General features: G+C 39.6%; 2 protein-coding genes across 4 annotated transcripts; both read right to left on the minus strand.

Moving 5' to 3' along the window:
- Positions 1-17,839: 17,839 nt before the first annotated feature.
- Positions 17,840-37,031, minus strand: LOC134527733 (uncharacterized). Of its 3 annotated transcripts, none has more exons than XM_063360654.1 (4): positions 35,201-37,031; positions 27,970-32,124; positions 26,518-27,864; positions 17,840-25,984 (listed from the first exon to the last, which is right to left on the minus strand). In XM_063360654.1, exon 1 carries the CDS (start codon positions 36,662-36,664, stop codon positions 35,582-35,584), a length of 1,083 nt encoding a protein of 360 aa, XP_063216724.1. In that variant the 5' UTR covers positions 36,665-37,031; the 3' UTR covers positions 17,840-25,984; positions 26,518-27,864; positions 27,970-32,124; positions 35,201-35,581. The 3 variants fall into 3 exon arrangements, with proteins under 3 accessions (XP_063216724.1, XP_063216723.1, XP_063216722.1); XM_063360653.1 differs by having other exon boundaries at positions 26,518-26,799; positions 27,109-32,124; XM_063360652.1 differs by having other exon boundaries at positions 26,518-32,124.
- Positions 37,032-52,673: 15,642 nt separating this feature from the next.
- Positions 52,674-54,469, minus strand: LOC134527652 (uncharacterized). The gene is made up of 3 exons (XM_063360520.1): positions 54,331-54,469; positions 53,113-54,277; positions 52,674-53,013 (listed from the first exon to the last, which is right to left on the minus strand). Exons 1-3 carry the CDS (start codon positions 54,467-54,469, stop codon positions 52,674-52,676), a joined length of 1,644 nt encoding a protein of 547 aa, XP_063216590.1.
- Between the last annotated feature and the right edge of the window lie 17,620 nt (positions 54,470-72,089).

A 72,089-nucleotide genomic window follows, 5' to 3' on the forward strand; every position in this document is an offset into this window, starting at 1 on the left:
CCGGAGTCAAGGCCATCTCAGGCTTGACAGCCGCAGTTACGATTCTGGACTTTAGCGACACCTAGCGACGGCTGTGGTAACAAACGCCACTCGTGGGCGTCGGCGGGCGCCGACACTACCGCGCTCGCGCGGAGGTAACGACAACCTTTCCCCTCCTTATGTCTCAGGCCGCTAGGTGGCACCACTGGTTACTCCATTACCCCCTAGCTTGACACTCTCGTCGGTCACAAGTCGATTTATTAGTACTTCCTCTCGCCACCAAAAGATAGCGCCTCAGTCGCGCAGTCACTCCAGTAAGATCTAATTTTTTTTATGCCGGACACCTTCGGGTGGACTCGGTCATTTTCGGCTCAGAGCCTACCCCCCTTCCCATTCTCTAGAGACCCCGCGCTTATGATATCCTGGTGATATCCCGCTCTGATCTTACTTCGGTGCGCGCCTCCTGACTGACTGGTACCGTTTGTAATTGCGATCTACGGCGAATCATCGACATCGCACCGTATATTATGTAGTCTGCTCAGACTAGAGGGATGGAGTCCCTATCTAAAATTATTATTAACCAGTCAGTAGTTTAGTTGAAAGTACCTAGAGAAATTTAGTATTTTTTTTATATTTTTTTTTAAATTAATCATGATGACTTCCGTGGCTACCGCGAATCGTGGTTCGAGTTTTCGGAGACGAGACGCCCTCTCCTGAGCGCCAGGACTAACACCCTGTTTTGGTAAGTCTTGACGTCATCCCCCCTTTTATTTTCCTTCTATTGGCCTTTTGCGCCATTTAAGCATACTGTCTGGAAACAGGTCTAATTCTTTGGAATTTGGACTTTTGTTTCAGACAGGGTTCCAAGTTTGGGGCAGCCAAAATCCTCTGCCAGAACCTCTGGAGTCGGTTCTTGAGCAGACCCCACCAACTTTAGGCCAACTACCTCGCTCACCGTCTACCTACAGCCCCAGGTGATACCCGCATTATTCTATTATTCTATTCACGAACTCAACAAAAAAAAATAGTGTAACCCAGTTAAGACAGCGGACAGTAAAAGCAAGTCGAGGAGAAGAAATTTATATTATGTTTTGCAAGGACTATATGTACAACCCTTAAAGTTACCAATGTTGATTTCATTAATGTGCTTAAGTATTGTTATTTTTGTTAAACATTCAGGGCCGGCCCGATAGGAGATAAGTTCAAAGAATATAATATAATAATTGTAATTGTGAGGAATTTAAATAAGATCACTTATCAATGAAAAACAGATGTTATTAAGGAAAATTTAATCTATAAAAAAAGAAAGAACAATGATTAATAAAATAAGGAAGTCTATAGACGTAACAGTTGTTTTTATTTATTTAATATATAATAACGATCCTTTTTCTCCCAAGTGTTCGTAGGGAGTCTCTAAATTTTCTTTGTTTGCTCCTAGTGTCGCCTCTGTTGTTGACTTTTATAGCTATCAATTGAGGGGCCCCAGTATTCAGAGTTTCCAAATCTTTTTATCTAATTACTTAATTATTCTTTAAGACACTAGGGGCGTAACAAAATGGTAGCAGAGCATGGTTACGTCTATAGGCATACCTAAGTTGAAAGGTCATACCTAAAATTAAAATTAAAAAATAAAATTGAATAAAAAAAATTTTTTTTTTATTTTTTTTGTCATTTAGAATCTTATTGTAGTAAGTAATTTGTGAACTGTCCGCTGATACACGTAGTAGCTAAATTGAGCCTTGAATTTTTAAAATTATAATAAGTTTTGCTGCACTTCAGTCTCTGTGTTTACATTTGGGCGCGCGCGGTGAGCCGCTGGCTGGCTGCCTGCCCACGCAACTCAGCCCGCGCGCGTGGCTTATCAACAGAGACGTGTCCGCTGGACAAGATACTCCCTCCCCCCCAACACCACTAGTTAAAGGCGCTACGCGCCAAGGTCAGTCCTGCCGGCTGACGTGACCTTCATTGTAGGTACCGTGTTGTGCAAGCTAACCTGACAGCTTGTTACACCCGAGTACACTGTTCGTTTCCCGACGCGCGTAGTAGTAATAATAATAATAATAATAAATTATGAAGGCACATACTTCCCACGCAATAAAGCAATTGTTTTAATCATAAGCTAGATTTAAGTGTATACCTAAGTTTAAAGTTTAAGAGATAATTTTAAGAGGGTAGTGTTTTGTTTTGTGTAATACTTTGAATCCGGACAGGATGATTACTCCGGAGCTATTACTTGTAGATGAATTAAGTTACGAGTTTCAGTTGCGTAATTTACCAACTACTGGAAATGCGCAAGAGCTGCGAAAGAGGCTTCGAGCCGCAGTACGTGATAAGTTACCTACCTCAGTACATAATCTAAATTTAGAAATACTCGAGGAATTCAACATAGCTTGCTCCAAATTTTACGACATAGCTGCTTTCGTAAGTTATTCAGATGTGGAAGAGAATTTGCCCAATGTAATTGGACACATTATGCGATTAGAGCATGTCACCAGACGACTGGAAGATCTTGTGGTACTTTCCGCAGATTTGCTCAATGGTGTTTATCGAACAGAGATAAATCGTTGTCTGCAACAGACAAACGCCTTCCAAATTAAATTGAAAGCTAGGGCAGCCCAATTAAAAACTCAACAGGACCTCCGGGCCAACATTGCCCAGGCAGAAAACCTAGGAATGGAAACACTAGGAAATGCAGAGAGTGAAAATCTGGAATTTCCTCAGGAAACCCCAAGGCAACCCGACACACAAGTATCTTTGTGCCAAACAAGGCAGGTTCCGCCCATTTCATCAACATCTCAATCACTTATCGCAGTTTCAACCCCTCCCATCCCAGCAGCCACCACTCAAATTCCCTCAGGCGTGCATGTTTCTACAGCTCCCATCACCAGTGTCACATTTTCCGGCAACTTGCCTGCAAATCCGCATCCTTTAACATAGCAAAATTTGTTTTTCCCATTCGCCACAAACCAGTCATATTTTAATCCATATTCCCAGTTTCATTCTTTATTGACATCCGGGCAAGGAACTCCGATCCCTACCATCCATACCGCGCAAATTGCACATCCTTCACCCCCACCTCCGCCATCAACGCAGAATCAACCAGAAACAACATTACCAGTTACGCCAAGGGCGGCTGAGTATAGCGGTTATGGGAAAATTGCCCATCCAGTCGAGAGATTACTTGTTGGTTTTCCCGAAACAAGTGGTCTTGACCCAGATAAATTAAAAGAATTCATAAGGCACTTAAAATCAGACAGAAAGGGAGCATTCCTGACAAACAGTTGTTGGAGATAGTTTTTCCCTACACCCAACCACCACTAAGTGAAAGAACGAGTCAAGCTATAGAAAATAGTTACTCTTTTGACAAATACCACGAAGAAATTTTGAATTTTTTTATACCTGCCAGACTTTTGACAAATTACCGTTTGGAATGGTACAACAGGCTACAGCGAAGTAATGAAGCATTGCCGCACTATGTAGCATCAATCAGAGAAGCCGCAGCGGTTCTCAGATTGGGCGTATCAGAGAGCGAAATAGTTAGTTGCATAGTAGACGGACTAAATCAGGCAGAGCGCTCACGCGCTGTTTTCCAGGCTAGTACAGCATCGGCTTCAGTTTCCTTCCTTTCATTGTCGAAGGGGCATTCCATAACAAAGTGAGCCTGGAGCAAAAATTTTAAAAATGTGAATAATTGTTTATTATTCAGGGAAATGAGAAGTAAATATATGCTATATTAATTTGCCAAAACAAAAAAGTTGAAAATATATTTTAAATGTATGAAAGTAATTGGTTGTGTCTTAAGTGTTGAAAGTTGTCAGCTTGCGACACAATTTTTATTGGACGGATGAACATAGTACAATTTATATATATATATATATGTGTGTGTGTATATATATATATATATATATATATATATATATATATATATATATATATATATATATATATATATACACATACATATTTACACACACACACATTTTCACCTGACCCACCCGTGACAAGATCAGTGGCGCTGGTGATACAGTAACTAACTGTCAGCTAAATTCATAGATTAAACCTATTATTTTAAAAGAGAACAATGCCCTCCTTTTTGACATTTTTTTTCCTAATTATGCCAATAGTACAGTAACTCATTTTGCAGTTTTAATTTCTAGTTAAATATTGTAGGTAATAATTGATCTCGTTACTTGGTTTAAATTTGTCTTTGAAATGTATTGCAGTATATATCTACAATTTTCTGGGGTATTGTTTGTGCAGGCATGGGGAAAACTACGTCAGCTGAGAGGATGAGAAAGCTCAGAAAAAAGCTTAAAGAGGATGAGAAAACATATAGAAATCATCGAGAAAAGGAACGAGAAAGAGATAGGATCCGGCGAGAGAAGATGAAAGCAAAAGAAATGTCATCTATTTGGCTGTGTAAGGAAAGAAGACAGAAAGATGCTGAAAGAAAATGAAAATACAGGCAGAAGAAAAAGAATGTAAGTATTGAAAATAAAGCTGTTGACATTGCCTTGGTTCATATTTGTGTGTTCAGTCACTTGGAAAGGCTGTAAATAGAATAAAAAAATCTCTTCCAAGTAGCCCAAGGAAAAAAGTAGCAGTTATAAAAAAACTGGTGTTTGACAATTTGCCTGGCACTGAGGCTAAAACTATCTTTCCGGAATTGGATAACAGGGGCGGTATAAGATTGAACAATGCACTAAGTGAAAACACTGCTGTTAAAGTCCAGCAATTTTATGAACATGATGATATCAGTCGCCTGTCACCTGATAAAAGACAGCAGCTACAAAAACATCACATGAATATGACGGTAAGGGAAGCATATCAGTTATTTAATACTGAAAACCTTGGTGCAGTAAAACTGTCCACATTTTATGCATTGTGTCTCCAGCATGTTATTCTGACAAGTGAAATGCCACACAATGTATGTGTGTGCAAATACCATTCAAATTTCACTTTTCTTCTTGAGGCTGTCACTAAAAAAGTTCCAAACTTCCCCTCAAATAGTTCCACACTTCTGTTGTGATTTCACAAATGAGAACTGCATGACTGAAAACTGTACTAAATGCATTCATAATCTTAACACTTTAATTGATGAGCAAACAGACACATCCTGCCTTAGAACCAACCGGAAACAGTGGAAAGATATAGAAGGTCGCCCCAAACTCATTGAAACTAATGAGTCAGTTGATGAAGCACTAAAAGAACTTCAATTACAAGCATTTAAAAAGCGTGTGTATATAAAAAGAGCTCAATCACAAGCATTTAAGGATATGAGAGAAATGTTAGAGGATGATGATGTTATTTTAAAAATTGATTTTGCAGAAAATTATTCTGCTATGCCCCAAGATGAAATCCAGTCTGCTCACTGGAACCACAAACAAATTACTGTCTTCTCAGCTTGTGCATGGGTAAAAGGAGCTACACGTTCTTTTGCTATTATAAGCAATGATTTAAGCTATGACAAGTATTTTGTTTATACATGTATAAAAAAATTACACATTTACTGGCACAAGAATTTGAAAGTTTGAAATACATAAAAATCTTTTCAGATGGCTGTGTTAGCCAATTCAAAAACAAATTTACCTTGTCAAACCTATGTTTTATGCCAACAGATTTTGGTGTTGAAGGTGACTGGTATTTATTTGCGACTTCGCACGGTAAGGGTGCGGTAGATGGTATTGGGGGACTCTCAAAACGTGCTGTGTGGAACAGAGTGAAACAGCGGAAATGTGTCGTAGAATGTGCTGAAGACTTTGTTGCTGCTGCATCATCTGCAGTCCCAAATATAAAATTTGTACTCCTTTCAAAATCAGAAATTGAGGATTAATAGGGAGTTGTTGGACAAAAGGTGGCAAAATGTACTGGCTATCAACGGTATCCAATCAAAACATTACTTCAGACGGTATGACAGTGAAAACCTTAGTATCGGCTGTACATTTTACTCAGAACTAAAGAAATGTAGAGTCTTTAAACTAAGATATTCAGATGTGTACTTAGATTCTGAAAGTAATCACGATGATAATAGCCAGTGCTACAAAGATTCCCAAGAACAACCAGGTGCACTTCAATTTGTTGTAAAACCAGATGTTGCCAACGTAGTGCCAGGAACATTTTTGCTCGTAGAATTCGTCACGACCAGAAAGAAGAATGCTGTCAAGTATAAGTATGCAGCCATTTGTCAAAGTGAAGTAGAAGGTGATAGAGAACTGAAAATCATGTGCATGAGAACTGTTGGAGATAATGGCAAACTATTTAGGGCCGATGAAAAATATGTCTCCTATGTGCAATTTGAACAGGTTATTTCTCTGTTGTCAACACTTTAAGTGAAAAACTTAAGAAATAGTGTTTTTTATGACTTTCCTTGCCAGTTGGATGTCTATAAACAAACATGAACTTAGATAAAAAAAAAACTTTTGCCAACAACAAATTATTTTGGGAATTTTGTTTTTGTTACTACTATTACTTTGATTATATTATTTTTAATTTCTCACAAGTGTAGAATTTGTCTTTCAAAGTTATTCTCTGTTTAACATGCAGTTTTTAGTTGGTCTAAAATGTATTTACTTGATTAATTCTCATCGTGTCCCACCCGCGACACGGAGTGGTCCCACCCGTAACAGAACAAAGTTGTATATTATTTTCAATATTGGTGCTTTAGCTCCTCCTCTCATGTGGTAATGTATAGATCAATTCCTCCCATATAAGATTATTATGAGTTCAATTGTGTTACACTCATAAATTCAGAGTTTTTTCCGAGAAACTTGTTGTGTCTAAGGCTATGTCTTTTATCTGTCCCACCCGTGACAAATGTTTAGGCACTAGTATTTAATTATCAGAAGAAAATTTGAAAGTAAACCATTAACCAATAAAAAGCATTGTGATTGTAGTTCACACACTGCAAAAATAATATACAATAAATATTTTTTAAAGCTTATTTTAAATCCCTGAATAAATTAAATGCTGCACAAGTGTCCCACCCGTGACAATGGAATGGCCCCAAAGCAATCTGGAGAAAACTGCTTTGAGCACAATTTGCAATATTTGTTGGGGAGAAAATCAACCCTTTTCAGGGCCAATGTCCAAGTTGATCTTCTCTCATCAGTTGGAAACCTGAAAGAATGGACATTTTGAAATATTATGTAGATATGTTACCAAAAAGTTTATTTCACATAAAACTTAAGGCCGGTTTACACACTACGTCTTAACGGAAGTTTAGTCGATCATGCAAAACGGAAGACAAAACGTACGTTTTGTCCACTGTTTACACAGTAACGTTTTCTCTTCCGTCTTATACCTCAGTTCCAATCCAGAGTTCTACCTAGTGAGTTCTCAGTGAGTGTTTATCTCAGTGATAGAGATATATTGTTATAATATTTTGAACATGGAGGAAGCACAGTTGCTTTCTGTGATTTTTTCCCTCATAATGGTGCAACAACTGAGAGGAAAGGTAACAAAGAGGAAAAAGACAAGATGGTCAAGGGAGTGGCTTATGAAAAGAAATCAATATTCCCACGTTATGTAACTGAAAGAATTGAGAGGCGAACCTGATGACTGGCGCAATTATTTGCGAATGGACACCTCATCCTACTGTCAATTGCTGGAGTTGATAACACCGTATATTAAGAAAGAAGACACTTGTATGAGAAAAGCCATTTCACCCCAGACTCACAGCAACTCTCAGATATCTGGCAACAGGACGCAGCTTCAAAAATTTGGAGTTCACAACTATTATATCAAAATCAACGTTGAGCAAAATAATTCCTGAAACCTGCAATGCAATCTACTTGGTTTTGAAGAAGAAGTACTTAAATGTAAGTGCACACTTATTGTTAAATTGGGAAAGGCTGTAGGTTTATAGTAAAATGGACTATAAAGGTTTATTTCCTTTTATTGATGGAGTCACTAAATTGTTTCAAACAAAAACATGAAATAAATTTAAAGACTTAAACATTATAAATTTATTAATTATTTGTTAAATATTACAAGCTTCTTCAAAATACTATTAGCAATATTTTGTGACAAATAAAAAATTTAAATGAAAACATTAATGTTTACTTTACATTTAATGCAATATTTTCGCATATACTTCAAAAAATTACTTAGGCGTATAGAAAAATGAATATCAGGGTTTTGAATCAGAAAATGTTTGAACATAATCGGCCAAGGAAGACCTGGCAGGTGATTGTCCTATTTCAGAAAGTACTGATTCGGGCTGAGATTGTGGTTGTAAAACTGATATTCCTGAGGTGCTACATAATTTAAATTGCTTTGTCCATAATCAGGTGGGTAGGCTTCCTGCAGAGATGCCCAGGGTTGTGCTCTCCTCTGGTCTGTAACTGTTAGCTTCCAGTTCTCATTAAGAGATTCCATTTCTCCTTCAAACAAAACGTCACCAATAAGTTTTTGGACGAATTTGATTTGCCGTAGACAATCTGCAATGTGTTTTCCGTATCTGTCAAATGAATCACAGGCGGTGAGGGATTCCAATATTTTTTCAGCCTTTGACAAAATTTCTAGAACGCCATCATCCGTTGAACGTGACTGTTTCTTTCCAGATGCGACTCTCCTATATTTCCCTGAGGCTGATGAAGTCAGGCTACTTGAGTTATCTTCTGAAGTGGATGCGATATTACCAAGCTCTTCGTCACTTATGTGTTCATGGTGCTCACTCTAGAACAGAAATGAAACCAGGGAAAATAAATAAAAAATTATATAAAGTATTGGTTACAGAACAAGGAAAACTAACAATTAAAACCATTAATATTAATGTTGATTTGTGATTGTTGTTACGATTATCTATTCATTAGCTTATTTGTTTGTTTATTTTTTTCAGTTTCCCGAAAACTCAACGGCCTGGGTAGACATCGCATATGGCTTTGAAAAGAAATGGCAGTTCCCCCATTGCTTAGGCGCAATTGATGGAAAACATATTTAGATTGTGCCTCCAAAGGAAAGTGGATCTTACTATTTTAATTACAAAAAAACTCATAGTATTGTTCTGATGGCCATAAAAAATGCAAACTGTGAATTTATTTACTGCAGTGTGGGTACAAACGGCCATGTCTGATGGTGGCGTCATTAATCACACCAAATTTTACGAGAAGATGATCTGCAATGAACTAAAAATACCTGAACCAACTAAATTTTCAAATTCGGATTGGGTTCTTGAGTATGTGTTTGTGGGTGACGAGACTTTTGCAATGTGTCCCAATCTCTTCAAGCCGTACAACCAAGAGTCTTTAAATAGGAACAGGAGAATTTTCAGCTACTGCTTATCAAGGGCACGACGTGTAGTTGAGAATGCATTTGGAATTTTAGCTTCCAGATTTCGCATCTTTCACACACCCATAAACTTAAATGTGGAACATATCGAGACAGTGGTATTGGCTTCTTGTGTACTGCATAACTTTTTGCGTAGGAATGCCCCAGATTACTACACCCCTCCAGGAACCCTTGACAGTGAGGACATTGTCAACAATGAAGTACAGTTAGGTGAAAGATGTGATCCTGAAATGGTTCACAACCTACAGCGCGGGAGAAGGGGACAAGTATTAGCCAGCGCCAAGACAGTAAGAGACAAGTTCAATGAGTATTTTAATCAAGGTGTTGTACTGTGGCAGAATAACATGATTTCTTTACCACTACCTACGTAATGAATAGGATGCTGTTAAATAAGGTTACATAACCTGTTTGCATAACAATTTTTATGACAAAAGTACCATAAACTATATAATATACATAATGTTGTGAATTTAATATAAGAATAAGATTGTGATATACTACATAAATGTATTGTATTGAAAGAAAAGTTTGTTCACTTAAATACCTCTTGTTCCAATACATCAAAACCAGACTCCTCATCATTGTGTATAGTTTCTCGGCGTCCTTGGTACTTCTTGATCATTTAAAAAATCCAATAACTCGAAGTACCACAAAGATGGTTTGTAAACATCCTCTTCTCCAGTTCCAGAGGTTTCTGATTGTTTAACTTTATTCAATTCTTTTTTATAAACCAATATCAATGAGTTTATTTTTTTTGTAACTGTCTCTTTATTAGCCATTGTGTCCACTTCTTTGTATTTATTTACAAGCTCTTAGTACGCAAGGTTTTTTTATTTCGATCACTGTAGTCTTTATTTTTTACCTGCCACAAACACGGAAAACTTTTGTATAGTTCAATAAATTCTGCGAGAAAATTGTGGGTACACTGCCCAGGATTGGGAAAAAGCTACTATTTTTAAATAAAGTCCAGGCCAGTGGTCAAAACTAGTTTTAACTGGTAAAAATTGGTTTTAACCGGTCGAAACTGGCCAAAACCGAGCCTTTTATTTTTATGCAATTTTTAGTATCTTTGAGGGTGTGTTGTATGAACTATTTAAAATACAATTTGATTATTTTAATAATTTTCTTCAAAACATTTCCTGGCATTTTCTTCACTAATAGCATTCCTTGACTCTTAGGTTTCCTTTATTTTACAGAAAAGTGGACACACTGCTTTATTTTAAGGTTAATTTGTCAGAAAAAAGGAAAGTTGTAAGAAGGAAATAATGGCAGCAGATTGGAAAATATGGTTGCAGAAAGGGAAATATGACTGCAGACAGGGCGAGCTAGTGCTAATGCTGTTTGTCTCTCTGTCAACAAGTTAGATAACCTATAAATTTAGTAATCTTGTGTAATACTGTTACAATTGATAGATTAAGAAAGAAACTTCTATGTGAATAAGAATATAATGAATTATGTTAAAGGTACTCTAAAACCTGGTGATATTGGGGGAAGGAAAAAAGACAGTATTTGGTCATTTTTTGAGTGTGTAACATTAGAAGGCAATGGGAAACAGTTACTTCTTACAGAAGTGTAAGAATTGTGAATGTCTTGTTAGCTCAAAAGCTCTCAGAATGAAGAATCATTGGTTGACTTACTCAGGAAAATGTACTACCGTCAAACGGGGTGACTTGATACACTTTTAGACTTCAGTGCAAAATTGCATTAATATGGTGTTTTTAAATCCCTACTTTTTTATGCCAAAAGTTTAGTCTTAGTCCCTACTTGAATAATAGTAACTTAGAGTTCACATAATATATCAGTGCTGATATATATAGTGCAAAATGTGTGTGTATCATTTCACCCCAGTTGGTGGGGTGACTTGTTACACATTCATGTTTGAAGCACTGTATCATGATATATTGTTGTAGGCGTGAAATGATACAATACATTTTTTAATAAATGAATCATACTTATATAATAATTATTAACAAGCAATACAAGGGCCATAACAATGAACTATTTTAAAAATTTAAATTTATATTACATACAAATTGTGAGAGCAAAAAAAGACAATTGGGCATTCCTAATATGTGGTTGCATTAATTATTGTGCTTAACAGAATTATATTTTCAAGGGAAATCTTAACAATCCATATCTCAATTCTTCAGGTTGTGGCAATAGACACCTCACTTCATGTGGATATATGAAACTCACGTCTTAAACTTAGGGCCACACAAACGTGTCTTCACTGTTTTTGTACCTGCGTAAAAATTTTACTTCTACACTTCTAGATGCACCTGTTGAATTCCCAGAAACACACATAACTTTCCCAACAAAATGTTTAGTTACTTTGTTGCTTTTTTTTGAACCATCATTACAAGAGAGTTCAATGATGAGGTAATCACTTTCTTGTATTTCATCATATGACACATGTTTCTTCTGTTGCTGTTCCTTCTGTCTAGATGATTCTTCCAGCTGGTGATGATTTACATTGGGACATTCCAGACTTGAACTGATACTTACATTATCTTCCAAACCAGACAAGTTGTTCACATTGTCGGCAGCATTTGAATCTGACGCCTCAGACTCAATATTAGTCACACTTTTATCTGGTGGTATATTCAGTTTCCTTTTCCTTCTTGAAAATGTACAATTTTCACCATATCTTAGTGATTTCAGCAGTTCTGAAAGGGATCCTTCCATTGCATGATTAATGGAACTTGTATCACTAGGAGTAGGGAGCTGTGCCAAAACCTTTTGACGGTTCAGTGGAATTAAACCACATTTTTCAAAACCAGATTTTGTAGTTGCTGGTGCTGAATCTTTAATTTTTTCCATCAGTTTATTCAGCATTACTGGAAACTGATCTTTTGGCAATGAGCCTCTATTTCCTTTCATTTTCCACTCGGTAAGAATTTGTCTCCAGTATCGTTTGAATGGGGCAAAAAAAGAAACGTCAAGTGGTTGACACATATGAGTAGAATTTTTTGGAAGGCAAATGAATTTTATGTCTTCCTCTTTGCATTTGCTTATCACTAACTGAGATAGTGAGACGACAAGTTGTCACCTATTAATGCTCGGGGAGCGTCCTGTTTCATGAGGTAAGGGAGTGCCGTAGAAAGAAACCATTCCTCGAAAGTCTTCTGATCCATCCACCCTGACTTTGTATGTCCATAACGAGTTCCTTTAGGACCACCACTAGTCCAACTGTCCCAGAGGTTAAGTGAGCAATAAATCAGAAATGGAGGAAGAAGTGAACCATCATAATTGAAGTAGAAGCCTTTGATGAATGAAGTATTAAATCAGGATATTTACAGCCTCTTTTTACTACAACATGTTTTCTTCCAAGATCGTCACATAGATTGGTTTCATCGTAGTTTATAATTGATTTTGGGTCAATTCCTTGAAGTGTTACTTCCACATTGTCGAAATATTCGTTAATGACTTCTGGAGACACTTCACCATGACAGTGTTTAATGTTATTGGCAAGTCTCACAGAAAGAGCACACTTGTGATGCTTCAGAAAGGACTTCATCCAATCTTTGCCTGGTAAATTGTTGCGAAGGGGTTTTACCTTCTTTCCTTGCCTATCTAAGTAACTTTTAACCAACAATCGTATATCATATTCAGTCAGAGGGAAACCCCACTGACTGGCTGTCAGCAGATTCTGAACTAAAGCAGTTTCCTCTTCATTTGAAAAAAAAGTCTGTCCACCTGGCTTCTTCTGATGTTTGCCATTAATGAGGCGAGATAGTTTCATTTTGTCAATCCCATACTTTTCAGCGGCACTACGAATGTTAATTCTACCACTTTTTATTTCTGCCAGTGCTGCATCTAAGTTTTTCAGCGAACTGCTCCCATACCGTCTGGCATCAGGTCTTCTTTTATATGTTCTTGGCATATTCTGTAACCAATTTGCATGTTGTTACCAAAATGTGAAGTTTGGTTATTGTTGAAACACATTTAAAAGCATGGTTTTATAAAACCAACATTCTAATTTTATTCAAAACTTCTATACAAAACAATCTAATGAAACTTTGCTGTTTGCCATTAATGTATCAAGTCACCCCACATTATTTAGAAAATTACAGTTCAATTTATATTAAATTAAGTTTGTATATTAATACTTTGTTCATTATAAGTGTTAATCCATAAAGAATTAAGATACCACAAAAAAAATCAACATTCGGCTATTATTTTCAATAGTTTTTGCAACACAAATTTTAAACAATTTTTTGGGTACACCTTTTTGCACTTTGTTTACATCTGACTCAGTAGTACCAACGTAAATTTTGTACAAAGAAATTTAGCCCATAAAGAAAGTTTTACATATTCATTATATGTTTCATATATAACAACTTATAAATTAATAATATTGTATTAAAAATTTAATGCATTTAAAAATTATTACTTACTGTATCAAGTCACCCCGTTTGACGGTACTACTAGTTTTGAAAGTCAAGATGATGAATCTGAGGTTGAAAGAATGTGCAACAATGATACTTCCATGAACTCTGAGATGGACTTGGACTTAGACTCAGGTGCAAGTAAGAGTAAAATATTTAAAAAAAGATAACTCTACAACACAGACATCCCCTAACCACAAGAACAGCACCAACACACAAATATCAGCCACAGATAACCAATTTCACAATAAAAATTACACCTACCATGAAAAGCGCACTTGATGAGTCTGTAGCTCGCTTTTTTTTATGCCTGCAATATACCATTCAGTGTTGTAGAAAATCCTGCCTTTGTAGAGTTGACACAAAAGCTATGGCCAGGTTATGCTCCACCAAACCAAAAACAAATAGAAGGAACTCTTCTTGTTTCCACATATGTAGACTTAAATAAAATCACTGCCCAAAAATTATCTGGTAAGACTGTTTATACACAATGACCCCAATATTGCAAATGTTGTCTCTACAGGTAAAACTCAGGGCCGGAACTAGGTGATTCGTTAGGGGGGGCAAAGCTTAATTTGCAGCCCCCTTCTTACCAACATTATAAAATACCCTTTTTCGTTAGAAGCGGTGGTTGAAATGATACCATTCACTTATACATAATTGAGAACTTTTATTTATCAAGTACACTAATTGGAAAACTAATACAATTACATTTTTATTATAATGAAGTAGACTGTTATCAAACTATTGTTTATTGTTTGCACAACAGTGAAAATTAATGTCTTACCAATAAGTTTATTAAGTACTAAAATTACATAAGGAACATGTGCTTCTGAATTAAGTATAATATTGTATTGATAACCATACAAAGAAATTCAGTTCAAAATTTAATTTTTCGAGCATGATTAGCTGCAAAAGTGTTAATAATATCATCAAAATTGATCAAAGCAGCTCGTTTGTGTTCAATAGATATAAATAATACTTAGATTTGTTAAACTCTGCTGGCCCATCGTGCTTCTCAAATAGCTTTTAATAAGTTTAAGTTTACTAAAACTTCTTTCACCTGACGCAATTGTAACTGGAAGGGTGAAAAACATTCTCAGAGCAGTAGTAATGTTAGGATGTGCCTCCTCCAATTTAATTTTGTAGATAAGGCTCAACATTTTTGATGTTGTAGCATCTTTAAATTCATAGTCTACTGTTAATGCATGGTGCTTAAAACTTTCAATTTCAAATACGAATTCTTCTTTGTTAAGATCGGCCCTGTGTTTCCTAATTCTGCTGCTTTGACTTTTAAATCTTCTACTTCCATTTTATGAATTTGAACACCACTAAAAAATCCAAACTTATTGTTAATGTTCTCCAAAGCCTTAAACCTGTTACTCAGTTCCATAATTAATCTGTCAATGACTTTCAACATTACATTTGGACATACGCCATTGCTAAGCACTTTTTCTGTAGAAGAAAACTAAAAAATAAAATAAATAAATAAGTAAAAATAACCAAAAGACAAAAAGCACAAATTAAGCAAAAAAATTGCTGTTGTCAACAGAATATAAACACTACAAAATATTCTGTAACAGGAATATGGTCAACAAACAAAGAAAAACAAAGAAAAATGTACTAAGAGAATGAAAAAAAAACCACAAATCATGATGACACAAAAATTTTGAACCCAAAAAAAAATTCAGCACAATGGTTGAAACGAGACAAAAACACGACAAAACGAAAAGACGAAACAAACACAATAGTTTTTCCAAAACAGAAACAAACGACGTTTCGGGAACTGCTATCTGCTCCCGTCCTCAGGCAGAGACACACATGGTACGAAAACACAGTAGCGACTGAGTAGGGGCTGGTAAAATGAGGGTTTTTATCAGAGAAAGGGCTACATCTTGCTCAGCCAAGTGATCACCCGCGCAACGGGTCCTTGAGATACCATCTCTCATCGCAGTGGTTTTACTCACTCCAGACCACGAATTATGGTAATACTTGTTTCTTAGAGTGAAGTAACGCATTTGAAGTACGAATATATTTACAAATTATGCATAATAAAGTTAAATAGAATTTCTTAATTTCTTGGCTAACATATTGGTTGCGATATGTACACTTTCAAAACTTTTTTTAATGTCTAGAATCAACTTGATTTAGTGAACCCCTTTCAATATTTTGCCGCCCCCTGATATTTGCCGCCCGGGGCACATGCCCCCCATGCCCCCCCCCCCCCTTAGTTCCAGCCCTGGTAAAACTTCATTTTTTCTTTCTACTGTTGATGCTGGTAAAAACTCTAAAACCAGCGAGTACTGCCTGCGCCTAGCAAAATATGCAATTGAAGAAGCAGAAAAGAAGTACGGGTGTAAAATAGCTAGTTTTGTTTCTGATAATGAAGCAAAAATGAAACTAATGAGGACAGATCTTGAGACTGAATTTAAAGATGATTGTTTCATTTCATATGGTTGTATGTCACACTACTTAGATCTGGCTGGTGAGGAAATATTCAAAAAAGTCAATCAGCTTGTGAAACACATCATAGAGGTGCAAAAATACTTCAGAAATCACCATCGTCCAGCTGCTTGGTTGAAAGATGGTGAAAATTCATGCAAGCCCCAGCTTCCAGGTGAAACTCGCTGGAACAGCCAACTGGCTTGCTTGGAAACATATGTTAGAAACAGACCATGCATGTTAAGTATTTTTGAAGATCACGAGAATGAAATTGATGAGAACATCACAAGCATTGTCAACAACTTGGCAAGCTACAAAGAGGCACGGTCATTGATCTCCCAACTGAAGCCAGTTGTCACAGCTTTGGATAAATGTCAAGCTGAAGAGTGCAGTATTTTAGATGGATTAGCAGTTTTCTTAACACTCTGCAATAACCCAGCTTTGAAACCATAAAGAGATCTTGCAAAAGCGTTTCAAAGAAGCAGTAACTCCGGCCCACTACTTAGCACACCTCATGCATCCAAAGCGTGAAATGATTTGCCTCAACTAACTTCAGTACAAGAGCAAGAAGCCAGGATATTTGCTTCATCATTTGACCAAGGTTTCATTGATCATATTATTTCTTTCGAAGCTGAAGCTGAACCTTACCCTAAGTCCTTTTTTACTCAGAGTGAAAGATCAATGAATCCAGCAGTATGGTGGAAAGCATTAAGTAAAAATAAAAACCTTCATGATAAATTCACCTCCTTCATATCCCACCTCTATGAATGCCCAGCCAGCTCTGCTTCGATTGAGAGAGTTATTTCAAACTTCTCTTTTGTTCAAAACAAGTTACGAAACATCTGACAACCGCTAGCAAGTTGATATCGTGTTTCAAAGGACTGACTCAACTCAACAAAAGCAAAAACAATGTGAATGATGAAGCATTTGATATTGATTGGTAGAGATGGATACTTTTAAGCTTATTTTCTGTTTGTATAAATACAACATATACCAAGGAACATTAGATTCATCTACCTTTAATCTTTATGTTTATGGTGTTATTTTTTCTTAAATACTGTAGTATATTTCTTTCATAGTTGAAAAACAGAACAGTGCAATTGCCAATAAATATTTTGTTATTTTTTGTAACTCATAGTGTATGTATAACATAACACACTATGAAGTGAAGTGGCCTAATTGTGTTGATAACCTTTTGTTGTGTCTTGGTTCGTACTGGTTTTTTTTTTTTTTTTTCTTGCAAAAAAAAGCAAAAACTTTGTGAACAATCTATTCATGTTTTCACAAAGATAAAGGAAATTTTTGATATCCTTCTGAATGTATTTTATAACTAATTTTTAATGTATACTCCAATTTTCATGTTTTACAGTTTATTTATTCTAAGTGTTCCGACTTTCTGTGCATATAGTTTGAGCATGTTTAGTGTACTTCCCGCCCTGCAGGGCATTGTGGTTGGTCACTCTGGAGTGGCCAGGAAGTAGGTTGGTGCACCTGCGCACAGGAAGAGGACAGTCTGATAATCAACATGGTGGTGAGTGGACGTTTGGTTATTATCGCGACTCGTTTCAATCGAACTATAGTTGCTTACAAATGTTGCATCCACTAATTATTTCAGTCCACATCTCTTCGTGCAACACTAAGCATCCTGCATATGGTTACATTTTATGTAGTAATTGATGTAGGAATGTAAGGTATGTTGAAAAGTTCTTAGGTGTAGGAGATTGGGAGTTCACAAGAAGTGGTCAAAACTGGTCAAAACTGAATAAAGTCCAGCACGGCCAAAATTGGAAAAACCCACCTTTTAGCCGACCGGTGGTCAAAACCTTAACAACCCTGACACTGCCGCAGGTCCGACATAATGACAACAGGAAAAAAAGACACGAGCTGAAGCACAGCTAGTAGTGAACTGAGCCAAGACGAACATCTTATCCGAGACCTGCGTCTACACGTTCCCTTTTATCCTATCAGTTCTCGGAAAATGATGCTTTTCCCCTCAGTTCTACGATCTGACCTTGGATTTCATTTCGATTCGACAAGACGTACGTTTTGCTGTCTACATGCCACGTTTTATATGATAGGATTTGTCTAGTCAGACACGTCCGCTAAGACGTAGCGTGTAAACCCGCCTTTACAAAGTAGTACATTAAAAATTAAGAGGGGCTCGTCATTGAAAAAAATATAATTCCGAAAATGTATTTTGCCTAGTTCCTGACATCTAGTGTAAAGATTATGTAAAACGGCATTGCGATAATTCTATTTATTTACAGTGATTTACCGTTTTAATCGTTGATCATGTATATGGTCATTTAGGTTAGATTTGTGACATATAAATACATAACCTTTACGGAACTACACAGAAACATGAGCTCAATATTTATATATTTTTAATAATTGATAAACTTACCTGTGAAACGAAACACTGCTTCCGTTTTCAAACTTTTGATTACACATATATGCAACTTAAGACGTCACCATTCTTATTCAAATACATACGCAGAAGGCTAAACAACGATCCATTCCTGGGGCCTGTTTCATAAAATGACTGCTATTAGAAGCTGTTAATATAAGACTCCTAGAAAGAAAAATAGTAGTTCCAAAATTTGTGTTTCAATAATAAATTAGCTAGATCTGTTTCATAAAAAGTAGCAGAAACATTTATAAGTCTCCCACTTGTAAAATAAGTGTATATTACAAGTATTTTGTTACATAAAACTAGATACTCATAAAAGCTATTAGTAGTGAAAATTGTCATATTATAAGCTTATAATATAAGTACAACAGAAATAGTGTTTCAATAAATGATTTGTTTTGTAGTAGGGGAAGTAAGGGGAATCGCGCCACAGGAGGTAATACCGCCACCCCATTGAAATTCCGTATTGTACGCGTTGGCCGCTCCCCGACTGCAGTGCCATCTCTGGACACCCAAGTGAAACACTTGAGAACTGTCATGGTGGATCTGCGCGTAACGCTTCGTTTGTGAGAGCGACAAATGTATTATAGCGCATAATTAATCTAATATTTGACACTATATAATTACGGGGTAGTGTTAATCTTGACATCCTATACATATTTAAAAAGTCAATTTCTTTAGCCAATTTTTGAATTCACTGTTTACCATGTTAAATGAGTAGGAGGAAAACTGCGTGCTAACCGTTCAAGGGGCAATACCGTCACAGCAGGGTGGCGGTATTGCCTCAATAATGGCGGTATTACCCCAAAAAACTATATTTGCAAATATATTTTAATTTTGCATTAAAATAAGGTATTTATAATATTCACAAGATTACACAAATTTTAATGGATATGGCAACTATTGAATATAAGAACGAGTCATAAATATTTTTAGTTTGATAAAAGCGGACTTATTTTTTAAATGATTAAATGATAGATATCCTTACTGCATTTTTGTTCAAATATCTAAAAGTAAGATTTTATATCCATGTGGGTGTGCACTTTTCATTAATAAAATCAATTATAAAAGGGTAATATACTATAATACAGTGAATGTTGTACTTTTTATGTGGATCCTATTTCGAAATACTGATTGATGGTCAAATGTATGTAAAACTGTCATAGTGCCAACAGTTAGCCGATGTTTCTTTGACAACATAAAGTTTCTTAGCATTTTGTAGGAAATAAACTGTAATGGAAACAAAAAATATAGTCAATGCTGGCCAAGATGAATTTTGACATTGGACCGAAGTATTTACCTATGCCATTGTTGGAACAACATACGAGACTTGGGTATATAGTTTATGGTTGGCATTCAGCATCCCGCCTCTATCCTTTGTCCCCTTGTTTTTCGGTAATATTTATCCACAGTAGGCTTTCAAAACCCTAATATTATTAATAATTTTGAATAAGGTATATTATTTTTATTTTGTGCTTCTAGGTGGGCCTAGAGCTACTTAGGTAGAAGACTTTCTTGACCAAAAAATGCTTCCTAATAGTGCGATCAGTCCTATATTTTTTTCTTTTTAGATGGCACGGTCTCGCAAACGAACAAGTGATAAAGCAAAGTGGACTAAGCAACAATAAGAGGCAGCAGTAAGTGCTATCAGGGTTGGCCGCAGTGTTAAAAGTGTATCGAGAGAATTCAGTATCCCGAGAACAACTCTGAGAGATCGACTGTCATCAAGCAATCTGAATGAAGCTCGTCTGGGTAGAAAACGACTTTTTACAGAAGCCCAAGAGAAGGAAATCGCTAAGCATGTTTTACTTCTTGCCAAAATGTTCTTTGGCCTTACACGGATAGAACTACGGTGATTAGCTTTTGAAATTGCTGAAAGAAAGAATATTCCCAACAACTTCAACGAAACAGAAAGACTTGCTGGTGTAGATTGGTTAAAGAGTTTCCTGAAAAGAAATCATGGAATTAGCTTGCGGAAGCCCGAGGCAACCAGTTTAAACAGGGTTACTTCATTTAATCGAGAAGAAGTCGAACTGTTCTATTCAAATGTAGAGAATGTTATGGACAAGCACAAATTTAGTTCCACTCATATTTATAATATGGCTGAAACTGGAATTTCGACTGTCCAAAAGCCAGTTAAGATTCTTGGCCCAAAAGGACAAAAACAGGTAGGAGCTGTAACAAGCTGGGAAAGGGGGAAAACAGTAACAGTTTGTTGTGCAATGAGTGCATCAGGAAACTATGTTCCGCCCATGTTCATCTATCCCAGGAAAAGGATGAGTAGCTTGCTTAAGAAAGGTGGCCCCGAAGAAGCAATATACCATTGTTCCAAGAACGGTTGGATAAACGAGGAATTATTTTTAATTTGGCTCCAACATTTTGCAAAGAACGTCAAGCCAACAAAAGAGGATCCAGTTTTATTAATACTAGACAACCACAGCAGCCACAAAACCCTTCCAAGTATTTGAATTTTGCAAATTGAACGGTATAGTCATTGTTTTGATACCCCCACATTCATCACACCGATGCAGCCACTGGACGTTACCTTCTATGGCCCATTGAAAAGTGCCTTCAATAGGGAATGTGATATATATATATATATGAAAAGCCACCCATATAAAAGAATAACACCATATGAACTAGCAAGTATCTTCAACAAAGCATAAATGAGAGTCGCCACAATTGAAAAGGCAGTCTCTGGATTCGCTAGCACTGGAATATATCCACTTGACTCAAACAAATTTAGCGAGGAAGACTTCACACCTGCAGCCATTTTGTCCCAACAACCAACCTGTATCATTCACGATGAAGATGTCAATGTTGGCGAAGCACCAGAGGAACAGTTAAAACACCTACAAGAATCTCAAAATGATGTTCCTCAAACTTCTTCTGCCACTGTGAAATTCAAGTTGCAGGAACCTCCAGTTCAGAAGTCCATATTGCAGACATTTCTCCCCTTCCTACTCGCCAATCTGCCAAATCGTGTAGTTTGATTCAATCACAAAAAAATAAACAGCACTCGATAATTCTAACCTCTACTCCAATTAAATCTATCTTAGCAGAAGCAAGAGATAAAAAATTGCAAAACAATGAGAAAAAATGCAGGCTTTCAGGAAAGGAAAGTAAAATGTCCTCTCAGAAAGAAAAAGGAACTTTCGGCAGGGTATGTCTGTGACTACAAATAAGATGTGTAGGCCTAGACGTAGAAGAAACATTACCTTCGAATCATCTGAAAGTGAAAGTGAAGGACTAAATGAAGATGAATTGTGTGATGACAATTCTCTAGATGATATTGACCCATTTGATAACAACAACTGTCTTGTGTGCGGGGAGTTTGGTATGAACAACGAACTCTGGTATAGATGTGTCAAGTGTTCTGGTTGGTTGCATTCTGAATGCAGCGGTTGGGACTCCCCAGATGGTTACAAATATGTGATCTTTGTATGAAATCATAAGTTAATTATTTGAAACAAACATTTTTACTATGTCAAAGTGATGTCAGATAGGCCTAAATACTCTTTGTTACGATGAAACTAGGCCTAAAATGTTTAAAGGGCAAATATGATGAATGTAATCAGATTTTTGACAACCTAACTCAGTTCCTTTTAACACTAAACCAAAAACTTAAATTTTGAATTTGTTTTTATAAAGAAAAGAGTGTAATTATGTGTTTAAATAATACTGGGATTTTATTATTATTGAGAAGCTATGAGTAGCCTAATGTCAAGTATTTTGAGTAGAATACATTATTGTATATGCAACTTTAGCCTAAAATTGAATGACTTTAATTGAAAAAACTGCAACAGCGTTACGTGTTCTGTTAAAACTTTCATTTACCTACCTAAATTATATGAAGGAAAACATATTTTTAATATTGTGTGCTTAAAACCTTTTCTTTGATATAAAATTAGTCTAATATTATGACTGTGTTATTGTCTAATGTTATTTCAAAGCCTTTTCTTTTGCTTATCTATATATAAATAAAGCACAGAATAATTTAATAGGAACAGGTTATTAACAATGCTGTAAAGTGTTTTTAATTAAGAATAGTTTTTGACTTACGAAACAATAACATTAAATTATTTGCAGGAGTGAAAATATTTGCAAAGTCTGAAAGTGTTTATAGAGATGATACACCTATTATTATGTATAGGACAACGACTGCATTACTCCGTATGTGGGGGTAATGCCATCAAATGCAGTCTTAAACAAATATGCTAACACATCGAATGTTTTACCAATAAAACTGATAATTGAACTGGAAATGGATGGGCAAATGAAGATGCTGTTTAACGAAATAATTAAATGTTGATCACAAGTACAGGGTGTCTACAAATGATTGGAGTGATTTCATGATGTTGCTGTGGGTGCATTTGTCAACATATCGTGATGAAACTTGGTGGTCATCTGTAGAAACTCAACCAGTTTTATTCTGTGTTGCACATGGAACAGCATTAGAGAGATGGAGGCAAACGACAAGAAAGCATACGCCGTCCTTGAATTTCATGCGAGTCGTTCAGTCAAAACAGTTCAATGACGATTCAGGACGAAGTTCAATGCAGAACCACCGTCTGCGAATTCCATACGGCGATGGTACGAACACTTCAAAGCTACAGGATGTCTTTGTAAGGTAAAGCCACCAGTGGCTGATCAAACAGTTGAGCGTGTGCGGGCTAATTTTCTGTGTAGTCTAAGCGGAAAGCTAGCAGAGAATTGGATATTCCACGATCAACTGTATGGAAGATTTTAAGGAAACGTCTGAAGCAGACGCCATACCGCATGCAGTTGCTGCAAGCGCTAAAACTGCGGACAAAGCCATCCGGCTTCAGTGGTACACTCAATTGCAAGAACTGATGGAGGAGCAGGATGACTTTTGCGATCAACTTGTGTTTAGTGATGAAGCATAATTTTCCCTTAGTGGCACAGTGAACAGACACAATAGACACAATGTGCGTATCTGGGGAACAAAGAATCCCCATGCCATCATTGAGCATATTCGGGATGCCCCAAAACTCAACGTTTTCTGCACCAATCGAAGATTTATGAGCCCTTCTTCTTCTGCGAAAAAACAATAACAGGACACATTTTTCTGGACATGTTAGAACAGTGGCTCATGCCTCAGCTTGAGACAGACAGTGACAACTTTATCTACCAATTGGATGGAGCTCCACCCCACTTCCATCGCAATGTCTGCGAATTCCTGAATCACAGATTGCCAAACAGATGGATAGGCCGTGGTGGGATTGATGATCAACAATTCCTTGCATGGCCTCCGCGCTGCCCAGATCTAACCCGTGTGATTTTTTTTGTGTGGGGCTATGTGAAAGATCTGGTGTTTGTGCCTCCTTTACCGGTTGATTTAGCGGACATGAGAGCTCGCATCAGGAATGCTTTTGATCGCATTGACACGGACATGCTTCATAATGTTTGGGAAGAGCTTGATTTTAGGGTTGATGTGTGCAGGATCGCAAAGGATCAACATATCGAACATTTGTAAAGTCCCAATAAAACTTGTTGAGTTTGTGCACATGACTACCAAGTTTCATCCCGATATGTTGGTAAATGCACCCACAGCAACCTCATGAAATCGCTCCAATCATTTGTCGACACCCTGTATGTACAATGTTAAAAAATTAGAAAATGCCTTAAGGTGGCACCATTCCCCCTACCTCCCCTATATGCTGTTAATATAAGTAAACATTTTATCAGTTGAAAGAGCGTGTTAGACTTTTTATAAGTAGAACAGTTAGTGGATTGTGTTATTCATCAAACAACGTTTGTGTTCTTCAGTAAAAAGCAAGATAGATAATGATTAACACAAGTGACAGTAATGAGGACATGATAGTGATAAGGCAACCAAGACATTTTAGAGTGAGAACAATGTACAATCACTTGCAAGAAAGCTACGAGTATAATGAACGTTTTAGGTTATATTTCGAGACATTTTCGTATGTGTGAGGTAAAATAGAGGCTGCTCTAAAACACCCTACAAAAAGGAAATATGCTGTAACACCACATCAACAACTTCAAATAGCCTTGCACTGGCGACATGCACGGTGTTTCAAAAGAGACAGTTTGTAGAGTTATCAAGAATGTTGTAAGTGCAGTCAATACTTATATCCTACCTGAACATGTGCGATGGCCTGATGATGTAGCTACAGTAATACATCAGTTCAGTCAGTTAGCAGGGATGCCACGCATATGTGGGGCAGTGGACGGAACATTAACAAATATGGATGACTTTGAACCTATATATGTAGATAGGCATGGCAATCATTCCATTAATGTGATGCTTGTTTGTGGTGCTGACCTGAAATTTTATTATGCATATGCCAATTGGCCAGGTAGTACAAGTGATGCAAGAGTTTTAAGAAACAGTGGACTTTTCCGTATGATGGAAGAAGAATGGCGACCATTTCCTGGATCTGTTCTTCTAGGAGATTCAATTTACCCTCTCAAGCCATGGCTAATACCGCCCGTAATAAGAAATGAAGGGAACATTGCTGAAAGAAGATTTCTACGAGCACACAAAGAAACAAGACGCGTTGTAGAATGTGCAATCGGCATATTAAAAGAGAAGTTCCCTTGCCTCAATTATTTGAGGCTTGAACCAGAATTTGTGTTCAAAGTTGTCTTGTGTTGTGTTGCTCTTTGTAATCTCACTAAAGATGAAAACTTGATAATCAATGAGGAGAATGATGGAGATGAACATCAAAATAATAAAGCAGGTTTTTGGTGGAGAAGGAGTAGAGGAAGGATACAATGATGATGTAATACAGGAATATGAGATGAATGACCATCTTCATGGGCAAGATGTATTAAATTACTTTTATCAGCACTTTGCTCAACAGTGAATAGAATGGAGAGTGTTGATAAGTATATAAAAAATAAATTACATTTTAAAAGATGAGTATGATAATATTCACTTTCTTTTAAATGTACAAAGTAATAAGTAACTTGAATATTTACATAGCTTAACATTAAAGCATTTGTGAAATATGAAAAAAATTCAATGATACAGTACAAATAGATGTCATGCAGAAAAACAGAAATAATTATTGAGTCTCATTGTTGTAGTTTGTCCTCTATCTTGTAACAATAATTGTTAGGTACCCTTGCTGCCCAATAATATACAGTGTCCAACAAATTACATTATTCAGAACCTGTAATAATATCCTTTTTGTGTTACATTTTACTAGCACTAATTAGCCTTCATCATTAATCATAATTGTCCCATTATTCAGTGCACCTATATCAGTATTTGTTTCTGTTAGACTAGTAGATTCATCTTGAGTCACTGTTGTACTGGTAATATCACAAGTCAGTGTGCAGTGTGGGCCTCCCAATAATGTTTCCTTTTCCCACACTTCCAATTCCAGTTTACGGATTTCCAACTCTAGTCTCCTTCTCTTCAGTGTCTCCAATACCTTTGCTTCCTCGTGTGTTCGAACTATTACCGCTTTATTGCAAGAATTACCTGTACAGAAATACATAATGTTATTTATAATTGGTTTGGCAACATGCTATAGGTAGCTACATATGTAATATTCAACTGCTTGTAAATTTTTTTAAAAGCTACAAGATAGGGTATAGTATTGAATGTTGGGAAGACCATAACCTAGGATAATTGTAATAGGCGAAATATAACATCAAGTGTAAAATATATTTGTTTGGAAGTGCAGTGTTATAATTTTTAACCTTGTGAAATATGTGTAATTACATTAAAAATACATACACCTTCCGCTCGCTGTAAGTTAAATGAGCTGTATGCATCACTGCACTGAGTGGGTAAATTATTTTTTCTCAGATTTTTACAGACAAAATATTGCAATGCAAATTCATTTGCACATATTGATTGAGAGATTGATTGTCATGTTATTGTTTCTCTTTTACGCTTTCCTGTAATTTGCAACACTTGTACTAGTTGCTCCCTTGAGTAGTGTAACTAGGAGGTTTCATTATAGTGTAATCCTAACCTTTTATTTTAGCATGATCCAGTAAGTGTGTTACCTTGTGTATTGAAGACAGGTGTGCTAATCTTATTTTGTATACTCTTAGCGACAGTTTGTCCATTACATTCTTGTAGCTCAGAAACAAGTTTCACTGCCAAACCTAACATTTTCATGACAACCTCCACTGTCTGCACTTTCCTCCATTACTTGTATGCTGTTGTAATCCTTGTACAACCGGAGAGTCTTTACCAATAACTTCCAATACAAGGTTGTCAATGTCATCCAGCTTGCTGTCAGGGCCGCCTCCTTCTCCTGTTTTTTAATGGCGATCAACTTTGGTCTACAAAACAGCAAACAAAGGACAAGTGTCTAGCAATCACGCCAGCAACAATTACCATGGTTAATTCTTAAATATAGCCTAAATAGTATAAAGGTTGTTAAAATTTATAATGGTTTATACATTTTATGTCATTTTGTGCATTTTAAATGTTAATGTACTATGTTTTGTAATAACAAAGACAGTAGGTACATAATATTTGAAATATATTAGGAATGAAGTAAACACATTATGATTGTAGTCTATGACAGCATTACCTAACCTATAAAATTACATGTTCGTAAAGAGAGGTATGCTACAATACAGAATTACCATTGTCCGCTGGCGTAGATTTGGCCATGTTGTGTCTCGAACATAGAGTGGTTGCACCAGTAGTCAGCCATTTAAAGACACTAGTAAGATTCCTATTACTCTCAAAATATTTAGACCCATAATTTTAGTTTACAAATTCTAGCCATGTCATCTTAACTATGTATTCTAGTGTAAGGTAAAAAGCTTATGATAAAATTTGTATTAATATTTTAATAAAAAATAATAATTATCACAAAACTCGACATTAACCAGTCCTCAGCCAGCTGTCTCTTTTTGTCAGCCATACAGACCCCGAAGTCCAGCCACAAGAAACGTGTTTTCTTCTGACATATAGTAAATTTATTCTGTTGGTCCTACAACATAAAATATATTTATTTATTCACCATATAAAACTTATTATTTAACATTTTGTTTTTAAACAAGCATTGCCACTTAATCTTAAAAAATGTAGAGTCACTATGTAAAACATATTGTTGATTGAATGTCTTTGTGTCTAATATGAAATCTGTAAAGTCCCCTGCCATAGATTTCAGGATTTTGTAGTCTGCCCACAATATATTTTTTTGTGAAGGGATACTCATCAATGATATCTGGGAAGCCATACACGTAACCAGAATGTTCGCTTGTGGTCTTTGGTCTGAGGAAACTCCCGTCAAACCCATCGTTGTTAACACCAATAACTTTTCCTATGAAAAATCTTCTTGAATTATGTCCACCTTCTTCAAAGGACACAAGCATCCATTCATCAATCTTCACCTGAAAGTTAAGAATTTCGAATATTAGTAAAGAATGTATAACAAATACTATTTAACACAAGTTTACTGAAAGTAGCTAATTACGGTTAAAAGCACAGGTACCTACCTCTTCATTTTTTCCTACCGGTCGTACATGAGGGAAAGCCTTGCCAAATTTTTTATACTTTTGGAGTTGGTTTTTCCTTTATACTGACACTTTCTGGTGTACAAGAAGGTTCATCAATGTCTGTGTTCTCATTAACCATTTTTCTTTTTTTCATTCCTATTATTTGTGGTTATCTAATTATCTCTATAAGCACATCTTTTTCGTTTCTTATCAAGTTCGTATGCTTTTAATTCGTCTTTCTTCTCCATAAACTCTAGCCATTTCATCGATGAAATAGCACTTGGAGCTCTTTCTTTTGGTTGATTCTTTTTAATATTTTGTATAGGTTGTGGATAAAACAAGCGTCTCTTAAAAGGCGATAGAGCTAAGTCACTCTGTGCAGGTATTTTGCTCTCAGATGCAAAGGCTAAGGTTTTCTTGAACTTTTGGTTGTCATCTGAAACAGGAGACAAACTCTCAGCTGACAAAGGTTCAATGTTCCTTACATTTTCTGAAACAGACATTATTGATGTATTTGTAATGGCTTCATGTATGTTTCTAGAGCCTTCGTGTCCATTCAAGACTTGAGCTATATCATTGTTGGGAAGCACAACAGGGTTACATTGTTCATTTTCATTTGTGATCTGTACTAGAATAGGGCACATTGATGAACTTTCTGGTTCTAAGAAGACTTCCATATTGGTAATATCTAATTCACTCAATTCAGTTGTGTTTTCCAAAGAAATTGACTCATTTTCATCAGTTGTAGGACTACTGTCATCTGGCATACTATTGAGAACTTCTTGGCCTTTTGGATTTCCTCAAGTACATGGTCAGTTTTTACTCCCCTCTGTGAAAGCTGTGTGGTCTTAATTTAGAGATTACCAACTCTGCAGCAGGCATCTGTTCTTTACTTAATGGATATTATGGAACTAGAACTGGTTCATTGAGAACTTCAAGTCGATTCTGAACACATTTGCGGTAATCTACTGCATTTGGTTCAAAAGGGTAGAGTCCACACTTGCGGAAACCATTCTGAATGCTCTCCCGTAGTGAAGGTTGTTCAAGTACGTTTGCTAATAATGGACAAAATGTTTGTTTTGTCACACAAGTATTTGTGTTTTCTGGGCGCTGCTGCCACTCCCTTACTGTCTTTTTACACTCTGACTTAAGTGGCTTGAAAACACTCACATCTGCTGGTTCCATTACATGGGTAGTGTTGGGCGGTAAAGCATAAAGTATGATACCATTCTTAATGCAAAAATCACTCAGATCCATTGTCAAATGTGACCTGTGGCCATCCACAAACAATAGGACGGTTTCGTAACATTTTCACTCTCCAGCCACTTATTTACTCCATTGGCTATGTATTCGTAAAAAATTTCACTTCTCATCCAACCACTTTCGCTTCTCCCTAAAAACCATTATTCAGGAATTCTGTTAATCACCTCGCGAGGAGGCCTTACATATGGGAAAACCACCATTGAGAAAAGAGTTTGGCCACTGGCTGTGAAAACCAAAAGGACAGTAATAGTCTCTTTCTCATTTCCCAATTTTACTTCATACAAATCTCTCCACCCTTTCGGAGCCATCACTCTGCCACTCTTTGGACATAAACTACAACTTTTTCATCTCCATTCAGTATCCGACTTGGGTACTGCAAGATATCCTTGGCATTGCACTCTTCAAAATATTCTTCCAAGTCTCTGAACCATTTTCATATAAATTCTTCCTTAACGATTGCACGGCCCTTTGTTAGACTTTCAGCAGTTCTGCAGACCAAATCTGGGTGTCGCTTCATGAATGCAGCATACCATTTCTTTCCAGGGCGGCTGTCCCTAAAAGGAGTTTCTCTGTTTGATGCCTTAATTATTTGTTGCACAGTATTTAACAGCTTTTCTCTTTTTCTGGGGAAACCACTTTTAGCTAAATTTGTTAGCCATGTAACAATTTTTATTTCTTCTTCTGTCAAAACTGTGGGCGGACCCATTTTCCTTGGACCTTGTTTAACTCTTCCATGAAGCCAATCTTGTAGTGAACCTCTTGGCACCCCAAACTCACGACTTGCTGCCCTAATATCCATTTCATTTTCTCTTATTGCATGTAAAGCTTCAGCCATAGCATCTTCGGTGTAACTGTGGATGACACGTTTTCCTGATGCTGCCATCTCTTAAACCTTGCGTTTCTCTTTATTTTACGCTAACTGGTTGTGCCAAACCTATAATAATAACATTTTTCCCGATAAGTAACTGAATAGGCTATGTAGCTATAAAATTAATTACTTAACAATGTTAGTTTGTCTTTAAATAGGTTAACTAAAACTGAAAGATTCTATACAAAACCAACAAATTATCTGGTTAAGACAAAGATTAACGACTTAGTAGACTATAATATTTTTTTATCAAATTTGCTTAAATTTGACTAAAAAAATCATTATAAACAATTAAATATTTGTGGCTGTACTAGGGAACTGGCAGAACCAGAGGTCAGCCATGCACAGGCCCAATCAAGTCAAGTGACTAACTACTGGTGTTTTTAAACATTTGAGTACTCACCATGACAACCAAGGAACAAGACAACAGTTTCTATAACAATCAGTGCAAAATCCTTTTAATTTCCTATTTTGATAAAATACCAGCCACCCCAGCTGACTACTGGATGTCTGCCATATTTCATGTCCCTATGTACAGCCATCCAATTATAATAATGATTGTTTAATATTTTCTTATTTTACCTTGTTAAAAATAAAATTTAAAGCATAAACAGGGTGGCCACTCTTCTGGGATAGTAAAATTCCTGGTTTTTTCCAAGTTTTTTCAAGGGTGGTTTTTATCAATATTTGCATACAATTTGTATTTTTGTTACACAAAGCACACACAATATGATGTTTTATTGGCGTTAAACAATAGACAACTTAACTATAGGCTTAAAAATTAAATCAATGAACTTGCTTTAAACAAAACCTACCACCAACAAAAAAAAAAATTATAATCTCACGTCACAAAAATTACTTGACACCAAACGCACGTGTTTTGCCCCTCTTGCGTGGCTGGCAAATGCTGTTCTTCCCATCCATGCTACCGATCTTGATTTTAACATTACACAAATTGCAAATAGCGTTTGTCCTGCACTTTGGATCTTTCTCCACCCATTCAAACTCTTCCGTATATTTGTCATTGTATGTGGTGACCGAACTCGACATTTTGATAGTCTGCGCCAATTACATGTTAGATTAAAAAATTCAAAACAACGTCCCGCACAACTAAACTTTTAAAAAAACTCGAGAAAAGTATCCGTGATACCGTGACGCAACAACATGAGCGCAAAGTAAAAACAAATATACCTACATACAAAACTAGTGCTACCAACATGCCGTGCAAGAAATTACTACCACCCTACAACATTTTCAGCCAAAATGCTGTTGCTTTTGAATACAGAAACATAATAAGTATGGAAGTCTGAATTGTTAACGGTTTCTTACGTAATACAAAAGTTTTTAAATGCAATATGAACAAATTAACTTTCACAAAATATAGCTCACGAGCATACTGCCGTGATTGACGGGTGGTGAACGTGCTCATTTAACAGCCGTATGTTATTGCGATCGTTACTTCATAAAAAAAAATTCCCGGTTCTAATAAAAATTCCTGGTTGATTCCAGGTATTCCTGGTTTTAAGAAATCCTGGCTATTTCCCGATTTCCCGGTTGGCTGGCCACCCTGATAAAGATGTATCAACAATATCAACAACAAATAAAGAAATTGTAGATACCTATCATGTGAAGAGCTCCAAGTTACCTAAAAAACACGATGGCAGCCATTTTTCCAACTATCTTCCAACAGCAAATTTGGAGTACTAATAGTAAAAAAATTTCCCTACTTTTGTGGGGTTGAAAATACATTTCTGTGAAAATAAAAGTTGGCTGAACTGTATAACAGACCATAGATAGCTAAACTAATACAAGTATATTTATTACAAGTTCAGCTAAGTTTTCAGGAGAATTGGTTGCAGCCATTTTGAGTCTTTTACGAAATGAGCAGTTCTTCTTTGTTAGCTTCCTAGCTTGTCTTTTCAACTGTAGTGCTGCCTTGTATAACAAGCTTGCCTTTGGTGTCAAATCTGCCTGTTTTGTTACTTGAGCTGCCTTAAGAAGACCGAGGTGTGAACTCTGCATCCCTGAAATAAATACAAGAAATCCCACAACACAAATTAATGTTTAGAATGCAAAAATATGTATCTAACATAGTCATTCAATAGCACATGCACAAGTTTACTGTCATCTGTGTAAACAAAATAGCAATTGTCATTGGTGATCAGGTTTCTTAGCCCCTTCTTGTGTATGCAAGAATTGCAAGTTTTCTGTTTCATGTTTATAATAGTGATGAACATTAATGACTAGCGAAAAGGCCATATTATATTACAAGGTGTGATAAAGACAGCTGGGTTAGGTACTAATAACATTAAAATAGTTATGTATTCTCAGACTGAAAACACACAGGACGACAAATTTTTTTAATTATTTAGGATGTTTTGCCAATCTCATCTTCTTCAGGCCTTGTGTTATTATTTAAACGTTGTTTCCCTGCCATCTTGTGCCCATCCTTTGTTTTTCATCGCTACGTATACTTTTCTCCTACCTGCCATTATAATTCTTTAAAATTATATTATTATTCACTTCCTCAAACAGTCTATAGGGGAACCTGGGGAGCCTTGACCATGTTTTTAGAAAAACATTTTTAATATTTTTTCAGTGTTAACTAAAAAAATTTAAATACAACAGTTCTGTAACTTAGTTCACATGAAACCAAAATAATATCTTCTCATTTCCATAAACAATTTAAAAACTATTTATTTTTAATATTGTTTTACTTAGTGCATCATGGGTCGAGCCTCCCATGTGTAGGAGGTTTGACCCACCATAAGGGAGGCTTGACCCACTGTAAGGGAGGCCTGACACAGGTGGGAAAAAAATTATGATTAATGTCAGAAATAATGACTGCAGTGTATGTTTATGGTAAATGCTTGTGTATATTTATATCAAGTTGGTATTAATAATATAATTATATCTAAAATACTATACATGAATTTTTTTTTCATCCACCAAATGTCCAAGGCATTTAAGTTTACATTATATACATACAAGGTAGAACAATGTATAAGAAAAATCAACATTAAACCAAACATAAGTAATTTATTATTTGTAGCATTAAATATTATTTAAATATCCACACATAAAAAGGTCTACCTTAAATTAGATTAACAATAGATGAAAAATCAAAATCAAATTTGATATTTAATGCTACACGTTCTGTACCACCACTTTAAATAGGTAATGGTAATTTTGCCACAATGTCTTCTTCTTGTACTACACATCTGTCCTCTAATTGTGGATATACAAAAGAATGACTTTACTCCTTACGCCGCAAAAAGTTTATATCAAACTCATTAATTGAGCTACCCACTTCTGAAACTACTCTGCCGACATGAGTTATCATACTTTTTGAACTAAATCTAACCAACACAAAATCACATTTAAATCCATGACATTGTTGCTCATCATCACTATTATTACATTGAGCTATATAAAGAGACTATCTTGTTCTACATTAAGATAGACCACATTATACTGGTATGTAAAATAAATTATGGTAAATCTGTATTGTACGGATTAGCGCCAAAAAAAATCGTACAAATATGAAATAACTTTCATTATATGCTCTTTTACGTCCTCTTTTCAAAACCGCCTGCGGAGATTAAAAATTCCAATTACTTTTGGAGATATCGCCGTTCTTATTTTGCAATACAAGCCCTATGTAATCATTCAACAGACGCCATTTTATATTTTGCCGTGTGTGCGTGAATGCCTAAATAACAAAAATTTTCCATTAGGTAAGGTTAGTTACATGATAAATACTTCAAAATAAACGGAAATTAAAAATAATATCAATTAATTTTACTTGTATAGTTTTAAGTATTTATAATGTAACTGGCCTGACCTAACAAAACGGGACAAAGGTAGATTAGGTCAGGTCAGCTACAGTATAAATACTTTGAAACTGAACGGACATTAAAAATAATAAAAATTAATTTTAATGGTTGTTTAGTTTTAAAGTATTTATAATGTAGCTGACCTGACCTAACAAACCGGGAAAAAGGATGAACAGTAGGAACTCACGTAATTTTCTTTTTACGTGATGTAGTCGTTCAACTACGTCGCGAAAAAAAAAAAAAATCATACTTGTAAACAAGCAACAATGGTGAACGCGGAAAGCCTACGATTCACTCATCTTTCTAGACATACCCGAATACTCACGTTGGCAAGCCTTCTTTCAACAGACGAGAGGCAAACGCCCGATCGTGCATCATCGTTTTTTTTATTTTTTATTGTAAATAAATATGCAACTCATGAAAACTAATGGTCAATTAGGTTATGTTAGCTACATTATAAATACTTCAAAACATTGTGGATGGTTGATTTGGTTAGGATAGCTACATTAAAAATACTGTGAAATCATGTAAACGGTTTCCTAGCGCTGGATAGCTACATATTAAAAAGTTATTTGCTAAGCAACCATAAAATGATTTTACAGTTTTTTAATGTAGCTATACTTACCTAATATAACCAACCATCCACAGTGTTTTAAAGTATTTTTAATTACTTCTTGCTAATTTTAAGAAAAGAAGGCTTGCCAACGTGAGTATTCGGGTATGTCCAGAAGGATGTGTGAATCGTAGGCGTCCCTCTGAACGCCGCATCAGTGCACAACATGAAAATTAAAAAATTCTATATCTCCTAAAGTATTTGGAATTTCTGATCTCCGCCGGGTTTAATGAAAAGAGGAAGTTAAAGAGCACAGAATAAAGGTATTTTCGGATTTTAAAAAGTTTTTTTTTAAAAAAATCGCCAAAAAATGAATATTAAAAAATTCGATATCTCCAAAAGTAATTGGAATATTTTATCTCCGCAGGCGGTTCTGAAAAGAGGACGTAAGATAGCATATAATGAAAGTTATTTCATATTTGTACGATTTTTTTTGGCGCTAATCTGTACAATACAGATTTACCTAAATTATGAAATGAATTTATAAATGGAATGAATAGGTACGCTTAATAATCTGTCAAAATTATGTGAAGGAATTAACCCTTTCAGGCACACTTTTTTATTTGTTGACCAAAAATTCTGAAAATCGGCACACGTAATAAGATAATTTTTTGGGAATTTTCTATGTTAATATAAATAAAATTGAATTACTCAGATCCGAAAATCGTATTGTCCTATATATAGGACATTGTGACCTGAAAGCATCAGGAAAATGATTGATGCCAACAAAACGAACGTCTTCAACTGGTCTGATGGCGACAGCTCTCTTCGGATGGACCTTAGGTGATAGTGATGGCTCTTCACCTCATGGCCGACCCCTCTTCTTTGCAGTAGGCCTTTGTCCACTCAGAATAAGTGACTCTGCTATGTGTTGCCGAAAGTGGATGAGGTCAATGATTTCTTACTCAGGCACACCAATCCTCCTCGCACACTCGCGGTACTCAAGCCACGAATTTGTTTATTACATGTCAATAGCGTGACTGAATATTCTGAGTGTCCATTTTTTTGTTCGGATGAACGACCTATAAATGGCTACAGTACCACTCGCATATATAATTTGTGTTTTGAAAGCCACTGGAATAGCCAGTACGATGAGAAATAGTTATCGAAAAACTGTTTGCAGTATGGAGTGGTGATACGCTGCGACAACTGCATTACTATATTTGCACCCAGCCCAAACTGCTGAAACTTACAGTTTATTTCTGTTGTACTGCCCTGGTACAGAATGAAATCAAACATTCTACCGCTCTCTCCACACAGGATAAACACTTTCACTCCCTTGAGGTTGCCTCTAAATGGCACCATCTGTTCATCAATCGAAAGATTTTCTTCTAGGTGCAGTTCCATACATCTAGCTCTGATGCTGTCAAATATTGGCCGCACTTTCCAGAACCTGTCATCTATAAGTGGCACTTTCCCCCAACAATCAACAACATGGAAACTGTTTCGTAATTTAGAAAATCGATTCACAGCCAAATTGTCAGAAATTATTGGTATTCTGAATCTATCCTCCCAATATATACAAACCCTTGGGTAGCTAAGATTACCCATAATAATATGAATACCTATGAACATTTTCATTTCATCTAATGTAGTTGCAGAAAAATTCTGCACATTATTTTGTACCGCGTATAGGTTAGTGTTGTACACCATAGCAGTCAGCAAATCACTTGTAAAATACTTGGAGAAATACTCTCTAGGACTTGGTAAGTCGTACACATTCACATCCTCGTCTGGCACAAACACGTATAGTCGTGGAGTAACAAACTCTACAGGCAACCACTTCACTTGGCTTTTGTTTGTCAACTCCTGCTGAGAAAAGTAAAAACTCTGAAACTCTTTGTGTGTCATGCAAGTACTAAAGCTTACAGATTCATAAGGCTCTACAAGTACTGAAGGTCTACGACTACTTGTAGATGGCACGCTCAGCCCAGAATTCTCATCTAGGCCTACATCTTGGGTGGTCTCTACATCAACTGTAAATACTTCTGTATTTTCTACCGAAGTGTGTGTATCTGAGAATTCTTCTACGCCTCGTTCATCCGAAAAGCCTCTAAAATAGTTAATTTCATCACAGTCGTCATCGTCTAAATCCAAATCAGACACATCGCCCATTTCAATAAGTCAGCAGCTGGTCCGCATCAATTTTTTTTTGTTTGGTCGTATTGCTGGTTCATCTTCATCAAAATATACCAGGTTTTGTGTGTTAGCCATTTTTTTCAGAAAACTGTAATGTAAAACACTCGTATAACAAGAAATTAACTTCCAAACATAATGATACACAACTTTCTTTTAGGTTATGAACGAATGTAAACAAGACAAAAGTTCACAACTACCAGTCACAGTGTCCTATCAATAGGACAAAATTTATATGTTGTTCACAGTTCTCACTTTAACTAATAAAGCTGTTCTTTATATAAAATTATCAACTTCAATGATCACAGAACTACAATCACATTTTTGTTATGACTTCACTACGTTATGAAACCGCCAAAAAAAAATAAACACCATAGATAAGTACACAATCTGAAGACATCACACAAACCAAATATTTAACTTTTTTTATGAGTTTACAGAATGTGTCTGAAGATAACAGCACTAGTCTGACAGGAAATTTGCTGTCTTATGAATAGGACACTGTGGGCGGTATTCCAAAACATTCAGGTAAGGTAGCGAATAAGCACTACCTTGTTGGGATACAACTGTAACCTATCTCGCAGACTGTATTCCAGAACGCGTCCCAATCCAATTCCTGTTAGGAAACGAAAAAGCAACTGTTTTAATAAACTGTGCCCTGTACGAGGCTAGAAACTGATTTCAATGCATTCTAGCGGATGTTTGGCAACCTTTGATGGATTTGCTACGCCAAAATCCTACAGATAGCAGCACTATCGTGCGAATTAATTGGCGTAATTTTAATTTTCTCAGGTAATTTTAAAGTTGTTGATTATTTGTTTTTATGACCTTTAAACTATTCAAATATATTCCAGAATAGTTTTTGCTATTATAAAGTTTTATTTGACACACTAGGTAATTTTAAAGTTGTTGATTATTTGTTTTTATGACCATTAAAGTAATCATATATATTTCAGAATAGTTTTTGCTATTATAAAGTTTTATTTGACACACTCAAACACATTATACATCCCCCGATTATAATTAAAATGACTATATATGAGTTAATGGCGCCAGATACGATTCAGCCATCTGGGAGAAATCAACGAAAAAGTGAGCTCTGCGCATGCGCGTGATTTTGGCAACGAAACGGCAACAGATAGGACACCAAAAATCAGTGCCCTAAAAATAAGGTACTGGCCATGTCCTATCGTGCACTTGGAATATGGTTAGGGTACAGGTATCGCATATTCAACACCTAAACCCTTATTTTTGTGTCTTGGAATACGGCCCTGTGACTGAAAACAGAGTAGAGTACTGTTTCTAAATTTAACAACAGGAAAACATATTGTAAGAAATAAAAATTTCCTATAATTAACCTCAATAACAATATATATATATATATATATATATATATATATATATATATATTGCAAAATTAAAAAATAACATTTCTTATGGTCTAGATGAAATTCCAACCTTATTATTAAAACAATGTCCTTAATCTTTTAAATGTCCTTTGATATGTATATTTAATTATGTTTAGCTGAAGGTGTCTTTCCAGATAGACTTAAATGGAACAAAATTATACCTCTAAAAAAAGTTTAACTACAGATATGAATAACTATAGACCGATAGCACTTTTTTCATCCTTCTCAAAAATATTTAAAAAAATAAAAAGAAATATATGTCATGCTACACATTCTTTTAATTTACTTACAAAACATTTATAAAAAATTTCATCACTTACAATGAGCATTGTTAGGCTTCTGCAATGTGCCTGGAAACAGGAAAGAATTCGCCTCACTTGGCTGTTCAGTAAATCCTGCAACACAGACAAAATCATATTTAAAAAGTGTCATAATTTAGTATCATTAGACTTAGGGCCTAAATTAGGTGTAGATGGTTGATGCTAATGGTAAGAAATGGTGTAGTTTACCATGAATCATTAAAGCAACTGTATAGTTAACAGTGTAGATTGCTGGCAGGCTCCAACTGGATAGCTATAATTTTTATTATAATTGTATAATTAGGACTATGTATGCGTACAGGGTGGTAAACTGTGCGGGAGACTGGAGGTTGCCGAGAGATAGGTTGACTAAAGGACTGTACAGGAGCATAAGGGCCAATAGTGGTAAGATCCAGTGGGTCTAGAGGAGAACTGTGCGGGGAAGGCACTGCATACTGGTGAGGATGGTGGGGGAGTAGAATATGCTAAAGGAGGAGATAGTTACAGTTAATGGGGTAGGGTGGTTTAGCAGAGTATTAGAGAGAGAAGGTATATAGTTTGACCAGTGAGCTTGCCACAGGGTGGTTACCCAATTGCAGACGTAATACATTATTATATATAATGTGGCCTAAAATGTTTATACATATATTGTGAGTTCTATTCCCTAGAATTGCAGTTCATAAAATGAGACCTACAGAAAAACAATAAATTCACACCTAAGAGACATCACCAAGTATTGGTGTTTGTAGTTTTATGGCTGTCGAATTGATGCTGGTACATATTTCTAGGCTGGTCTGCAATGACAGTGGTAATAGTCGTAGCTCGTTGGTTGTAATAGCAGTCATAATGTGGTTCACAGTCGTAAGGGGCCAGTCGGAAAATTTGGATAAAATATTACAGTACAGTAAATATATCATATCAACAGCTTTTTTATATTTTACATTTGAAAAAATTATTTGTTTAACATTTAAAAAATTTTATTTTAAAATTCAGCTACCTATTTCAATACTGGTATGTTGGTGATATACATTCAGAAAATAAGTTAAGAAACTCATTAGCACTGAATAATAATTGTATGGTTTGAGAGTTCATGCAAAGTGGAATAACTTTTCATGGAGCAATGTGAATATTACTTTCACTTCTGATTTTTGATGGCGAATACAACTAATCACTACGACATTAACGAATATTGCGTATCCAAGGAGATCACTTAATCCTGAGGACACGATCCTGTAAATATTGATGCTGTGGTACATGATGCTTGCTGTTGTGATTTAGCACGGTTTGTTGGGTTAGTACAGCTGCATTAAATATACTTGAATAACATGCCATCATAATTAAGATATCTCGGTAAATATGTAGTTTAACGGTATTTGCGAAAAAAATGTTAAAAATCCGAAAATACTTTGACGTCCCTCGGCTTTAGGTCCCTCATTCCCCGCTTGCGTAATTGTCCTGTTTTGCCCGTGCAGCTCTCGTCGGTGAGGTGTGGGTTCAGGCCAACGTGGCCGGGACCGGGAAATACGGGACCTGGAGGGAAATTTAGGTGAGAAGGAGGAATGGTAGGCAGCTCCAGGGATAACTCGGTGATGTCCGTTCCACGAGCCCCTTTTACTGTCGCATAGAGAGCCTGCTGCAGCCTGGCGGACACGTCGCGGAATGAGCGCCCTCCCCGCTACGACCCGGACTCCCAGAAGAAAATCTCGTCTTTTTAATACGTCCCGACACAAACTGGGAAGGTAATCCCGTAACTATCGTCCAGGTTACGATTGTTCTGTAATGATGCACAGCACGTGCGTGGTCCGTCACGTAAGAGATTTGTGATGACTGAGAGGTTTGGCGGTCCGTAGATGCGCGTACACGGCCTATGACGTTCGGCTAGTGACATCCCGGAAAACTCGTAAAACGTAATATGGCCAGCGATACAATGAATGCAGCTCAGCTGCAGAGACAACCAGTGACGTTTCACTGTCGGCGGACTGCGAGATGACAAAACGCGCCTCACGAGCAGCACGGAGCGGCGTGCACGTCTGCTCTCTATCGCGTCAAGAATACCACTGCCCCCTCCGCCCGCTAGCGGACCGAGGCCCGCGGGCCGCGGAGGAGGGGAGGGGAAATCGGCCAGCGTGGGAGAGGCCCGCCCCGCGACGTGCCAGGCTGCGATTTCATTATTAGCACGGCATAAGCACTTGAGAAAAATCACAGAATTATTAACACAACTTTAGCGAGTAATTAATTAATAAGCAAATTTAAACATGAATTAATTAGTTACGATTACATGACAAGCGAAGTATTTACACAGTGTTTCAGACGTGAGAGTTTTGTTATGTTACAAAATATACACAATTGTTGCGGCTCGTGACCATTTAAAAATACATAAAAAGCATAATTATTTATAACACAAAAAGAAGCCCACTGGCATGCTAGGGCGCACGCGGGTGCGTCTCTGACCGTCGCACTTCACAGTCGGTGCAATAGTATTGCAAGGGAGGACGTTGACGAGGCATAACGGACTGAAGGAGCCGAGGAGACACTTGGGTTGACGTCAAATTTTATTATATGATCTTTAACTTCCTCTTTTCAATAAACCCAGTGGAGATAATAAATTCCAAACACTTTAGGATATATTGAATTTTTTAATTTTCATATTTGGGCGATATTTGTTAGAAAAAAATTTTAATTCCGAAAATACTTTAATTCTATGCTCTTTAACTTCCTCTTTTCATGAAACCTGGCGGAGATAAGAAATTCCAAATACTTTAGGAGATATCGAATTGTTTAAGTTCCATCACAATACCTGTGCATTCATGCGGCATTCACCATTGTTTCTTGTTTATGAGTATGAATTTTTTTTTCGCTACGTAGGTGAACGACTACTTCATTTTATACTAATGGCAAAGGAATCGTACCCGCCTCTAACTTAGGTGATTTTTTAACGTTTCAAATTTTAATGTTTTATTTGTTATGTGGATATTGTTGCGCAAGTAATAAGTAAAAAAAAAAAATTACTTGAGATCCTACTGTTCATCCTTTGTCCCGGTTTGTTAGGTCAGGTCAGTTAAGCTGGACTCCCAATCATCTGTTTCATCCATCCGTTGCCCGTCCGTCCGTCAATTTCGGTCCGTTATTTCTCTCGGCAATTATTACCGACTCTCAACCATCCACCATCCGTCCGTCCATCACTATTCTAAAATATCAGTGCTATAACTTTCCGCCACATGCTTTCTCGATTGTAGGTAAACTTCTGGTGAAAATAATTTACTTGGGATAATTAACTTTTGTTTTTATGAATGTGATAATAAGTTGACAGGCGGGAACTGTGCTTTGACAAGTGGATTAAACGGGTGCAGTCTTAAAAATAACATTAGTCATGCCAGAAATAAATAAAATTATTCTTCTTTTATTACTGCGTCAAAGGAAACAGAAATAATCTATTTCTATCCAGGCTTTTCCCTCAGTTGCTTATCCCGATAGTCTTTGCTATATATATTATCCAAATGCTCCCTTTCCCGGACGTAATTTATCAGCATTTCTTCTGAAAAGCTCATTCTCATAAGCAATATTTACCGTTACTATGACAATAATAATCGGTCAATACGACACAGCCTTCTATATATTGCAAATAAAAAAATCGATCACTGTTTTCGGAAAGTCGTATTGAAGACTATCGACTTAACAAGGCAGTGGACCATCCGTTGGTCCGTCAAAAGCTAAAGCTGGGCAAGGTTATGATGGACGGATGGATAGAATTTTTCGGGCCATCTGATTGGCTGCAGGTCACGTGATTGACAGACGGACGGGTGACGGATGGATGAAACGGATGATTGGGAGTCCAACTTTACATTATAAATACTTTAAAACTAAAGAATAATTAAAATTAATTCACATTATTTTTAATGTCAGCTTATTTTGAAAGTATTTAAAATGTAACTGACCTGACCTAATCGACCATTTTAATTAATTAGGCATTTACGAACACATGGCAGAAAAAAAATTGCGACGGTCGAATGATTGCACATGTCTTGTATAGCAAAAGAAGAACGGCGATATCCCCTAAAGTATTTGGAATTTCTTATCTCCGCCGGGTTTATTGGAAAGAGGAAGTTAAAGAGCATAGAATAAAAGTATTTTCGAATTTTAACATTATTTTTCAGAAATACCGCTTAACAACATATTTACGGGTATCTCCTTGGATACGCAATACGGAACTTATACAATAAATTCAATTACTTATCTAGTAAAAAAAAAAACGATGGTAAGGATGACGTCGTTCGACCGAAGGCCACCCTAAATCCCGACCTGCAACCGCCAGTATTCACCCCGCTAACGGAACGCGCCCCTAGCCATGACCCACCCGAGTCAGGCGAGCCACCAACAACTAAGGTAGAACCCGGCCTTCCCCAAATAAACAGACCGTCACTTCAATCAACCACGTATAAAAACAAACACTAATTATTAAACTATATTACGTAGTAATTTAAAGTCGATTGACAGAAGCGCGACGTAGGAGTGCCCGGGCACTCACGTGTGCAACTACATAAATACGCGTGTGAGTGTTCCCCTGGCGGCCTTCTGCCTGAATCAATCAATCAGACCTTATGACATAATTATTCAAACCTTGTGTTGCGTCATTAACCACACCAAAACAATCTGACAAGAAACGAACAGTCGCTGGTGTGACGTAAGAATTCAAACACAATAATTCTTAAATATAATAACTTTCAATTCATAGAAGGGGCAAATGACCTTGATTCAGCCTTTATAATTTATATAAGAATTTAACATCATTAAATTCTCTTATTAACTTATCAGATCAGAAATTAACGTAATGAGGTCAACCCTGGCGCGAGGGCCACCGAGCCTCGGCCGGACGCCATGACATGACGCCAGTACAGCGCGACTCGTGGACCGGGGCGGACGCACGTCCCACGGAGAGACATCATCCTTTGTCCACACCGAGTTCACTTCTGGTAACTATAGTCATTCTTCAAAACCTTTTTAATAATCTCTCCGTGTGTACCCGGTCCAGCTTTTCGGTCCAGGACCTAATCCGGCCCCATAAATATCACACCCCCCCCCCCTGCACCACACTTGGTCTGCGGGGTAGGTGCATTATCCGGTACGGGCCGACTCCCGAGGACAGAACTTTTGTTAATTCTCAGTCGCTCCGGCGCTGACACTCCCCGTAAGGGAACTCTTGAGCGAATTTAGCTGCGGTCCGCGCTCCACTGCCGTGGACGCGAGCACCGCCTCAATACGCAGATTTACGGGATTGGCCGCCTCCAATCGCCCTCACCCCTCGTTGAGTAACCAGGCTCAGAAACGCCTAGGGACACGATAATACGGAATAATTAGTGACTTTGTAACTTTGTGCAACACACCCTCGTGTAACATTTTCTTTTGTAAACTTGTGCCACGTAACCTCGTGTAACAATTCCTTTGTAAACTTGTGCAACGCAACCTCGTGTAACAATTCTTTTGTAAACTTGTGCAACGCAACCTCGTGTAACAATTCTTTTGTAAACTTGTTCGACGCATCTCTCCACGTAACATTCGTAAACTTGTCTAACGCCACCTCGTGTAACATTCCTTTTGTAAACTTGGGCTACGGTAATTCAGTAACTCTCAGACTCAGTTGCGTGTAATTGTGTGATTTGTATCTTGTAACGTCAACCCTGTGGCGTGTAACCAGCAACGTTACACCAGAGCCACTGTCGACCGAATAAATGACGCACGTCATTTATTACCTCACTTCAGTGTACACTTCTTTCAACCTGCTATTCCCAACCCCCGCCGAGTAGGGAAGTCCTCAAACCCACGCAACACCGCCGACGGTCCTAGTGGGCCACGCAGGGCAATCGACCCCACGACCCAACTACCGACTAGCACCAGAACTAGTCTGGCGCCCACCCGGAATCATTACATTTGCGACCGCCACTCCCGCTAGGAACCGCACCGGGACTCGAGCCCGAGACCCCGGACGACGGCAAGGAATAGATTTTTATCCGATTTGTCCCCGGACTTTTGCAGAATGACATAAAATGTCTCTCACAAACAACGTAGTTTCTGTAAACATCCATCGGTATCTTATTTTTCAGACAGTCATTGCTGATTATACACAGCCACTCATTAAAAACAAGCTCAACGTACAGCAGGAAACGGTGCCTTGGTGATGTCTTATCAACGCATCCCGAGACACATGTCTTTTTACGTTTCATCATTGCGACGAATACTTGACTTTACACAACAAACGAACATTAAATAAGTCCGGTTATTTCTCCACAGAACCTCCACTATATTCTAAAAATAAAATAAAAATATTTTGGACGAACAATGAACACAATCACACAAACAAAACAAGTTCAGTTTTTACTACATCATGGACCTTACAAAAAAAATCCAATCTTCAACACATTCCCAAATTAAAACATTGTAACACACACTCTCAATTAAGCCCGATATATAAAATTAATTTGCAATATACTTACCCCTTTCAATCAAGAATTTTTCATATTTTTTTTAAATATATGGTTAACGGCTTGCGCCCACAACCAGAACTTTATCATTCGAACTTTATCATATCGTAGTAATCAAATCCCTTAATGTAATTTAACATCCATGCCTTACCTGGGACTCGAACCCAGAAGCCCTCGCACCGTAAGCCGGTGTGCATCCGACTACGCTACGTAGGTCATAGACGGTCAAAAATCTGAAAGTTGGCATAGAAGATGTACATCATTAGAGCAAAATTCATGCAAAATTTCAATTTTGTCGATGCTCAACCATTTTTTTATAGCATATCCTGAATCATGGACAAAATTACTGAAAGCACAATTTATAAGTGTGAAATATTACTTTCATCCTACGATGACTACAAATGTTCATAAAGCTTTCTGAAAACATATAAGGCCTACAATGTGTCATGGTACCGTAGGTGGATAATCTTTGGTACCACTGAAGATGACATGCGGCCAACAAAAGGGCTGCGAAAATATGTAGTGTTTTTGGGTGTGCGGGTCGGCAACCAGATCAGAATGTGTAGTCAGATCGATGTATTAAAAACATTTCAGTAATTAACTACATGGTGCCGAAATCCTGGTCATGCTGAAATTATAAGAACAAAGTCTTCAAAGCAGTGTTATCAATGGCAACAGAATCGGGAGTGAGTCTTAACCTCTTCATGCATGAATTTATTTCATGTTAAAAAAATTATTATACAAAACTGTTGAATTAAAAATACTTTCAAAATACATGATTAAATTATCTGGCATCAAATGTGTACACTATGCAAATGTGGACCATTTAACCTCTCCATGCATAGTGGTATATGATGCCAGACGTGATTCCTGCGAAACTCTAGTCTTTTGCCTTGTCCTGTTTTACTTTATTTCATATGAAAACTCTTCTTACAGTCTGGGCACACTGGTTCTTTGCACTTTCTACACATGAATCTTGTTCGACTTCTGTGACCCTTGTCATGGCATCTGGATGCTTGAGTTGAACCAGTCTTCATGGGATAATGGCCTTCACCATCATATCTTATATCTAATCCCATTTTTGCAGTTGCAGTTCTTTTTTTCACTGGAACATCTTGCTCATCTAGTGATGGTCTTCCCCGCTTCTTGATAGGACCCACATTGATCAGAGATGTCACTGATGCTTTGAATGCCAGAAGTGGCATGCCAGGTTGTGATTTCATCTTGAACAGGTACCAAGCATTTACCATAGACATATTCAAAAGGTGGAAAAACACTCTTAGGTACCACTTCTTACTCTTGAAACCGTGGGGATAGTGTGCAATCATCCAATCCACTAAATCTACTCCAACCATGTACATGTTGTATTGTTAAATACTGAACGGTCTTGATACTTGCACATACTCTTTCTTTGATCTATCCCATCGCCTTACTACGTCTCGGGAAGAGTGTCTGCGTATGTGGAGATGGTGTGTACTGGACTGTTATCCATCCATCTGACTATAGTAATGTTGTCGGAACTTGTGACAATGCTCGACATACCTCGGGAGAGTAACTTGCTATTCACCAACTTGTCCAGCACCAATTTTGGTACTCTGTTTGGGCGCAATGTACCAACTACATATATGTCACATGACTGGAGATGGCGGACTAAAGACAGTGACGTAAAATAGTTGTCCATAAAAATTTTATGGTTTTTACCATGTATGTCATGGCACAACCTTAGGATTACATCACCAGTTGGTCTAAATTCACTGCGTGCTCTACGGTCGCTACCTTCATACAGCTCAAAACAGTTTACATAGCCTTTTGATGTTGCTTTTACCCAAATCTTGAAGCCCCACTTTTTTGGCTTGCTTTTGATGTATTGTTTGAGGTGACTTTTGCCTTTGAAAGGTACCATCATTTCATCAATGGAATGGAATTCAGATGGCGTTACAGTGCTGTGGAAAGTTTCATGTAGCACCTTAGCAACTGGACGAATCTTCCAGAATTTGTCCTGATTCATAGTTTCCTGTTCATCATTATTAGCAAAATGGATGACACTTCTTATTTCTTCGAATCGGTTCAATGTCATGCTATTTGCTATCAAGTTCATTCGCAAAACCCGAAATAGATGACCAATACATTCGAGTTGAAGGGTACTTGATGTAAGTCATTATTATGTTGATACTCAAAAAAAATTCATTTCTTTTGCTGATAATTTGAACGATTGTTTGCCTTGTTGAAATGCGTACCTATTTGTCTCAGTAACAATGTGATCAATAAGAACATCTGGAAACATATATGTGAAAAACTCTAAAGGCATATCACCATCTACAAATATCTCACTAGTCTTTGGTCCTATAAACTCAAGTTGCTTATCAAAGAACTGATTATCTTTTCCTGCATGCCAACAGTCAGCTCTCTCTTTTTCGGGAATAGTTCTTTTTGATGATGTACGCTGAGCACCATTTGATGATGGAGGCTGAGAATTTTTTGATGCAGGCTGAGAAATGTTAAGTGATTATGGTTTAGAACTGTTGGATAGTGATGGAGGAGAATCATTAGATGATGATGGCTGACAAAAATTGGACGATGTTGGCTGAGAACTGTTGGATGTTGGTGGCTGAGTATTCTTGGATGATGGTAGCCGAGTATTTGATAAGTGAGCATTGTTAGGAATATTCTTACAACTCTGGGTTGCTTTTTGCTGATGTAGAGTCTCTGTTTCCTTTTTTTGGAAGATTCACCCTGTGCTGAGTAGTTATGCTCACAATACACAGATTCGTTTACTTGTGTTACATTTGTCAACACTCTCTCTGGCATGTTCTCTCTTTACATGTTCATATTTACCACCAGCGTCCATCTCAGACATGTCGCAAGTATCACATTCCAAATGAAACCTTCAATTTCTTCTTTTTCGGCATGTGTTTTCAAGTTCTTAATCTTCTACACTGCTCAGTGAACTGAGCTCTGATCCAGAAGGAAGTGCCAGCAAATATCCACGTGCTTTTTCTTCATCCATGGGGTCACATCTATAACCAAAATTCATGTCTTTTTTAGTTTAATTTAGCTAGATAATCAAAAAAAATTTGTGCATACACAAATATAATTGTTTTTTTGTGCCATATAAGACCAAAAAACTCTGAGAAACTTCCAAATGCATTTATAACCAAAAAAAGCCAAAAAAAAAAAAGCAGCCATTCAGTGGCATCAGTGCTTCTGCAAGAAGTTCAACCAATATCATATGCTTTCAAAGCACTTACTAAAGCTCAGCTAAACTACAGTCAGCTTGAAAAAGAAGCCCTTGCAATATTAACAGCTTGCAAGAAATTTCACGAATATATGGATGGTCATACGCCAAAGTGAACTAAGTGCCAAAACCAAACTTTCGAATGAATGGAAGTCAAAGTTCAGGGTACTAGAGGAAATTCCAAGAAATAGATACAATGTAATTCTAAAGTGGCATAACATTTCTATAGTGTTCCATGTACTATGGCCATCAATAGAGCATTGCAGCAAAAGTTTACAGTCACAAAGTATTTAATAATAGTTCCAGTAATGGGATATAGTTCACTCTAGCATAGAATCTCTTTAGCAGTTTTTGTAGATACAATAATAAACATAAAAAATTTATAATTCTTACAAGTTTAATAAATGAAATAAACATAGTTTTAATTAACACTGTAAGAGAGACAAAAAATACTGGCTCAATAATGTCATTGTTAGTAGTATTATTTTTAATGAACTCTTATAAGCCAAAAAGTAACACAGTACACTTTTGCTTGCAATGTGGTCATTTCTTACTCTATACAGTCATCTTCACATTCTTCTTCACTATTGTCTTCTACAGTATCATTTCCACAGCTCTGCAAACCATCATAAAAAGAATGATTTACAGGTGGCACAAACTGAAGAAGACTTCTTACATCTTTGAGCTTCTCTTCACTAAGTTTTCTTCCTTGAGGGTACAAGATCGGCATGACTACAAGGCCTAGATTTACAGGCCGGCCTTTGAGTCTTTTGTTTAAATTTATCGAATAAAACATACCATATTGTTGTGAGTGTACTTGTATTCCATTATGCCAGGTTTGTCCATTGTGAATCTCATCTCTTTGATGTTAAACCACGTAACTTTATCACCCGTCCCAGTTTTCTTTCTGTTTACTATGTTTTCTTGAAGACTTGAAGTGCTTTTGAAGTCATCTTTTTTCATATGTATAACCTCAAATTTATTTTTCTTCACTCTAGAATTGGAAATTATCTCGCACCATTGCGTTGGCTCATAAATCTCGGGGTGATATTTCAATTTTCTCTCTATATCACCAAAGTCACTGTCATTCGGCAGGTAGGAGTGGCCAGGTTCTGCAAATTTGTGGCAGACTTCTTTCACATTCATTCTAGGAGACTGCACTATATGCATCCACATTGCAGCCATTTTTACGTTCCTGTTTTGTCCCCCACACGAATATGACCAAGCTATAATATTTTCTTTGTGGTCATGAGTGTTCAAGTATTTCATCACACAGGATCAAATTTCTTGTGCTCCTCGTGATGCAACACTTTCGTCCCAAACATGCATCGCACCAGTCTTTGTTGAAAAATCGTGAATATTAAGATTGTAACTATGTCGTCCCCAGGCCGTGGCTCCTTCCCGATCCCCGACGTGCGACTATGATTTTAGGTTGTAATTATTTTTGCCGACTAACTCAGTGAGAGGTGGGGGTTCGTGCCTACTGTGGCCGGGACCGGGATCTGGGGAGAGGGGTAGGTGATGAACCGGGCAGGCGTATGGGAGTGGAGATCGAACCAGGAAACGTCCGCTGTTAGTCTACAAGATGTTTTATTTAGTCCTTTTCCCTGAGCGCGCCTGACCCACAACGATGTTACGGGACACGTCCCCCGCCGCGCCGGGAACGAACGCAAATTGCAGGTCAACCACGGAGGTGCACTACTCCGCGACTGAAGATGTCGAACGTGGGAGCTAACCGAAACTACGGTAGCGACGCTAGCAACGCGCGTGGCAGAGGGCCTACGGACTCGCGGAGCGCAGCGATACAGGACCTCCCTTGACGGCAGCCAAGCGGCGACTAACGACTCCCCGCCCCGCGCGGCCTCAGCGCCGCGCGAGAGGAGGAGGGGGGAAGGGGGGAAAGCGGCACGGAGGGTCGCGTGTCCACTGCGAGCCAGGCGCGGCCCCTGTACAAAGCTACACGATTCAAACAAAACACATAACTACCCTATTTGAATACACAATTACAAGTTAAGTTTTTACAAATAATTATACAAAGATGTCCGTCCTTGAGCAGTCCAGAAGCGAAGTTAGGGCGCACGCGGGTGCGTCCCTAGCACGGAGCACTCACTGCACTGCACAGAGGGGTTAGGGGGAAATAGCCCCCCTCAGGTACCCGGCGGTGGGCAGAAACGGCCTCTAAGTTTATGAGGGCACGACGACTGTCGTTATATGCCCCCCCCTCTCCTCGAGGCCGCTCTGCCCACCGACGTCGGCTCAGGCCGGCAGGCGCTGTCGAGTCTGGTTGTTAGTTCGGTCAGGTGTGTGCTCATCGCTCGTCTGAGGTCGAGCGAACCGCAGCAGCAGCTGCATGACGCTGCAGCGCAGTCCACCCCTGTCCGTCCGTCGTAGGTCGCGGTACTTGTACTGCCCCTCCCACTCATAGTCCCGGAGATAGCGAGGGGCCGTCACGCAGCGCGTGGACCGGCGTACCTCGGGCCCGTCTCCGGCGTGCACCACCATCGTCGTCTCCTCAGGGGGCATGTCAAGCACCACGGGCTGCGCCCGGTCCACGTCACTCTCCCCGCTGAGGAGTCGCACCGTCACTTCAATGGCCGTCGTGTCGCTCGTAGTCAAAGGCCCGCCCCCCGGCCGTCGCTCCCACGGGCGGGTGCACCCCCGTCGGCGTCTCGAACCATGGTCAGGGGGGTTCACCGTCGGGTCGTTCAGGTCGACCGGGTCCCCGGGGACGGTGTCGTCGGCGGACACATCCTCGATGGTGACGTCTGACCTGCGCGTTCCGTCATCGTCGTCGTCCCGGAATATCGTGTCCACGAGGCGCTCCAGCTCGTCCAGGCTCGCACCCCGTGGTCTCCTTCCGTCTGACGCGTCAGATGTCATCGCTCCCCCCTTTGGCTCCTGAATTAGGCCGACGTCCCCCACCTGGTCACCCTCAGGGATCGCCTGGTACTGCAAGGCCCGGTCAGGCTCTTCCGCTGGGTCGTCGGCGGGCACGGGGGTCGGTAGGTCGTCATCGTCGGTCGAGTCCGCCAGTCGGAGGTTGTCCCTGTGAACCTTCGTCGTGTGCCCATCAGCGCGACGGACGAGGTACGTCGTGCTCCCCAAACGAGTGACCACCTCCTGCGGCCCCGTCCACTTGGGCGCGAGTCCAGCGCAGAACCCCCTGTCGCCCGACGACAGATGGTGGCACCGGACGTAAACCCACTCTCCGGTCTCGAGCCGACCAGGGGACCGGGTCTGCCGACCGGACAGCAACGTCGGCAGATGCAGGTCCCACTTGGTGTGGTCCTCGTCCAACCGTATGCGAAGCTGAGTCTTTATGTCCTGGTTCCGCCTCTCGGTCGGATTCGCACGCGGGTGGTAGGTGGGCATCGTGCGATGCTCCACCCCCCACTGCTCACAGGACATTCGCCAGTGTCTCCCCACGAACTGCGCCCCGTTGTCCGTCAGCAGGACCGCGGGGTACCCGTATTGTGGGAAGAACTCGCGCTCAAGCAGGGCAATCACGGTGCCGGCCTTCACGTTTGGCACTGCGAACGCCTCCGCCCAGCGGGTGAAGACGTCCGTGACCACCACGATAAAGCGCCGGCCGCGGGACGTGCAAGGATATGGCCCCATGATATCCACCGCCACAGTGTGGAAGGGATCTCGGGGCCGTCGTGGGACCTGCTTCTCCTCGCCGTCGGGTCTCCGGGACTTCCGATCCTGGCAACGCTGGCAGGCCCTGACATAACGACGTACCTCCGCCGCGTCCCCCGGCCAGCGGAACGTCCGTTGGATCTCCCGCAGTGTCTGCTCTGCACCGGGATGTCCAGCCAGGGGGTGGTCGTGCAGGTACCACAGGGCCCACCGCCTGGCCTCTGGCGGCACGTGGGTCCGCCATCTGCCCGACTTGTGCGGCCCCCTGGTCTGGAGCACGCCGTCAAGACTCCGGTGGCCCGGTACCTCTTTCTCCCCGCACTCGGCCAGCCGGGACTGGGTGTCTGGGTCCCGGAGCTGCTCCGTCCGCACCATCGAAAGCAAGTCGGCAAGCGTCTCCGGTGGCGTGTCTGGTTCGGGGACAGCGGGGCCGGGCAGCGCATACAACTCAAACGGCCGCGGCCCCGGGTTCTCGACGACGGGCTCGTGAATCGGGGGAAGCACCTCCTCCCAGCCCTGGTCATCGCGGAACACACTCGTGAGATCCGGATTCCTGGACAGCTCGTCGGCCAGCTGATTTGCCCGTCCGGGGACGTGTTCCACCGAGAACGAGAACTCCTGAATCAGCATGGCCCAGCGAGTGAACTTGGACTTCCGGCCCTGAGCGGAGTCCAACCAGCGAAGGCACTAGCTGTCTGTCCTAAGCGTGAACGAGCGGCCTTCGAGGTGGTGCCGATAGCGCTGAAGAGCCCAGACGACTGCCAGGCACTCCTGCTCGTTCACGTGGTACCTCCTCTCAGCCGGCCCAAACTTCGCACTGGCGTACTCATTCACACGCCGGACACCGTCGCCGTCCACCATGTACAGCACCGCACCCATCCCCTCTTGACTGGTGTCCGTCTGGACGAAGATGGGTTGGTCAGGTTTCAGTCACGACAGCGTGTGACAGTTCCGGAAACGGTCATTGACCTGGCGCAGGGCCTTGTCCGCGGCGGGCGTCCACCGGAACTTGGCCTTCGGCGACAACAGGTCAGTCATCGGGGCCGTGATCGTCGCGAAGTCTGGCACAAAAGACCGCAGCCAGTTCAGCAGTCCCATAAGCTTTTGGAGCTGCTTCCTGGTCTTCGGCGCCTGCTTCTCCTCGATGAGTTCCAGCTGGGCAGGACGCGGACGGCACCCCTCCGCCGTCACCTGGTGCCCCAGGAACACGATCTCCTCAGCCCCGATGTGACACTTGTTCGGGGCACAAGTCAGTCCGTGTCTGGCCAGCCTTTCCAGGACCAACGCCAGGTGGTGCGCATGGTCCTCCCACGTCCCAGAATAGACGATGACATCGTCCAGATAGGCACTGGCGAAGACGCCGATGTACCCGTCCAGGACGCGCACCATCATAGACTGGAACGTGGCCGGGGCGTCCATGAGCCCGAACAGCATGGCACAGAACTGGTACCGCCGACCGTCTGGCGCAGTGAACGCCGTCTTCGGACGGTCGGCGGGGCATACCGGCACCTGCCAGTAGCCCGACTTCAGGTCCAGCGTCGTGAAAATTTTTGTGTCCCCCAGCCCGGCCAAGGCGTCAGTGATGTTTATCTGCGGGGGGGGGGGGAAGGGGATCGTCAGTCTGTTGACGGCCTTAAAGTTTACACAAAAGCGTAAACTCCCGTCCTTAGTGGCCAGCACCACCCTCGAGTTATATGGGGAGGTGCTGGGCTCGATGACCCCGTCGCGCAGCATCTCGTCCACCTGGGACTGGATCGCCTCGCGCTCCCGGGGCCCGAACCCATGCACCCTCTCAAACGGCGGGCGGTGCGGCACCATAGGGATACTGTGCTCCGTCATCGTCGTGCGCCTTAACCGGTCCGCTGCCGCAAATACCTGAGGTCGGGACACGAGGGCCCGACTGATGGCGTCAGCATACTCTGCCGGGACGTTGTGCCGGAGGTCCTCCAGGCGGGTGACTGACTGAGGAGGGGGAGGGGGGCTCTGGTGGATGCCGTACACCGTCCAGCGCCCGCGGGTGCCGAAGTGCATCCGTCCGGCCCGCACCTTCACAGCGGCGTCGACCTCGTGCAGCCATGGTGCTCCCAAGATCAGCCCCTCGCGCAGGTCGGGGACCACCCAGGCCTCGATGCGACTGACATGACCAACAATTTTCAGTGTTACCTGGGTTGTGCCCCTCGCCGTCGTTTTTGTGTCCCTGATGGCCAGCTGCACCTGCTCCGGGCGCGGTACCACCTCCTCCTCGGCGACCAGGTGAGCCGCGACGAAGGATTGGCTGGCTGCGGTGTCCACCAGGGCCAGCATCTCCCGGTCGTCGGCACGAACTGGTATCCGCAACATCTCTGGTTCCTCGGGTCCAACTCGCCCCAAGTGGACTGGCACCTGGCCCACCTCGCTCGCGAATCTCATGTCATCCGGACTTGGGGAGCCCAGGAGGGGCTCTGCTGGCAGCTCCGGCACCAGCGTGTCGTCCCCTCGGTGAGCTCCTCCGCCGGCGGCAGGCCGCCAGAGAGACACGTCCGGCTCCTGGGCGGCTGGTGACGAGGCCGCGGGAGTCGGGGTGGCACTCCTCTGTCCCGATGGTGACCCTGGCACGGGGGCGTTTGGCTCAGGCCGCGCATGATCCCCGCCGTCGTCCGACGGCGCTCGGTCCTGCTCCGCAGGCGGCGTCCGACGGCGCTAGGTCCTGCTCCGCAGGCGGCGTCCGAGTCTCCGACGGATGCCATAATCGGTGGATTATTTCTGTCGCTGGTTCCGCTGCTGGTTGACGCCCCGGGGCGCGTCGCCCAGCCGTCTGTCCGCCCCCGGCTCCGCGTTTCCCGCCGACGGCGCGCCTCCCTCGCGCGCTCCCTCCAGTACGGCCTTTGTGGGGCACAAGCGGTGCCAGTGTCGCTTCTCTGTCGGGCAGTAACGGCAGCGTGGTGGCCGCTCATCGCTCTCCTCCCGACCCGTCTGGCGCCACGACAGGTCTGAGGGGGCCGACTGTGATGAGCCCCCTCCTCGTGATGGTCCTGCTGCGTCTCTCTGCTGCGGGGGTGGGCGGACGTAAGGCCAAACAGCACGTGCGTCCTCTAGTGGCAAGGGTGCGGGAGGCGGTGCTGCATGCCGGGAGTGTACCAGGCCGCGCGTGTACTGCGCGGCCTTGAGGTCCTCTTCTATGTCCCGTGCTAGTGTGAGGAAACTGTCCAGGCTTCCCCCGGCTGCCCCTCGCAGAAACGGGCGTAACTCCGGTGTTAGCAACTCGACAATACTGGACAACATGTCCCCAAACCGGCTGCCCGTCGCGAGGCGTCTGTGGAGGCGGAGCTTTTCGTGCACGAAGGCTTCCACGCTCTCGCCGCGGGTCTGAGCACGACAAAACAGTTCGCCCTGGCATCGCGCGCGCGCGCGAGAGTCGTTGAACCGCGACTCGAGGCGGTGAGTGAAGTCGCTCCAGTCCATGTCGTATTCGCCCGTCTGCTGCCACCAGGCGTGGGCTTCGCCTCGCAATTGGCCGCTGACGCGCTCCGTCCACTCGTCAGCCGCGACGCTGTAGCGCGTCAGTTTGTCCTGACACGCACGTGTGAATAAACACGGGTCCTCGTGTGTCTGCCCAGCGAACTCTGGAAGAGTGATTGGTCCTCTTGCGATGCGGGAGATCGGCAACACTTGTCTGTGAACCGCCTTGCTTGTGCGTTCCTCGCACCCTCCGCACCTAAACAGGCCGTCAAAAAAGTTCAAAAACTCTCGTGCGTCAGTGCATGCACGATGTTTCATGACGCCGCATTGGTGACAGCGTGCGGTCTCGTCGGGTCGTCCGTGACAGTGTACAGCTGCGCATCGCGCACTAGCTCTGTCCTCTACACTGTCCGCCTGGTGTTCGGCTTTGATGCGTTGCTGGCACATGCAGTATAGGTAACAATATTCCTCGGCCGGGCAGATGGCCGCGCGCGGTTTCCGGCAGTCCCGGCATAAGTCCTCCATGTTAATAGTTACGTGCGCGCCGTCTTGCATTACAAGATTCGTGGTTCCGACCCGGGCGGCGGGCCGTAGCGTCGGCGGCGGGCGGGAGAAGTCGGGAGGGAGGGTGAAAAAACTGCCCCTTGTTTGGAGAGCACTACCCGAAAAAAAAAGAGGGGGGAAGAGCGTGGGGCCAAGTCACTGGAATGCCGCACTTTCACCTCGCAAACAAAGGGTGCGGGTTCTGCCGCCCCCTTCCGTTAGGCCGCCCCTATCGCTTTCCCTAGCGAAGCCGGGCGCGAGTCCTGCCGTACGTACTCACTACTCCAGCCTCCGCCGAGCTACTCAACGAATTTGGCGAATTTTAGTTACACCTCGGCCCCACGTTGGGCGCCATATGTCGTCCCCAGGCCGTGGCTCCTTCCCGATCCCCGACGTGCGACTATGAATTTAGGTTGTAATTATTTTTGCCGACTAACTCAGTGAGAGGTGGGGGTTCGTGCCTACTGTGGCTGGGACCGGGATCTGGGGAGAGGGGTAGGTGATGAACCGGGCAGGCGTATGGGAGTGGAGATCGAACCAGGAAACGTCCGCTGTTAGTCTACAAGATGTTTTATTTAGTCCTTTTCCCTGAGCGCGCCTGACCCACAACGATGTTACGGGACACGTCCCCCGCCGCGCCGGGAACGAACGCAAATTACAGGTCAACCACGGAGGTGCACTACTCCGCGACTGAAGATGTCGAACGTGGGAGCTAACCGAAACGACGGTAGCGACGCTAGCAACACGCGTGGCAGAGGGCCTACGGACTCGCGGAGCGCAGCGATACAGTACCTCCCTTGACGGCAGCCAAGCGGCGACTAACGACTCCCCGCCCCGCGCGGCCTCAGCGCCGCGCGAGAGGAGGAGGGGGGAAGGGGGGAAAGCGGCACGGAGGGTCGCGTGTCCACTGCGAGCCAGGCGCGGCCCCTGTACAAAGCTACACGATTCAAACAAAACACATAACTACCCTATTTGAATACACAATTACAAGTTAAGTTTTTACAAATAATTATACAAAGATGTCCGTCCTTGAGCAGTCCAGAAGCGAAGTTAGGGCGCACGCGGGTGCGTCCCTAGCACGGAGCACTCACTGCACTGCACAGAGGGGTTAGGGGGAAATAGCCCCCCTCAGGTACCCGGTGGTGGGCAGAAACGGCCTCTAAGTCTATGAGGGCACGACGACTGTCGTCAACATGACACCTGTCTTTTGTAATACACAACCCCTGCAGTCAGTTTAGGTAAAAGCATTACTTTTTGCATGTCAAATGAAAACACAGTAGCACCTTCTTCAATGTGGCTTGATGTCTCATCGTCTCTAATACTTTGTCTTGCAAGTTGAACTTTACGGTGGTGGAGTTCTTGTTTTATTTTAAATGTGTGGCATAGTTCTTTGTTATGTTCGCTCTCAGCAGCCTGTATCTGAATGTTTAGCTTGTCACACGTTTGACATGTATCTTTCCTTGGTGGTTTGAAACTCAAACAGAAGTCATGTCTAAAAACCTTCTCGTACATTGACTGGCTTGGTATCTTTTCTAAGAGGGATTTATCTTTCATGTCTTCAACGAAAAGTCGATACATCAAACTGAGATTCAGATTTGTTCCCAAATATTTTTTCTTTGTCTGAGATCTTGCATAATGGCTATGTGTAGTCGGGAAACTTTTTACGTGGGCATGAATCAACTCTATTGTAGCTGAAGAACTTTTGTTGTGAGGGACATGCTTTCCTCTTAGATCACTGGTTGTTGAAGACTTTACCTTAAGTAATGCCCTATGAATTCGAGCACTGTCAATCTGCAATGTTCCAGTAAACATATTTTTGTACACCTTTATGTCACCTTTTGATGTAGGTATATAATAAGTCCTGCTAACTTGCTTCTTGTTTTTGTTCTTTGTAATTGAACATCTTCTTTCAACACTCCGACACTTAACAGCACCAGCAATAAGCACAGTTTGCGTATCCCGAGACTCTGCGCTACAAAATAGTTCATGAAAGTTCTGCTTATCGTCCAGACTCACCTTACTTCCACAGTTATATTTTAATTTGCACGAGGAGTCTTTAAATTCCTTGGCTTGAACCACAGCACCTTTACTATTCACATACTCTTTGCCTTTGAGTCTTGAACTTTTCCTTATATTCTTCTTCCATTTTCGTGGATTCCCTTTTCTTCTCTTTTTGGGGGATTCCTTTACATGTGTAGTTTCTGCATCTGAATTGAAAAAAAAAAAAAAAACTATAAATATTTTGTGGAAGACTGTTTTTATTTATTACCTAAGCATATTCTCATGACACATAAAACAATTTCAAAATAATGTTATTGTCGTGGTTTTTATTATTTAAGTTATGCTCAGTGTGTTTATAATGCTTTTATACAACACCATCAGAAAAGTTCTACATACACACTTTTGCCAGAGTGGACTATCTCCTTAGTTAAAGAAAAATAAGAAAAGGATTACTTCACTATATTATGGATATTTTATAATAAAACGTATGTTTAAATGCTGGCAACACTGCAAAATCTGAAGTGCTGCTTGATGTGGTGAGCTTGGAAACATCTATTTTAACCTGGTTCACTCTGGCATAAGAAAGTGCTATACATAAACCCTGTTTACATAACCTAGATTACAAATGTGTTTATAGTTATAAATATTTATAATAATCACCTGTGGATGATGTTTCTGACTCAAAACTCGGTACATAGTTGTCAGATGATCCATTGCTGATATCACTCACTTCGCTATCACTACTACTGCATCACAATGTATCAGTATTACATCTTGACCTTTTTGAACTGTGTCCTTTAGACGCCATCTTGATGTGGTCTATAGTTCACTTTGGCGGACTAAATACAGGTATACCAACCATATGCCACAACAAAACTACAACATTACGAACTCCCCTACTGAAGTGGATCATAGTTCTCTGTGGCATAAGAAAGATCATGAAATTCTGAACATGCACATATATTAATCCACATTTTTAAAAATTTGGTTAATTGTTCACTCTGGCATAAGGCCATCCATATCTGGAGTAATCACCACTTATTAGTAGAATCAGACCACAAGACCCTAGAAGCAATTTTCAAAAAACCGCTCATGGATACGCCTGCAAGGCTTCAAAGAATACTGTTCGAAGTACTGCCGTATAATCTCACTGTGACATACAAAAAAGGTTCAGAATTGTTTATTGCAGATACTCTTAGTCGAGATTGTAACAGCATGGTCGAAACTGAAGTACCACTAACATTTTCAGTTCAGGTGGTGGTTCCAATGACGAAAGAACGAACTCTAGACATTAAAAAAGCAATTGACTCAAGTGAAGAGCTGTCAGACCTGCGCAATACCATCCTCCTTGGATGGCCAGAAAAACGTAGTCAGTTAAACTCAAGACTGCAGAAATACTGGACCTACAGAGAAGACTTAGCATTTTACAATGACATCATATTTAAAGGGCCACGGACACTCATTACAAAGACCATGAAGGCACGAGTTCTTTCACACCTGCATTGTGCTCACAAGGGAATCCAAGGCTCACTGAAATTAGCACGATATCACGTGTTCTGGCCAGGAATCACTCAAGACATCACAGAATACGTGCAATAATGTGTTACTTGCCAGAAACTACAAAGGGACTTTCTGCAAGAATGTCTTAGTGAGTTAGACATCCCCACTCGCCCATGGAAGTACGTTGGTTCAGATCTATTCCAGTTCAAAGGATCTAATTACCTAGTTATAACAGACAGTTACTCTGGATTTTTTGATTTTGCACATTTGAAATCTACTACAAGTGAATCCATAAACAGAGAATTAAAGCTTTGGTTTTCCCTGCATGGCATACCAGATGAACTGAGAACAGATAGAGGCCCTCAATTCACTTCCCGGGAATTCAAATCCTTCACAGTGGAATGGGAATTCAAGCTACGCATATCCAGCCCCCATTTTCCCCGCTCAAATGGACTGGCTGAACGTTATGTTCAAGAAGCTAAAAATATCATATCAAAAAGCCACGAGGAAGATACAGATGTTATGTTAGCACTTATGCATCATAGAAACACACCAAGAGGTAGGATCGGTTCCCCTGTTCAACGCCATATGGGACGATGGACAAGAACATTGCTACCAACAAGTGAGAAGCTGTTGCTACCTGCGTTAGTGAAAGGCGTAGTCAAACATCTTAAAACACTGCGACAACAGGATAGGGACGTATTTAACAAAAACAAAACCATGCCAGGTAAACTCAACAGTGGTGATAGTGTCATGTATCGTGAAGAACACAAACAATGGGTACCAGCAAAAGTGGTAGATCCCATACCAAGTTCTCGATCATATGTCATTGACTCACCCTGTGGGAGGTACAGGAGAAATTCTTGGTTTCTCAAACCCTCTAAAGCCACTTTGCCTCCAATGAGAACCGAGGCGGAAGCAGGACAACTGGCAGGGAGTTCAGCAGAAGACATTCCTGAAACTCAGTCACAGGCAGCAGCCAACACAGACTCAAGATTTAGGGCCAGCTCGCCTGATTTTCTGGGATTTGATCCAGAACCTGGGAAAGAACCATCACTTAAGATGACACGAAGTGGAATAATTTTAGTGCCTCCTCAAAGACTTGATCTGTAGCATAACTGTTTCCTCCCTAATGTGGTTTAATATTAATGATCCTTAAAGTGAATAAGGGTTGTGTTTTTGTGTACTGCTATTTTACTGAGAAAATACTAGTGCCTCTATTTGTTGTGTAAAAAAGGGGAGATGTCATGGATTCAGGTTGGTACCACTGAAGATGACATTCGGCCAACAAAAGGGCTGCGAAAATATGTAGCGTTTTTGGGTGTGAGGGTCAGCAACCAGATCAGAATGTGTAGTCAGATCGATGTATTAAAAATGTTTCAGTAATTAACCACACAATGAAACACTATAAAGTGACAACGACAATAAATAAATATTTACAATCAAATTAATAAATCAATGATAAATTCGGTCAGGAAAAACATAATATAGATGAAGAATTTCAGTCAATGACTCATTTCCGATGAAAATCACGAAAACAATTCCAGTCCTTGTTCAAACATAGGTACATGTTACACTTGCTGCACTTCCAGAGAGATTTCCCAGTGCAGTTTTTATGCTTGCATCTGCCGGCATTTGGTTGTCCCGAATGTTCGGGCAGATGGTCCACTTAATCATGCTGCACCTCTGGAATGGGGCGTTGCTGCTTGCAGGTAATCTTCGTTGGAGGCTGTGACTGATCCAATTCTCTGGATGTCTTACTTGGTCAAAAATGTGACCTAGGCATGACTGACTTTTCAGCTAGGATCAATGATTCCCCAAGCCGCAAGCGGAAATGAAGGAGATCTAAGGTGTCTTTCTGTGGCACAGAATGTAATTTTGCATCATTTTTATACTCCAGCCAAGAGTTAACAACTGCCAAGTCGACAGCGTGGAAAATCTTTCTAAGAGTCATTTTGCGTGACTTCACAAAATTCCTGTATAAAGAAAGCAGGAAGTCTAACTTATCAACACTGCCCATGGACCCATTATACAGTTTGATGACTTGAGGGTGGTGAACTTGAATTTTTTTTTTCTGATTTGTCCCAGCGGCGAACTTCATCCACCTCGCCTATCCCCACAAAATTGGACGCTAACACAACTGGTCTATTGTCATACCATTTAACCAGCACAATATCTCCATTCCTACTAGTAACGTCTTCCATAAAATCTTTGCCTTTTTTTTCATCTCAGCATCTTTAGTGAGCTGTGGGTTCGCAAACCTATTTGTACGCACTGTCCCTGCTGACCATATTTTTCTCGATCCCAATGCTTCCAGCAAGTTGAAAGAAATGAAATAATTATCAAAGAAAAGTTTGTGGTTTGGCTGTTTCACAACAAAAGATAAATGGAGTACAACAGCAGCCCCCTGTCCAAACTTTTCAGTAGTCTGTAGTCCTGATAAATGACAAAAGCATACATATACCACTGGCACCGCATAGCACAAACACTTTTACACCCCATGGGCAGGGTTTACCTTTTATATATTGTTTTATTTGAAGGTGTCCTCGAAAGGGAATTATTTGTTCGTCAACACAAATGTTTTCCTCTAATGGCAGTTGGTTACACCGAGCCTATACTACATCAAATATTGGGCGAACTTTCCACAACTTGTCACCTGACACATCTGTGTTGCAACAATGAAGGTTTTTCCTAAATTTGAAAGATCTGTTGATTGACATACTATTTACAAACACAGCATTTTTTAGGGCTGTATCCCAGTACATGCATATGCGGGTATATTTCAATACGCCCATCAAAGTATGCAGGCCTACAAACGTCTTCATTTCCTCACTTGTTGTTGGTGGGAAGTTCATTTTTGCTGAGAGCATAAATGTTTGTCTCTGTGGCCATTTTGGCAAAAAATTCATTATTTATGTAACGCAGAAAATAGTATCTTGGTTGTTGTATTTCTTCAATTTCATAACTTTCACTCTGCCAACTAATCTCTGGAGGTGGGACAAACAAAACACCCCTTCTCCATTGTATGTCTTTTTTTTATTTGTAACACTAACACTCTCTGATTGCAAGGTTTCTTCCCCTTCCAAGTCAAGTTCATCTCATCATTCAAAACATTTTTTTCCTGTGTTGCGACATCTTCATGCTGCTGTACGTTTCTCTCATCGTCTGAAAGGTCCAGATCAGACACATTCCATTTTTCAAATAGGTCCAAAATATCTGAAGCAGTCAAACCTGGAAAAACGAATGGAGATACTTACTACTAATATCTGTATATGAAGTATTTATTTGTAGTCGGTATTCTAGTGGTTATGTTTACTATATTTTTTGTAACTCTTGAGACATGATGTCCAGTATCATGGACAAGTACATTGAAAATATTCTATAAAGAATATAAAACATATGAGTCGTCCAATTGCATAACTCATTATATCCAGACAAACAGAATTTTCAGGAAGGGCAAAAAACTGTGGTTAATGGAATATTGCAGCTAGAAATTTGGATTATGTACTAATAAATATACAATAAATATCACATTTTATCAACCAGAGAGTGGACAATTTTCACTTTTATTGCCATAGTTATTTCCAAAAACTGTTTGGACCTAACGAGTTTGCAGCAGTTAGGAGGACTTAATGCATTTTGTTGCAGTATGTAACACTGGGGAATCTTTATACTAAGTGTACCAGATTCGAAAAAGAATAAATACAATTTAGCTGCAGTATACAACTAAAATAACAATGGGTATACTCTGAAGAAATCTTACCAGATACACAATATTCTAAATAAATGTTAACACAATTTTGCTGCAGTATACAACTTTATTCAAAATGGGTATACTCTATACAAAATACTTTACATTTTTCATTCATGTACATACAATCACATTTCAATAAGGTAAATAGAATGCAATATTTTCTGTATAAATATTTCTTCACAATGGGTAGTCTGCATAAAAAGAATACCAGATACAATATTAATGTAGACCTAAATACAAAGGCTATTTTCCATTAACTTGTTAAAGTATCAGCCCTTCCTTTTCTTCTAACAATTCCCCTAGATCAGAATCATTTTCTGCCACTTCTTCAGCTAATGATTATTGTTGTAGAAACAAAGTTTTTAAGAATAATAGGTTATCCATTTCAACCCAGTCATTACCAAAGTGCTTTTTCAACAAAGTGTTCAAATCTTAAACTTTTTCTTTCTTAAGTGGTATCCCTTTTTTCTCTTCTTTTGGTTTTATAGATGACAACATTTTCCCACGTTTCAACACACTTTTTGATTCTCTAATATCAGTATTATAGTTGACTTCTCCCCTAATTACACACTTACCAGGTGAAGTTCGAATAATTACTACCCTCTTGCAAGGTTGAAGTTGGAAATCCCATTGAGCGGGCTCTTTAATAACTTTGGAAACTGTATCTTTCCAATACAGTTTCCTAAACGTTTCAGTGTTGCATGGAATTCAATAATGTTTTCATAATCTTCGCGAGTAAGGATTGCTGAGTTTTTCTTTACTTCTGATTCAATCCGTCCGAATATCCTGTCAGGAGGGATGAAGGAGTGTCCAGGTAATGGGAATAGCAAAGTTACTTGGTTTACTGATGTATGATCATCTTCAGCCAGATATTTGCAGAGCATACCTATAAGAATTTTGTTCTTGTTTTGGCCTCCACAGACATCTGCTACCAACTTTACTGATTTGTAATTTGTCAAGTCTGCGGAAAATAATCGATGGTGGAGGGCACTAGCAATTTGGTTTGATCCTTTCTTATATTCATCTTCAAGCCATACATAAGAAAATATATTTTCCTTCCGTTGGCTTTCTTTTGAATTTCCAACACAAATAGTGAAGTTATATTAATATAACTGCCTTAGATAGTATGCTGACTGGTCGGGTATTTTAGGAATAGGCTGGTTTTTCTGGAAATCAAAGCTAAATGTGATTTCCTGATCATTGCTGTGCTGTAATATATCATAAAATGCTTTTGCTCGTTTTTCATGAATGATGAGTTATGTTTGCAGTTCCTTTCTCTGTTGCATATCTTTGCTTTTCTTTATTCGTTCCTTAAGTGAAAGGCATACTGTAGTCAGTAGTCAGTAGCTGGAGAACCGAAACCTATGTTAAAATCACTATCAAATATGCTGCGAAAATAATCATACTTGACATGCAACGTTTTCTCATGTGTGTCTTGATATTTTGTCCAAAGGGATTTAATGCTTAGTTCACTAGTAATATATTGCCTAGTTATATTTTTACTGCGACAGTAATGTGATTCGAGTGATTGAAGTTATGAATTCCTTTACTGACTGCCTATTATCCACAGGCACATCGCCTAGTTGCAGAAACTTTCTGCATAAATTTTGAACACGGTCTCCTGATACACATAAGGTCTGTATAAATAGTTTTTTTTTTGCAAACTTGTATATTTTCAGTGTGACTAATGTTCAAACATGGTAAGAAATATTTTGTGCTTACTTTTTTTCGGTGGAAATCGCTATTGCGATTTCTTGACCTTCCTCGTTTTGGTGTACACACTACAACATGACGTAATATAAAATTTTGTTGTCCTTCTCTACAATGGTGACTGTAGAAACGTTGATGCATTCTCCTCACATCTTGATACGTCACTTAACTGCAACGATACGCCTCTGTTGCCTTGTGGTTACATGATGTGGGTCGTGGAAATGATGGTGCAGAGTACTTAAACATCACGAGAACAACACTAGGTTAACTTAACATAAATATACACCTAACATCTTTTACTTTGTTAGTATTAAACATTTATTTTCATGCATAACCTAAACATAACTATGTTTATTATGAATGTGTAGCATACCTCAGTCTCTTGGCATCATTTCTTTTCCAATTGTCCTTCAATGCCCTTTTCTTTCTTCCATTTCCAGGCTGGGCTTCCTGGACTTGTAATGAATTTATATTTAATAATATTAATAGTGTATAAATTGTTTATGATGCTTTGTTTACAGTTGACTGAATGAAAATATTTTGACAATGTTTACTGCAATAATGGAAATAAAATCATAGATTTCAAGCAACATGGAAGCATTTCCATGATAGCCAATCTTACAACTCGTATCTCGTAATTTTTTCATGACTGGTATTCAAGAACACAGTGTGAAAATACTGAACACACTCTCGGTGATACAACTTGGACATGGTGCATTTTGTTGCAGTTTATTATATTCACTATGTGTTACTCTTGGACATAACGAGTTTTGCTTCAGTTTGATTATTTGGACATAATGAGTATTGCAGCAGTACTGCTCATGGACATAAAGAGTTATGCTGAAGTATGAGTTTTTCAATGCCTGTTTAACACTGGATTAAATGGGATTTTCATCGCTACAAATATTCTAGATTTTGTATTTCTCACCGAAGAAGAACATGGAGCAAATAACTCAATTTCCGTAAAATGTGGACATAATGAGTTTTGCAACTGGACGACTCATATTAAACCTAACATTGTACACTTAAAAATAACTGCAAACTTTACTATTCATAATTGTTTACCATCGAACGGTACCGCTCCCTTGTTCTCATAGGTTGAAAGTTGAATCCATGCTTCCACAGTAGGACCACGCAAGTAATTGCGACTGATATAAGTCCACCGAATTGTCCATACACACGTCACCGCACCAGTCCTACATCCCACAACACGTATTGTGTGCACGGCACACCCATTGTTCCCGGTAATCTTCAACTTACTACCGAAGTTACTCCAAAGTTCCGCACATAACTAACTCTCTAAAAACACGAACCGAACAGTCGAAAAATGGCGCCCAGTAATGGTATTCTTCCATAGTCAGTGTCACCAACAACTCAAAGTTAAATTACCTCCTAACATCATTTAGACTAGTTTATACGAAACAATAATAATGTGAGAAAAACGTGGACATTACATAAACATAGTTATTTTTAATTTTTTTAATGTACCTTGTTTCGCGGCCATAGTAAACAATGAAACACTGGCTCTTTGAAACCTCCAAAGATAAACTCTTATGAAGGGTAGTCAACTTGTTGATCTGAAAATATGTTGTGACAAGGTTAATATATAAGAAAAATGAGCTGTGGTCTCGAATATATATATATATATATATATATATATATAAAAGAAAAATTTTTTTAAATGTCTGTCCTTGATCATGGACACTATGACCGAAAGGTTAATAATGACAACCGCCATTATTTCCAATTCCATTAACGATGTTGGTTTGTTTTCTTTTTTTATTGAACCGGCGCTACTCAAGCACTTCGGTGGCCGAGCCCACCAACTAAACTGTGTGCCCACCTAGCCCATTTAATGTCCACCCCATGACTATAACCTAACAATAATAAGGGTATAAGCACCGTGCGCGCCACTCTGGCGGCCAACAGTGTAACTAACTGCGGGACTGCAGGAATTGAGTAACTGTGCATCGCTAGTGTGTCACTTCTAAACAGTTCAAAACGACTAGCAATATGAATGTATTTAAAAAGCGGAAAGGTAATACAAATTGCTGTGTGGTTGGGTGTAGTAATGCGTACAGAAACACATCATCTGATATAGTGTTTCATTCATTTCTAAAGCGGAAAACTGAAGAACAACGACGAAAGTTGTGGGTTCAAGCGGTACGCAGACAAAAGTAAGTAGATGTACACTGCTTATAAACTATTATATGCCAAAGTTAAACAATATGTAGGCATATAATGCTATAAAATCAGTTAATTTCTGCACAAAGTATGCTAAAATTATGTTAGGTATCACGGTAATCACATGGTTTATTTACATTTATGCCTAGCATCTGTAGCTGCGACAGTAAATAATGTAATCTCTGTGAAACACATTTGAAAATATTATTCCGAGTTTTGCATAATAGTGGTCAAATTTATGTGCTTTGAACATGTTTTTTATAAATAAATAAACATTTATATAAAATAAAACAACAAAATAATGTTTGCTTTTACAGTTTTTTATTTTTTGCATACGATTCGTGAACTTGCGGATGTTTTAAGAAAAATTTCGCCAGCACTACTCTATCATTTTACTTTTATTTTAGTACATTTACTAATTTGTTATTTATATAGAGGCTATTAGTGTATTATTTGGTAAAAGTTTCATTTTTATTTCAGTGTTGATAATTCACCTTGGGAACCAACAACCACCTCAAGAATATGCAGTGTTTATTAATATCTGACACTGAGTGTAATAAATATTATTTTTCTTTAATGTAATGTTTCCCCTTTCGTCTAGAAGTAGGTAAATATTTCAAAGAAACATTTCATGCCTCATCAATTATGCACCTATCTTTACATAAAATTGGACATTTTACTTCTAATACTTTTTTTGCCTTGCCTCCACTAACTACGATGCCATCTGGGCTTCCACAAAGCCATGGTTTCAGTTTATGAATTATCAGTCCACAACGTAACACTTTCGTATCATATGTTCTTTGATAATGGCCTATGGCTTCAGATTCCATGTCTTTTCCGTATTTCACATTTCTAGCGGCTACACCAACTAGAATTTTGTTAGACTCTACCAAAAAAGTATTTGCTAACGAGTCGAAACTTTCTCTTCTTACTTTTATGCGATGAGCCTTGTTGCTCGCCGAGATGCGGAGTTTTCTTTCAGTGAACCATTCTGAACATTCTGCCTGCTTCCGTGTTGCTACAGAAATATTGAGTGCCTTATCATTACTAACACTCACATAGTTTTCGTAGAATGACTGTTCGCCCTCATTCAATGGGGACACACAGCAGAAGGAAACAGAATATTTAATTCGACTAATTTCATTTTCGAAACCATCATCATCCTGTAGACACCTATTTCAAGATCTCAAAATTCTACCTTTTTACTGTCAATATTTTATCCAGCTAATGATCTTAATGAAAGATAACATACATCTACATAAAACAAATAGTGACATACACCCGTATCAAACAAGAACTACACTCGACGTCAGAATACCATCTCACTCCACCAGCCAATATGCCAAAAACTGTAACTATGTGGGAATCTGCTTATATAACAGTCTACCTCGGCATGTTAAAAATATTAATAGTAAAAAAATATTTGCAATAGAGTTAATAAATAGTTTAAAAACTTTTGTTTTATTCTTTCAAAGATATTGAAGACTTTATAAAAAAAATAATAGCAAAATTTTATAGGGTAATTTCAATCCCACTTGTAATTTATGCTATTAGGCCTACTATCTTTATTGCATACAAATTATGTGTTATATGTTCTGTTTCACTTTTAATTATACTTTCAGTAGTTTTATATGCTGTAATTAATAACTTATAAGTACAATGTAATTGCATATTTTGTATTTTTTTTGTGAAATGGTATATTTTGTGTTTTTGTTTTTTGTGAAATTGTATACCTATTTTGTTTTATGTGAAACTTTATATGTATATATATATTTTTTTCCTATATGTATTTGACTTGTATCATACCCCAGAAATGGGGTCAAAGGATATGAAAATAAATAAATAAAAATAAATAACTTTGTTGTCAAACTATTACACTGATTTTGTAGGATTTCTTTAGTTATATTTTTACACTTATCCAGCACTACTGAGCTTTGCATTGATTCTAATAAATAATTAATTACACTTTTACAGTCACGTTCCTCTTCTGTTCTGTTTTCTGCTTGTAACATTTGATACAGAGGACAAGCGATATTAACAAGAGTATCCAATTCTAAATGAGAAGCGGCGACAGAATATTTTAGTTCTTTTTTAGGAAATAGTTTACTTATTCGCTTTCCCTTTGAATACTTTTCTTTCGCAGCCCTAGTGGAACATGGTTTTCCCAATGTTTGTGGAAAGTCAGTCTTCGAAGTAATTTGTTCATTATTAACATAGTAAATAACTGCAGCAATGTGTTTACAGTCGCATCCAAGTCCTGCCGGGCAGGGGCAGTTTCAGTTTATAATATTTCTTCCGCCGTCAACCTACGAAAACAAATGAACGGTTAAATAAACATTAACATTTAAACAATAGGCGCTGAAGTATAAATGTAAGGAAATAAAATACTTCAAGAGTGATAAGGTACGGTGGAAGATTAACAGACGTTTGCCGAATCACTTCTGCTTTTAATAGAGAAACGTCACCTCTCTTTATTTCCTTTACATTATTCACATGGCCACTGATACAAATATTTTTCCCTTTCGATAATTTATTATCACTGAGGTTACTATTTTTAATCGGTAGGAAACCACATGTAGTTTCTATATCACACATGATTTCAAACTGATTGTCAGCGCGCTGCGTGTCTCGGAGAGAGGCAGGCAGGTCGTGCGCGGCAGTCCCTCAAGTTGTTTCGAAAAGAAACACTACGCAGCGACACCAGTACGATTTTCAGACCCGTGCACGGTGCTTATAGTGTAATCCTAACATTACTTCCATAGACTGTGTTGTAGTCTCATGTAGCCTACCCACTTATAATATTAGTCATAATTTCAACAGTGATTTTAAAAGACATAATTTCTCTATGAAATAGATTTTGCTTAACTACGGGAATGGATTTTATAACTTATAAATTAATTTTATAAGTTTTCAACTTTATGAAACATACTTCTGGTAATATGAGTTCTCGTTATGGCAAAACAAATTATATTATCAGCTTTACACTTTTATGTGCCGTTGTCCGGGTTCTCGTATTCGAGACCGGGTGTGGATCCTAGCGGGGAAACTGGCTCTTAATAAAAATGTGTTCGGGAGGGTGCCAGGCTTTTTGTCTAACCAAAAGTTGGGTCGATGGGTGCGGATGCCCCTGCTTGGCCCGCTAGGACCGACGGCGATGGTTGCGGTTGGAGGGATCCCTGGCTGTTAACACGTCACAGGCCCTGTGCAGCATAACACGCTGATTCCTGGCTGGGTTAGGGAGACTCACACAATAACACACACAAATTCGTTTTTCTACTGTTGGTGACACGTCGCGCACGGGGTGTGCGGAGTGGACGTTTAATCGGTTCGAACAGTTACAATTACAGTTTACACTTATACGACATACATTTAATTACCCTATGAAATTACATTAAATTAACGCCGAGTGCTCTGAAGCACTGTCACTTATTTTAAACCCTCACACCAGTCGATGTTAAGTGGGAGGTCGATTGGAGGCGGCCAATCCCGAGAATTGCTAATGCTGCGATATCTGGGTCCACCTTTGTGGACCGCAGCTCACAGTTGAATTAGTTGCAAGTTCTATGCGTCGTTGTTGCCGGTGCCTGTGCACTTGACGTTTAACAAAACATCATTGATAGCGGGAGTCGGCCCATGCCGTATGTTGAACTGCCCCGCGTAATGTCTAGTGCGGGGAGTTGATGATTAAGTGGCTGGGTTAGGCCCTACACCGTACACTGGGATGTATGGGTAGTTTATGCGATGAGAAAGGATTTGAGTTAATGACTATAGTTACCAGTAGTGAGTTTCAGTGGAGACAAAGGGTGATGACTCCCCATGGAACGCACGTCCGCCCCGGTTCGCGAGTCGCTCGGTACTGGCGTTTGCCCTTGTGGCGAGGGGAGGCCTCAGCGTTCTCTCGCGCCAAAGTTTCTAAAGTTCCATTATACTGAAATTATTTCAATAACAAGAGATTGAGAGTGGCTCTAAATTCGTACATTAAATATCAATTGTTAATCTAATTTGCAGATACTCTATAAGAATTAGATTTAACAAGTTTACATAAATTAAGTTTAAATAATAAGAGTCACACCAGAGACTGTTCGTCACTTGTTGACTGCTCCAGTGGCGAGTTATACACACAAAACGGGGAGGTCATATTTACGTTACACAATAATCTAATTAATTTAGGTTGAAGGCCGCAAGGGAGACACTCACAAATGTATTAACGTAATTTAACACGTGAGTGACCCGGGTACTCCTGCATCGCACTTTCCTTGGGCTGGGTTTTTAATAAAAAGTTTCGTTACTATTAAATTGTGTCTGATTTCTAATGAACTGGGGTCAAGGTGGCTGATTAATTAAGACATGGACCTTGATTCTACCTGGTCCTCAGGGGCTCGCCTGACTCGGGTGGGCCATTGTTAGGGGTGTGTTCCGTTAGCGGGGTCGGATACTGGCGGTTGCAGGTCGGGCTTTGGGATGGCCTTTGGCCAGACGACATCATATGAAACAGGCCCCAGGAGTTAAATAACAAACAATTTAGACACACTTCATAAATAAAGTATATATATGTTGGTAAATGAACACATTTATATACACAAACGAAACCTAAAATCTCTCGGGGACGCAGTAAACCATAAATAACATGTTTGATAGCCGGCTGCTTCAGTGATTCTTAACCTAGGTCAACTTCCAACGATTCTAAACAACAACCAGAGTTGCCAATGCAGTTCTTTGTTTTAACCAGAGATAAGTAAATTGACCAGATGGAACATAAACACATCGTTTAGATTAGGGGTTTGAATTCAGGAGGGGAATGGTGACGGGGAAGGTCCGCCATATTGCTTATTGAATAACATCGTTGATTTCGCCATTTGAATACTTTGCGAGTAGTTGAAAGTTTGTTAATTTATGTATCGTTAATTTGGTTTTTGAGTGTTGCAGGTGAATCTGTTGTAATTTCTCAAAAGTTTGGTTGTTTTAGAAGTAGAATGTGTGATTTTGAACCAGTGTGACAATCTATAAAGCATTAAGTATTTGTTACGTCTAAGTGGCGGGCTTTGTCGCCTGGCTTATTATTGTTATCTGGGCAGCTAGGATAGGGTACAGCTGTATTTTGACTGGTACAAAAAATGAGCGAACAAATTTCAAAAATCTAGCTTATAAATTATGGCATCGTGTGTTGTAGTATGGTTGTGTGAACAGAAGTTCTAGGAAAACTGCGAGCCAGTTAC

The sequence above is a fragment of the Bacillus rossius genome, chromosome 1, assembly GCF_032445375.1.
Source record: "Bacillus rossius redtenbacheri isolate Brsri chromosome 1, Brsri_v3, whole genome shotgun sequence".
Classification (NCBI taxonomy): Eukaryota; Metazoa; Arthropoda; class Insecta; order Phasmatodea; family Bacillidae; genus Bacillus; species Bacillus rossius.

What these genes read in the sequence shown, in the direction of transcription:
- LOC134527733 (XM_063360654.1), bottom strand. Translation starts at nt 36,664, where the DNA reads ATGGGCGATGTGTCTGATTTGGATTTAGACGATGACGACTGTGATGAA.
- LOC134527652 (XM_063360520.1), bottom strand. Translation starts at nt 54,469, where the DNA reads ATGGCATCCGTCGGAGACTCGGACGCCGCCTGCGGAGCAGGACCTAGC. An exon ending in CCAAACGCCCCCGTGCCAGG is followed by an intron (nt 54,278 to 54,330) that starts GTCACCATCGGG and finishes CCTCGTCACCAG; the next exon opens with CCGCCCAGGAGCCGGACGTG. An exon ending in ATGGTGCGCGTCCTGGACGG is followed by an intron (nt 53,014 to 53,112) that starts GTACATCGGCGT and finishes GGTCCTGGAAAG; the next exon opens with GCTGGCCAGACACGGACTGA.